Below are 72,089 nucleotides of genomic sequence, written 5' to 3'. Positions count from 1 at the left end.
ATAAATATTAATTGCTGGATTTGCTGTTTCAAGGAAAACATGCTTGTTATTAATTTGCTAAGCTGACAAATTTAGATTTGATGTCCCTTCACTCCTCTTACTGTAAACGTACACTTAAGAGTATATATTTCATGAAAATTGTGTTAAAAATACTTATTGTTACATGGAAAAGTGTGCCTAAAGAGGTTTTTATGTAATATATATAGGATATTTAATAGTCTCCCGTTTAATATATTATCTTCCATGAGTATCGCAGAATACCTATATTGTTTCCATGAATGCAAAATATATGTAAATGGGTTAGCAACTTAATTCAATAAATGAATGCAGCAGTGTTGTATATATGTAATGATTTTCTTGTAATTGTATAATTGTCTACAATGTATTGGAAAATAAAAAAAAAATAATTACAAAAACTTAATTCTCATATATCTGATCATTTAGGAACGTCAAGTACATGTGTATGTTCTGAAATGTGCCACGGTTCGAATGAATGAAAATGTGACATGCAGATTATGGAAACCTTGAGGACTTAATATCCAGCAGTGTCTATCATCTGCTATCTTCAAGACAAAAGACACACAAGCGAATAGCACATTTTCATACCACTTTAGAGTTAAATAAAGTAGTTAGGGAAAATTTTGATAGAAACGAGGTAATTCGCTTCATTTTCTTACGAAGAAGAAAATAATTTCTTATTTTAATAGTGTCTAAAAAGTACCGCTCTGACTGATTAACAAAATTTATATCATCACTGTAAAATGATAGATTTGTTATGTCCTCACTGCAGTGACGATGTAAGTTTTCTACAATTTGATATATTACTATATTTCACAAGGAAAAGGTGTAATGAAAAGCAACCCTAATCCAAAAATATTATTTGGTTTTATTTTGTTCTGTTTTCTTTTTTAACTTTGTTTCTATACCTGCTTCGAAGGGCTTTGAAATTAGATATTGTTTGAATTTGAACTTCTCGCAAATATATGATGATATATAACGTGACGTTTGTCTAAATCTCAACTTCCACAAAATTATGGCCAAATATGAAAAAAGAAAGATTTTCAATTACACATAGATAGAAATAGAATATTTCTCAAAAAGATCACTTTGGTGACCATAAAACATCCCCATAATGTTCGTTAACCTACATCTTTTGAACCGTTATGTTACGAGTTTGTCAGTCAGTTGACGATTTCTTCCACAGAAATCGTGATAATGGGAACAGGGCCTTGAATATCGAATCAACTGTGACATGTAAATACCACAGGTCGCCATACTTCTCGTCAACTGTAAATATAAATGTATGTTTACAGTATACTTTCACTACCCTCTACACGCAGCCAAGTAAGTCTGTGTTGTAATACTTTTTGTGTCAGTACTTGTTATCTTGCTGGTATTGATGTTTTACTTGGATTTAAGGAAGTGAATTCCCTATAAAAATCCTCTGTCGTCATTCTCTGCGTTCGGCTATTGGAATGCTTAATTGTCGCTTGATTAATGGCTTTTTACCTAGGATATCCAACCTGTCTGACCGGTATTGGCAAACTGCATAAACTCTTAAACAAAACGTACCTTTGAAGCAGAGCCAAAATTGCAACTGTGGCTTTAATTTATATTTTTGTTAACAATAGCCAACCTGTCTTTCAATGTAATCTCAGAGAAATTAAGGCGATAGGTTTCAATGCTATCAATATTGTGGTCCATTTATCATTCGGAATTGTTTGTCTTGTATTGGAAATACCACCCTTACTTTACTTCTGTAATGTTAAAAGTGATCTCTTATTCATATCTATATCTATAACAAAGTCTATGCTAAAACACCAGATTTGATTACATTTATTTTAGAACCTGTTTTCATTTTACGATGACACAATAATCATTTGATATCCACTTTGAATGACTCACTGTAAACAAGTGTATAACTAATCATATGATCGACATCTTATTGATAAAAGAGTGGCTGGAATATATCAATAAAAATCTCAAACATATGTTATATTTCTTTAAAATTGTAAATATGATATGTTAACTTCTTAATCTAAGCAGAATAATATATAACCTTCATTGAAACGAATTCGATCATTACAGTACATTCTCTTGATTCTCTTGTATCCAACTGTAAATTTGTATGAAAAGATGTTATTCTATTTGAGTGTCTTTTGTACAAATTTCCAAATCTTATTCTGGTCGTCATCTTGACCTCATCAGACAATATTTGTTTGATGTTTACTATAGTAAGCTTGGAGGTTCCTTCGTTGTTACTTTCATTTGGGAACATTTACCTACCTAAATTGACCGATTTATATCGTTGGTATTTTCGATGAAGCAGACGACACTTACTCTTCCGGAACACCTGGTATTACTCTCTTTGTACTCTTTAATAGTTAACATTTTGGCATGTTTTTTTCAGTATCGAAAATTGTTAATTGAACTATCTAGGTACCCCCTTATCTAGGTTTTGACATTACTTTTAATTTGACTCAACTTTTTCTCCATCGCTTCCTTATACATATATAGAGTAGGCTCTTAACATCACTGATGAGTTCACTGATGAAGAATTAAATTTTATCACTGAAAAGTGCTATTCACTTATGTATAACACAAGGTCATTCTATTAATCATTCTCGAAAGGAAAGTAGGCGTGTCTAAAATGTGATTGTCCAATCATGAAAACTGTGTAAGAGATAAGAGTGAAATATAAATATAGTTATCTTGCCAGTTTACACATACACTGTATATTCTTTACATGTTGTTCCTTGCTTTAGGAAAAAGGTCTCAGGAGGGATTCTAACAACTCTAACTACTCAAAGGTATTGCACCGCTTCATCTAATCTTTACTGCTTCACTGTAAATATTTCTGTATGTTTTATACAAATAATCATATACTGAAGAAATTGTTTTGTAGTATATATCTGATAATGAAGATTGAACAAAGCACGCACAATAGTATCCTTAAAATACTAATTTAAAATTACATACAGCTAAGCAAAATGTTAAACCTTACTGCATCATATAGCTTTTTCGTCAGAGGTTTCAAGATCCATATCTTTTTTTTTTTTTTGTTTTTTTTTTTAGTATTTGAGGAAATCTCAGATATTCGAAAAAGTTTTAAAATCCAGCTCCAGATCGGGAGGTGCAGTAGCCCAATACTTAGGGTTAGAGCTGGAAATTTTCATATATCTGATAATTTTCGAATACGCCTTGTGTATATATCCCGAACCATGATTACTTTTCGAAAAAATTCAAAAGTGACATACAGGTTATTGGCACCAAAATAAAAAATAAATCGGCCGGTAGTGTTTATCACCTGCAATTTCCAAGATTGTATAAAATACACACTTGTGAAATGCACCTTTCAATTCACGTTTAGAATAAGATATAAAATCGCCAATAATGAAGTAAACTACATCATACATCTATTTTGTCTTCTAAACCAAACAAAAAAAATGTAGTTTTGAAATCCAGAATATTTAAGATACTTTAAAATCCTAGTCATTCAAAAGCGACTAGTTTGTTGTTTCCTTTACATATCAATTGTATTCTTTGTTCTTGTTTGTCATTTTCTCTCAAATACAACTTATTTAGTTGCAGTGAAACATAAAATAGACAGGAAAGAGCTTTTTTTTCAAACAGCTATTATAAAATGCCAATGAGACCTTTGACTATCTGAAGATTTTGTCTCCTGTTTTATTTTCCTCCGCTTATGTAAATACAGTTTTTTAATCGTATCAGGATTGGTACTTATCAAGATATTGTTCGATTTTTAATATTTTCCAATATTGAATAGTGTAGGTATTTTAACACTACTGGCAGCATTGTGATTTCCGTTTCCTACCTTGATGCAATGGCTGTCGTGAATTATTTCTGATGAGTAGAAATTTAAGTATTCTTTTGTTTCCGATTTGATGAAATTTTGGTAAAATTTATCTAATGTATATTGAAATTCCAAACAACCTAACATAAGAAAGACCGGTGCTCTTTGCTGACCATAGAAACTGTAACTGTTCAACTTTTCCATATGTTAAAGGTCCACTTTCAAGGTAATTTCAAATAACATGAAGAATCATTAATTGACAGTTTCTCATAATTCAGTATACACACAAATTCAAATGTAACATATAAACCTTCTGTTTGGACACTTCTTTGATTTTCAATAATTGTAATTTTTGCCGTAATATTTTGTGAGTTGTAACTTCCGGTTTTCGGATTAGATTCAGGAATTTTTAATTTTTTCCGTTGCTATGGTATTTCTTTTGATTATATGGGCAGAATTCCATAAAAGTTATCTCCGCAAATAACATATATAAAAAACTCGAATGTTGACTTGGTCGATCAATTTTCTTTAATATTTGGACCCAAATATAAACATTTATGTCTTTTGATTTTTATTTGTTTGTTATTATAAGACTATTCCCAAACCAATTTTCCATCAAAGTATGAAGTCTTGCAAAAATGTCAACTTTCCAAACATTGCCAAATATAGTATTTAAGCATTTTTCCCAAATTAACGGATTTTTTATCATTATTATTATCATCACAGAATCAAGAATCAATCTATTGCGATTTAATGATACAGAATTTTGCAAAACACAAAGTCCGCCTTGAAAATAACCAAGAATTCATGTTATCTATGATAATAGTTTTGTTTTGAATTACCTCCTCCAATCTTACCTTTCGGAAAAAATCATCATCTGAACAAAAATTTTATTTTCTATTTTTTTTTGGCGTAAGAGTTTCATACGTCTTTAACACTAAAATTACTTCTTATCGCATTACCCTCTATAAGTAGATTCTGTTTGATCGCTTCATAATCTTAATAGAAGGTCATTCTGAAATCACACACGAGCAATGGATAGCTAAATATGGGCTGATTTCGATCAAATTTGAGATCTATGTCAACGCGAATAACCAAGTGACATCATTCCATTCCACGATTAACGAACGCATCTGTTACACCAATACAAGTACATATTCTTTTGTAGTCAATCGGGGCCTTGTAGTTCATCGTTGACACCAGATAATTGACTGGTGAGCTTTTTTGACAATTTCTGTAATTTTTTTCCAGATGAATACCCAACTACTGGTGGTTACATTCGTTCTGTTATTGGTGGTCAGTCAAATAGGTGAGTTGTGATACATAAAACATTTGTCTTAGCCATGGTACATTTTCTCTCTAAGGTTATACTCGATGATACCACTGTCGACGCAAAACAAGTAGAACGTCATGATAAAAAGGATAACTTATGATAATCGTCCACAAATATTTGTACAGTTTAAAGGTAGACTATTTTCCAGTCTTTGTGTGTTAGGTCTGTTTAGGTGATACAGACTATCGTCTATAGTGTTCGGACTATAAGTGTCGTGGACAAAGTGGATATAATATAAACCCACACTGATATAAGGAAATCTTTATTATCTTTTTTATTCTCTTATCGATACAAGATACAACAACATTTTTGCAAGCAAAAGGCTCGACAAACGAGAATTGTGAAGTGATCTAGAATAGTTTGGAAAAAGAAAATTCATTCTCAGACGGATGACGACATGTTTTTTATCTTCGTTAACAAATCATTATTGACCGATTTCAGAAACCATTAAGTATACAAAGCAGTGGTCTTTCTTTACATACAATGACACCCAATTTTAACTACTTTTCTACAAACAGAACCAAACTCAACCACGCGTTTTAGGTAATAACATGACTGTAAACATGGTGCATACATGATCGAAATGTTAATCGTAATATCACACAGAAATATTCCGTCATCAAAGTGTTGGTCGTGAAATGATACCCAGCAGTACAATAATACTTTACTGTACCATACAAAGAAACTATATGTGACCTATTTCTAAATTTACTGAGTATACCTATAATTTAATCCTCTATGACAACAGGGCCTAGTGTAGGTACGAATTCGACTTCAGCAACAGGGGGATTAGGTGCCGGTGGATCAAGTGGGACGTCAGGAGGAGCTGGTGGTGGATCAAGTGGGACGTCAGGAGGAACTGGTGGTGGATCAAGTGGGACGTCAGGAGGAACTGGTGGTGGATCAAGTGGGACGTCAGGAGGAACTGGTGGTGGATCAAGTGGGGGAAAATCCGGATCTCCAGGAAGTGGAAACAATGGCAGTCCACAGAATTTTACGCTCTCAAATTACATTATCATCTTTCTGTTAAACATATTTTCTATTCAGTTTCTTGGAAAATTCCTTTATTAAAATCAGTAATTTGCAAATTTGAAAGTGGCATATTTAAATTGGAACAGCACTCTCCACTAACATCGCTTTTCAGGAATGTTATACTATTTCCATGACACTACAAATGCTTTACGTGTTTAGTTTGTCAGTCACGAGACTACAAAAAGTGTTTCGTTCATCAGCAGCCTTGAGCCGTCCTAGAGTTTATGTTTCGTGAGAGTCCTTTGTTTTTATTTTTCACTGTTACATTTGAGTACCTAATTTGCCCTCACGTGAGGCTGTGGTTCACTGTATATAGATTGTGTGACGGGCTTTGATAGGTTAGTCTATACCGACAGCAGACAGACGAAGTAATCCAGGGTTTAATCCTTCTTAAATGTTAATTTATTTTCACCGAGATATTTTATTTGCATCTTTGGATATTGTTGTTAGTATATATTAAAGCTGTGATAGAATCCATTTTTTACATTAATGTCTTTGTCGACACATCTGTGCCTACTTTCTCATTCAAAAAGATAAATAAAAAAGCAGTTTAATGCTTCATTCATTTTCGGTGTCTCTTGTTTTTGTTTCTACACCCATAACCATACTGTCAACCAATATTGTTTTCACTCACTATAAACTTCGACCTTTTTTTCTTGGCACCGAGCATTATTATTATTTCTTTTATTTCCTTCAAGTGAAGAGTTATAAAAAAAAACATATATACATTGACATTGCAGAAAATAATTGTGAGTTTGTACACACATATACACATAAGAAGCATTTAAATTACTACAATGTAAACAATAGACACAGAGTTTACGTACGCATAATATATATATACAACAACTCCTAAAGTTAAGAAAATGAAATCATTTAAGGTAATCCTTACAGTTACATCCAATACATATTATAATCATATGATTTAAGATGTAAATATTTCATTTTGAATGAAGTTACAAAATCAAATCCTTGGTTCGGGTTTTGGTATATCGCGAGTGTCTTGTTTTGAATGGAAATATAAAATACTAAGAGTGTTGATCAGGTATATACACAAGATACCGTGGACAAGGAAATGTTTCCGTCCCTTCGTTATCATCCTTAAGTTATTTATATCTATGACGTAACAAACAGCTATAACTTACGGCTAAGGTGTATGTTCCATCACTGTATACCCTCGCCTCCTAAACTAGGATGTTAATATAATGTCTGAATGTTTCATTCACATGTCATTCTCTGGTTTGTAAATGTAACTAGTTGTGCTTCATTTTTTGTCTATTTACATACATTTTATAATATTTATATCCTTAAATATATTTCTTCTGTGATGTAATGTTCCGATGCTCACATTCGTTACCTAGAGTTATCGTTCCTGACCGTGTCTTTCTCCTAGCTTATGTCGAGTCCACGTCTGTCAATACACTATATAAACGAAAATGCCAGCTGTCGTTGAATTATGGAATTATTTCTAATAAACGTCGAAAATACCCCTATCTGTTGCTATCAGTATGTGTAATTACTATCAAATCTTATGTTAGTATTCATTGGGATTTGGTTTTAACTTTTATATCAGTCCGTATTACAAAGACCACATCACAGTATATACTTCGTTCACAGTAACTTCATTCTAACATACAATCAGGATTATTTATTTAGAATTTAGTGTATGGTTTGGTCTCATCGAGCATTAAGTTTGTTATTCAGAACAATTGCCTTAGGTAAAACGGCAAAAATAATACTTACTCGGAAGTAGAGAAGAACCGAGGACTTCGCAATTTCAGAAGGCATTCGCAGAGATGAAGATCAATATTTACATAAAAATATGAAATAAGAAATAATCTTAGGAGGCATACATCAAACATCAAAGTTTGTTTGTTTTTTATGAGAACGGGTGCATTGCAAATGACGCTCTCACAGTACTGGAATGTACTAGAAATGTTCCGGAATGGTTTTGTAGTAATGATAAAAAACAAACAAAATTTCTTAGAAATTATTTTTTACTAGAAATCTTGTCCGTAATAAGATATCTGTAAATGGCAAAAGGCTCGACAAAAAGACGAGATTTGTGAAGTGATGTAGAAAGGTTTGGAAAGAGCAAATCTATGCACGGATGGATGACCACATTTTGTCCTTTTTCTACAAACTGAGCCGAACTCAATCATGCGTTTTATGTGACAATATGGTTCTATAGATTGTACATACGTCATCGTAATGTTAATCCTAATTTATTCAAAAGTCAAACCAGTGGTCATGAAATTATAGAATTTCGTCAGCTTCTAGTTGTGACTATAGCAAGCATCTAATAATAGCTTACTGAACCATACCATGAAACTGACCTTTTTCTATATGTACCGATCACGAGCATACATATGATTTATTACACTATGAAACGAGCATTTTCATTGGTCAATCTTTTTAATAGTATCACCCATAACGTAAATACCGAAGTAATTTTGTAATGCCATGTTTGGTTGGCCGATACCACAGTGTAAGAAATTATCACAGAATAGATTGATTATAAAAATGTCACAAATATTCTAATTTATGATTGGATTTTGAGGAGTAGCTTTAATTATTTCATCATGCTGAGCATCCATTTTTGTTTGGGGCATAAAAACAAAACAAAAAAGAATGAAAGTTAATCATTAGGTAAAGGGTTACTTTAACCATAGGAAGAGAGAATATCAGAAATCCTCCGATGTTCAGCTACATCAGCTGAACGCCAACGTAGGCTATAGTCTATATATAGTATTCTTAAAGTCACTAAACACAACACAAGGTCACATAGAATAATCTACTTTCCTTAAAGTCACCGTATTCCACCATAGGATAAGTGAGTCTACGATGACATAGGACAGACATACAACATGTGTAAGTCCACTATGACATAGGACAGACACACAGCATGTGTAAGTCCACCATGACATAGGACAGACACACAGCATGTGTAAGTCCACCATGACAAAGGAGAGACACACAACATCTGTAAGTCCACCATGACAAAGGACAGACACACAGCATGTGTAAGTCCACCATGACATAGGACAGACACACAGCATGTGTAAGTCCACCATGACATAGGACAGGCACACAGCATGTGTAAGTCAATCATTAGAGAATATTTAGTTTTGTTCTGTAGAGCATTATTTCTATCTTTCAAGATAACCGTGGTAATTGTTCCACTTCACCAACATAAGTGACCAAATTGACAGTATTCTTATTAATGACCACATGACCAAATAGATAGTGTTTTTATTAATGACCACATGACCAAATAGATAGTGTTCTTATTTATGACCTCGTGACCAAATAGTGTTCTTATTTATGACCACGTGACCAAATAGCCTGTTCTTATTTATGACCACATAGCCTTTTCTTATTTATTACGTGACCAAATAAACAGTCTTCTTATTTATGACCACGTGACCAAATAGCCTGTTCTTATTTATTACCACGTGACCAAATAGACAGTGTTCTTATTTATGACTGCATTCTGCAGGTGGAAGCTTGACCAACAAGCCTGAAGCAGAAATTCCTGCCGCCATTTACCGTTCGTGGAGAAAACATCGTGGTGGCCAGAATTACTTATCATTGTATGAGCCAGGACTGGGATGAAGATGTGCGTAGTTTTCGAGTACACCTCCAAGGACAAGCCTGTGTCTGTAAGTTCTTTATCGAGTGCCCAGCTTGCGATGATGAAGCCAATTAAACAGAATATATGAGACGTGCTCACTCACAACATTAGTGACCCAGAAATCCAGCTGATCCTCTTGGTGACGAAAACCAGGGCATGAGCCTAGAGGATGTATTCCAGTTGTTGAAGCAAAAGGTCTTCTTCTACTTGACTCCAATGCCATTTATGCTGTCAAGAGGTCAAAACAGATGTTAAAACAGATCGCTTAAAACTGTGCGTGTCCCAACTTGCATTCTATGCATGTAATGTCCAGCAAACGCCCATTCAACCATGAACTGGGATCAATACACTTTGAAAGTGTCTATCGTGGTAAGGACAAACACAAAACCCTGCCTTCCAATGCCATGGATAACTGTGGAGGAGTAGTGTTTGGTCATCACCTTTGTAAAGAACTCATTGTATGCATGGGTGAGGTCCAAGGCCACAGCAATTCATTAATCTAACAATTCACATTCTTTCTGAAGATTACAAAGATCTTGACGTCACCCTTTAGTCAAAAACCAGAAGAACTACCATATCTGTAGGACACACGCTGTCAGACCTACTTCGCTGAAACTAAATAAGTCATTGTCTGGGATTGAAGCAATCTGACCTCATTCCCGTCAGTAATTGTCTGGGATTATAGCAATCTGACCTCATTCCCGTCAGTCATTGTCTGGGATTATAGCAATCTGACCTCATTCCCGTCAGTAATTGTCTGGGATTATAGCACTCTGACCTCATTCCCGTCAGTAATTGTCTGGGATTATAGCAATCTGACCTCATTCCTGTCACTGCTGACAATAAGAGTATCAGAATCCTTGGAGCTACAGTTGTGTCTATCAGGCAGGCATGATATTGGGAATGTTATTGAGACTAGACAAATTTTTCATCAGTCGGGAGTGTGTGCAAGCTACTTTTCCTGCCAAACGCTGAAGTATCAAAGTATTGCATACCACCAAAACAGCAGCAATACATGGTGACAGCAATAGAGTCAGCTTGACTGCACCTTGTGACCACCCGCGACAAAATACGGTCACCTCCACTTCCAATAAAACAGCCATTTCTGGCATCTGAGGAAAATCACGTGTCTGAGACAATATCTCTTGGATTACTGTGAGTCCAGTTCTTTTAATAGTGTGACCATCAGCCGTTTCCTCTCATGGAAGGTCCATCTTTACACATAATGGTTCATCCTGATGCTAAATCTGCTGCATACCACACACCATTGCCAGTCCCACCCCACTGGCAGGAAGGCGTAAAAGTCGGCCTTAATCAGGATGTCTGCCTAGGCATGTCAGAACAAGTTCCCCCTCCGTGAACCTGTAACATGGTGCCACTGGATGATGCTCTGTGTAAGGAAAAATGGCAAACCATGTAAAACAGTGGACCTTCATCTGTGCTACACAGGTAAAAACAGGGTTTGATGCTTGGAATGGCTATTACAGCAGGCAACACTGCATTATCTTAAACCCAGACAAAGACTGCCTGTAGCCATCGTTCCACTTCACAAATGAACAAGTGACCAAACAGACAGTGTTCTTATTTAATCACAACACTGTAAGTCCACAAGAAGTATTTTCATTTCCATCACCTCTCAAATGTACATACTGATATTGATGTGAAAAACCAACTTTCTAAGTGTCATAAGCTGGTATGTTATATTCAAAAGACAAGTTAAAAAAGTTGTATTAAATTTTTGGAACTGATTTAATGTAGTGTCTGTCACCTCCATCACATTATTCCACATAAAAGCATTACAACACACAGTGGACAACAATACCATACCAAAATATACTATAACAGACCCCCATGGGTATTGTCAAATACTGCTCTACCTCAAATATTGCAATTCAGAATGTTTTGATTATTATACATTAATACTTATGAGGTTGAGAACAGTTTCCTGATAATGGTGAAAATGCATCAAATATTGAAGACATCATGACTGTTATAAATTTGCTATTTCATGCGTTCATGATCGTAACAGAATTTTTGCATTCATTTCAAACAAAAATGTGTTAATTTACCTTTCTTCATATTATTTTCATTTGACTCAATAACTTGCATGCATTTCACAAGAATTTCATTATCTTGTCTCAATTTCATGTGACACATATGAAATTTAATTTCCTGTAATAGAAACTTAGTTAATAACCATAACAATGCTTCAAATATATATAATCCACAGGAATGAACAGGTTACCCAAACATTTAATTCAACCAAAATTCCATACATCATATGAAAAACAGAAATCAGAACTTTAAATGCACATGATATGATGGGGACTAATTCTATGTTCAAATACTTGAAATGGTCAACAAAGATAATATTTCATGTAACCTTCAATATTTCACATATAGGAATTTTTACATGCATTATTTACCATACATAAATATATGGTTAAGACAGCATCTAATTGTAATCTGATTTCTAAAAGTAAATAAATGAAACAAATCCATAACTTAAAAATTTCTTAATCAGTTGAGACAACGAAAAAAATAAAAAAAGAATTGAAATGATAACAAAACAAAGAGTAAAGAAAAAAGGAAATTATCATAGACAAAAATAAATGTCACAAAAAGGATAAAAAACCAGAAGGGAAATTAGTCTGTCTCCTAAATATAACTGTTACTGTTAATCTATTGATATACTCTACTGACAGTGCACAGATCAAAATGACAGGTGTTACAGGGAGAGACTTGGATCATTACATACAAACAAGCAAAACACATGCATATCTCAAACACATCATTTACAATATAGGAAAAAATTATTGTATACATACATAAATAAACAGTACACTCTGGTACAGTTTCAAAAATCTGAAACCTTCGTATCAACATATATTACTGTTTAAGATGCATTGTGTTAATATATTAATAATAGAACACCATAACACAATACAATGTATACATATGTTGTTATGGTTGACCTTTATCAACATTCTGGCTCTGTACTTCTATAAGTTTATTTTGCTTCAAACTTATCTCATTGTTTTTATGAAGTAGACAATAAAGCATGAAAATGTGGAATTGATACATTCTATACAAACTTGGTTCAGGTGATGGTATGAAAACTGAACAAAAGTTTTTTAACTCTGTGACGTTACCTGTATTCTTGTAATATATAGCTTCCATTCACAGCATTGCAAGTGTAGTAGAATGGTAATTTTATCAAGTAAGAAAGCTGGAAACTTAACAGAAGAAGGAAAACAGAAAGCAACATGCTTCATTAATCTTGTTAATATGATTAAACAACACTTTTGTGTCTAATAACATTAATCTTTATATGGAGAAATATTTCAGACTGTATTTACAAAAACTCAGGATGAAAATAAATAATAATAAAAATCAGATACAAGACTACAGAGTTATAACCAAAATATGTCGAACATATAGTAAACAAACAAGTTTTAGCAGTGTTGTTATTTTGTACAGAATGTGTCAGGATACAAGTTTTAGCAGTGATGTTATTTTGTACAGAGTGTGTCAGGATACAAGTTTTAGCAGTGATGTTATTTTGTACAGAGTGTGTCAGGAAACAATTTTTAGCAGTGTTGTTATTTTGTACAGAGTGTGTCAGGATACAAGTTTTAGCAGTGATGTTATTTTGTACAGAGTGTATCAGGAAACAATTTTTAGCAGTGTTGTTATTTTGTACAGAGTGTGTCAGGATACAAGTTTTAGCAGTGATGTTATTTTGTACAGAGTGTATCAGGAAACAATTTTTAGCAGTGTTGTTATTTTGTACAGAGTGTGTCAGGATACAAGTTTTAGCAGTGATGTTATTTTGTACAGAGTGTGTCAGGATACAAGTTTTAGCAGTGATGTTATTTTGTACAGAATGTGTCAGGATACAAGTTTTAGCAGTGTTGTTATTTTGTACAGAGTGTATCAGGGTACAAGTTTTAGCAGTGTTGTTATTTTGTACAGAGTGTGTCAGGATACAAGTTTTAGCAGTCTTGTTATTTTGTACAGAATGTGTCAGGATACAAATTTTAGCAGTGTTGGTTATTTTGTACAGACCATATCAGGGTACAAATTTTAGCAGTGTTGTTATTTTGTACAGAATGTGTCAGGATACAAGTTTTAGCAGTGTTGTTATTTTGTACAGAATGTGTCAGGATACAAGTTTTAGCAGTGTTGTTATTTTGTACAGAGTGTATCAGGGTACAAGTTTTAGCAGTGTTGTTATTTTGTACAGAGTGTATCAGGGTACAAGTTTTAGCAGTGTTGGTATTTTGTACAGAATGTGTCAGGATACAAGTTTTAGCAGTGTTGTTATTTTGTACAGACTGTATCAGGGTACAAGTTTTAGCAGTGATGTTATTTTGTACAGGCCGTATCGGGATACAAATTTTAGCAGTGATGTTATTTTGTACAGAATGTGTCAGGATACAAGTTTTAGCAGTGATGTTATTTTGTACAGGCCGTATCGGGATACAAATTTTAGCAGTGATGTTATTTTGTACAGAATGTGTCAGGAAACAAGTTTTAGCAGTGATGTTATTTTGTACAGACCATATCAGTGTACAAATTTTAGCAGTGTTGGTTATTTTGTACAGACCATATCAGGGTACAAATTTTAGCAGTGTTGTTATTTTGTACAGAGTGTATCAGGGTACAAGTTTTAGCAGTGATGTAATTTTGTACAGACCGTATCAGGATACAAGTTTTAGCAGTGTTGGTTATTTTGTACAGAATGTGTCAGGATACAAGTTTTAGCAGTGTTGTTATTTTGTACAGAATGTGTCAGGATACAAGTTTTAGCAGTGATGTTATTTTGTACAGAGTGTGTCAGGATACAAGTTTTAGCAGTGATGTTATTTTGTACAGAGTGTATCAGGAAACAATTTTTAGCAGTGTTGTTATTTTGTACAGAGTGTGTCAGGATACAAGTTTTAGCAGTGATGTTATTTTGTACAGAGTGTGTCAGGATACAAGTTTTAGCAGTGATGTTATTTTGTACAGAATGTGTCAGGATACAAGTTTTAGCAGTGTTGTTATTTTGTACAGAGTGTATCAGGGTACAAGTTTTAGCAGTGTTGTTATTTTGTACAGAGTGTGTCAGGATACAAGTTTTAGCAGTCTTGTTATTTTGTACAGAATGTGTCAGGATACAAATTTTAGCAGTGTTGGTTATTTTGTACAGACCATATCAGGGTACAAATTTTAGCAGTGTTGTTATTTTGTACAGAATGTGTCAGGATACAAGTTTTAGCAGTGTTGTTATTTTGTACAGAATGTGTCAGGATACAAGTTTTAGCAGTGTTGTTATTTTGTACAGAGTGTATCAGGAAACAAGTTTTAGCAGTGTTGTTATTTTGTACAGAGTGTATCAGGGTACAAGTTTTAGCAGTGTTGGTATTTTGTACAGAATGTGTCAGGATACAAGTTTTAGCAGTGTTGTTATTTTGTACAGACTGTATCAGGGTACAAGTTTTAGCAGTGATGTTATTTTGTACAGGCCGTATCGGGATACAAATTTTAGCAGTGATGTTATTTTGTACAGAATGTGTCAGGATACAAGTTTTAGCAGTGATGTTATTTTGTACAGGCCGTATCGGGATACAAATTTTAGCAGTGATGTTATTTTGTACAGAATGTGTCAGGAAACAAGTTTTAGCAGTGATGTTATTTTGTACAGACCATATCAGTGTACAAATTTTAGCAGTGTTGGTTATTTTGTACAGACCATATCAGGGTACAAATTTTAGCAGTGTTGTTATTTTGTACAGAGTGTATCAGGGTACAAGTTTTAGCAGTGATGTAATTTTGTACAGACCGTATCAGGATACAAGTTTTAGCAGTGTTGGTTATTTTGTACAGAATGTGTCAGGAAACAATTTTTAGCAGTGATGTTATTTTGTACAGAGTGTATCAGGGTACAAGTTTTAGCAGTGTTGTTATTTTGTACAGAGTGTGTCAGGGTACAAGTTTTAGCAGTGATGTTATTTTGTACAGACTGTATCTGGGCACAAATTTTAGCAGTGATGTTATTTTGTACAGAGTGTATCAGGGTACAAGTTTTAGCAGTGATGTTATTTTGTACAGACCGTATCTGGGTACAAATTTTAGCAGTGATGTTATTTTGTACAGAATGTGTCAGGGTACAAATTTTAGCAGTGTTGTTATTTTGTACAGAATGTGTCAGGATACAAGTTTTAGCAGTGATGTTATTTTGTACAGGCCGTATCGGGATACAAATTTTAGCAGTGATGTTATTTTGTACAGAATGTGTCAGGATACAAGTTTTAGCAGTGATGTTATTTTGTACAGAGTGTATCAGGAAACAATTTTTAGCAGTGATGTTATTTTGTACAGAGTGTATCAGGGTACAAGTATTAGCAGTGTTGTTATTTTGTACAGAATGTGTCAGGAAACAAGTTTTAGCAGTGTTGTTATTTTGTACAGACCGTATCAGGGTACAAATTTTAGGAATGATGTTATTTTCTACAGAATGTATCGCGATACAAATTTTAGAAGTGATGTTATTTTGTACAAAATGTATCGGGATAAAGATTCTGTACATTGCTTATGTAACATATATTTGTGGATACATCATTAAGCTAAAAAAAAGACGATGCATTAATATTATATTGCACCAGATTAAGTACGTTTACAGCAATTTTCTAGAATAAAATGACAAGATTTGATCTAGATTTACCTGAATGACAATCGGTGAAGATCTGTTCTGCATTGATTCAGTACAGAGATACACAGCATACCAGCAACAAATTGTTACTACAGCAGTTACTGACAGGAAAAATGATGTAACAATGTCCAATAATACTTCATTTCTAAACGCTTTTTCAGTCAGCACAATTAGGTATTAAATTGTGTTAATCAATTTTGAAGATAACATACAAATTTAAAAACAATTACATATTAAAGTCTACCTGGTATTATGATACAATTCTTATGCAGAATTGACAAGATTACAAGTTATGTGAATTATACAAAAAAGACAAGGTATCAAACTTAATTCTCAATCAATACTTTCTGGGTCAGTATTGCTAGATTTGATTTTGAAATAATTTTGTTATTGCTTTAGTTGAAGTTTTTCATTTATTATTGTATGCCAAGGGAGATTATTCCGTCAATCTCCAAATCAACGGAAAGTACATGGATCTTTATCAACAAGAGATCCCAGAGGGATCTTGGCAACCACTATTGTTTGATCTTTATATGCTCTTTGAAAGTTGGATCTTGTCCAATCTTTTCTCTTCTCTGTTTTTGCTCTTAATGATAAGATATTTGAACATTCCTTTACAGTAATAGCAATGATAATCTTTACCTGCCAAATCCAAAATGGCCATCAAAAGCCATTTTGTTTCTTCTGGTCAGTCCCAAAATCAAATGAACACAAGGAGAGACCAAACATATTGTATAAAATTTGAGAGATATCCATTCAGTACTTCTTAAGAAATAGGGATAGTAATCTTTACTGGACAAAACCAAGATGGGTGCCTGTCGGCCATTTTGTTTTCTTGGTCAATCCCAAACTCAGACATGCACACCTAGGGACCTAAAGGAACCTATACATGAAATTTGATAAAGAACTTTACAGTAATTCTCAAGTAATATTGATAACAAACTTTCAAAGTCAAAATCCAAGATGGCCACTTGTGGGCCAATTTTTTTTATTTTTTATATTAGCACTAAAATCACACAAGCGCAACTATGGATCTAAAGGAATCTACAGATGAAATTTAAGAAAGCAGCTAGTAAGGGTTACCAGAATATTCCCATTTCATCACAGGAGTCAAGTATGATTTCCTAGTCAGCCATTCGGCCACATCAGCTGAACAGTATCAAGCTTTAGAGAAATTCTCTTTAGCCTAGTGGTATATTGCAGCTAGTAAGGGTTACCTAAACATTCCCATTTCACCACAGGTATGATTCACCTAATCAGTCATTCAGCTAGTAAGGGTTACCTAAACATTCCCATTTCACCACAGGTATGATTCACCTAATCAGTCATTCAGCTAGTAAGGGTTACCTAAACATTCCCATTTCACCACAGGTATGATTCACCTAATCAGTCATTCAGCTAGTAAGGGTTACCTAAACATTCCCATTTCACCACAGGTATGATTCACCTAATCAGTCATTCAACTAGATGAACTAAACAATATCAATTCGTACAAATATTTCTTTTTTCTTTGTTACATACAATGTACAGACATTTATTCACACAGATTAAAATATTGCAATTTTTATACATACATTTATCAGGATATTTTTCTTGTAAATCTAATTTTGTCACCAAAATTAACGCATTATAATCGACAATGAAAAATGATTCAAAGTGAATTATGTTCCGTTTTTTTGTTATATACAAGTTATCTACATATAATGAAAAACACAGATCAATTCAATTTTTCTTCACATGTACTGTGGTATTACAACCTGTTTCACGTAGCTCATAGATATTTTCAATAAAAGCAAATCAAACAAATAAAGTTTTAAAAATAAGTACAGGAAAAAGTTACTACTGCCCAAACATCTCTAATTAAATGTATCTTATTTAACTGAATGCCCTCCTTGGATATGTACATGATATGTAAAGTAATTCATTTTTCCTTTCAACAACTGACTAAATAAAACATTTTTATCTATTGACATTAAGCTTAAGAAAAAATGTTTCTTGACATAGAGTTTGTTTCTGTTAATATTGTTTGCGTTAGGACCTCTAAAGGGTGTCCATTCATTTGAGATTCACGAAATGAGACAGAGTTTTCAGTTTCACCAGTTGTTAGTTGAAATATAAAATTTGTGAAGAGTCTCATAAACAATGGATGGAAATGGAAGATTCTGTTTATCACACATGTATAACATAAAGATACTTTAGCCTATCACAACTCCATTAGGTCACATTACACATGTGTAATAACAAAACATATCATGGGTACTATTGTACCGTCAACATGGAAGATGAGATGAAAACATTAAGTAAAATATATTAAAACAAAGCCTGTCCAATCTAACCAATACAGTATCATGCTATTTTTCCTGGGACTGGGCCTTCAATCACCAGTTTGTACCAAGGTATTGCTTCTACTTCAATATCACAGGCATATACTGGTATATAATACATATACAGACTTGGGTTTATTTTGTAATATTATCATGGCATACTGCCATGATAACAAAGTCCAGAGCCAAAAGTAATGGTGCAAGGAGACTCAATTCCTTAACTGTATATTGTAATTTGACTTTATCAACACGTTATAGATGATAACCTTCACTTTACAGGGTAGTATACCTTCACAGTAGAGGTTATAACTTCACAGTACAGACTATATGTTCAAAGTACAGGCTATACCTTCATAGATTGACATTCCGAAAAAGGGGAACCAACTCTTCTAAAAAAAGTCATATCAAATTGTTGTTCAGAAAAATACAAAATCTTGTGTTGATTTAGTCTACCAAGTTTGAAAAAGATCACTTTAAATCTAGGAAGAGATTTGTGGACAAGTAAAACTTACATCCCATGGAAAGCCAGATGTTCTACCATAATACATTACATTTATATTTTTGATTGGCTTATAAAAAAGGGACAAGAGAACCAATGTCCTGGTTTTTATTGATGGACAGGAATCTTTCACAGATACATATAATTGTTCACAAAACATTAAAAAAAAAAAAAAACCCAATGGAACACATCAACATCTAGAATATAAGGTTTATCTGCCAACTTACCCCAATTCTATCAAACATGTCACAGTGGAAACAATCACATTGTTTACTTGGCCTTACTAATTAAACCTAATCTTCTGAAAGTTTATTGCCTTACAGCATTATCCATGAGGCTTCAATAATTTACAAAAATAAAATTTCACTCTGAAAAATAGATTATGATATTGTAAGAAAATTATTTGGGAATGTGTCTTAATGGAGATGATCAGATAAATAATGCATTTAATACAACATTCACTCCTTCCATGGTTCAGAAATCTGCACACCTAGTTCAATGGTTATAAATTGTTTCCACTAAAAATGAATGCTGTAGAATTTCATGTATTTGCCTACATTATCATTAATACTCAGGATATTAACACTAAGTACATATCTGCAATTCCTACTGTATTCTTTAAAATTTCTTTTATGTTCTTAAATTAGCTTGTTTTTTAAAAGTTCTAGAGGGAGAAGAATAAAGACTTAAATACTAGTTGTCAATTAATTTAAAAGTTTATTTTATGCAAAAGAGCTTTGCAGAATTGTATATTTACATCCATATAATTGATTGTCGCACAAATCAAAAGGAAAGGTATATTGATTCCAACCTAAAACATCCTTATAGCAATGATTTAAATGAAAGTCTGTCAGATAAAGCACATCCTAATATGTATAATAAGCCTAGGATCAAGTTCAGTTTGGCAGTATTTTTTGGGTTGTAGATTCCTTGACGAAACTTTCGATCTTCTTGGAAAGCCATAAATATTGTCAGCACTGGTAGAAACATCCACTTTGAACAATGAATTCCCATTAGGCAAAAAATTGTGTATGGTGCAAACACCAACACAACATATAAAAGGTATGATCCTGTCTTTCCTAATAAAATGGCAAGAGTTACAATGCCAGCTTTTTTGTCAGATATCATGTCTCGTGTATTGTTACAGTGCAATATGGCTTCTGTGTTCAATGCGAGTGGAAAGGCATATAACATAGGAACTAAGGAGAGGTACCCAGTCTGTGATAAGTACGAAAATATCACTGTCAATGGTCCAAAAGTAAGCATGATCAAAATGTCACCAAGTGCTATATATTTTAGTCCTAATCCTCCAGTATACAGGAAACTGCTAGAGAGTCCTCCAAAGTATATCAATGCTAAATGTTCCATTCTTGCTGGAGAAATGAGAGTTAGAATAAAGAATCCCATACATCCAAATATATAAAACACACCACCTAGTGTGGCGACGTCATCGGGTGTGAGGATCATATCTACCAGAGTTCTGTCATCACTATTGACTTTCTTGTCAATTCCTCTCACGTAATCAAAATAGGTGTTCACAAGGTTACCGGCTGCATGTACAGACAGAGCTGTCAAACAGGTGATGATGAAAACTGACAGGCTAAACTCCTCCGATGTTTTATAAGCCAATGTGCTGCCAAGAGCTACTGGCGTAAATGAAGCCGTAAACGACCATGGCCTTAAAGCGACTACATATTGCTGAAATTGTCTCCATACGGCCTCTTTGCTAAGAAAATGTGCCTCTGAATTATTGCGCTGGGCGTGCTTCTCCACACCATTTGGCACTGACGCCATTCTCGTAAATGTATCCACATACAAGTCACCGGTGATATTGCATGCTCAAAACAGGAAGTCGGGAAATCAGTTTACCGAAACTCGCGTAGAAGTCATGTGACGTACAGGCGACGATATATATTTTCTGGTCATTTCCTCTACAAAAGATTTCATTATTACACTTTCACAAAGGCATTCTTTAAATTATCACACAGAATTTCTTAAAGCATATCAGTAGGCATGAAAACCATTTTGAAACACAGTGTTTAGGATCAAGAATTTGTGATGTATTATGAAATCTCGCGAGATCTAGGACATACCACTTCCGGTAGAAACACGAGCGAGCAGCTGAAACTGTGTTTACTATGCAAGAGCGAACGTTGTTTGCATGCTCCGGGCCATTTGTAAGTTGATGAACTATGTGGTACCGTACCGTCGACATGATGAAATATGTTTTCGGATTTCATCATGGTATTTTGAATACTGCTTGGATAGGTGCTCTAACCTACCTCTCCGAACACGACACACGCCTCAAAATACAGACATATGATATAATATGGATATGTTTTCAGTTGAAAATGATAATTTATTTTACAATTTGATACGGCACAGAATGTCTGTACACGTTTATGTTGTTGGGATTCAATCCATGCAACGTATGGCATTTTAAAAAAAGAGCTTGGATTCCAGATTGTTGTTTCTATTTCCATATCCTTGCCCATATTTTTTCATTATTTAGCAGGTTGACAGTTAATTTCACTCTGAACATCTTAACATGCACCTAGTCAAACAATGGAGCTCATATTCATAAGTAGTCGGAAGCAATGCATGTGTTTCAATTCCTTCTAAGGTGAACTTTGTTAGCATTCAGTTGATGGCATTTATGATCAGTAATATTTTCATGATACTGAGCAGCTTATATTGTAGCACTTAGTCAACAAGGGTTAAATCCCGGGGTCATGTAAGTCACTGGTATTTACCACAAACCCAGGTCAGTGAATTGGCTGTGGGCAGGTTAAGTTTTAATTATAAACATGTCCTCAGTGACATGCATATATCAGTAACTTTGTATATTTGTATCAGTGATTTTGTGCATAAGGCGTTCTTGTAATTTCCTGAAAATACTATCATTAACATGTTTGCTATATACATGTATTATCATAAAGGTTTGGTAAATGATAAAATGAAGTAAGGAAAGTTGTTTTCAGGTTTTGGGAAAAAAATACAAAATTTATAAGAATATTGGTAAATAATATACAGAGTTGATTTCTATGAATATAGTAGCTAGATTACATTTATTTTCATAAGACTCTTGATATTTATTGTCTGTATACATATATATTTATGTTCACAACATTATTGATATCAAATTCTTCAATGTTTCAGTTAAGGACAATGAGTTGACATTTGGCTGAGCTGATCAATTTCAAACATCATAATGGCAAACACAGCAGCTATGAACCAGTTCATTACGGGGCTGAAAAGCCGGTCAGAGGACGTGCGAGTCAAGGCAGCAAATGACCTCCACCATTTTGTCAGCACTGAGTTAAGAGAGATGCAATTAGAAGAGCACACATCATTCATGGATGAGTTTAATCATCATATATTTGAAATGGTTTCCAGCTCTGACCTAAATGAGAGGAAGGGAGGCATCTTAGCTATTGGTAATTCATCATTGGGGGAGAGCAAGCCTTTTTTAATCTCAGACTTTGAAAATTTCATCTTTCCAATTTTAGATTACATTTCAGTCAATTGTTTACCTTCATTTGACAAAAAAAAAAAATTGCTTTGCTATTACATTTCCTACATTTTGCCTGAAATGAGGATTATTTTAATACATGTGCCTAATAGTGACTAAATAAATATGGAATTGAGCAAAAGTAGACAGGTTAAGTCTAAATATTGTCTTCCCTCTTTCCCAGTGAGTCTGATTGCAGTGGATGTTGGTAATATGTCCACAAGAATTAGCCGTTTTGCCAACTACCTGAGAAATTTGTTGCCTTCAAGTGATGTAAGTGCTATGGAAATGGCTGCCAAAGCAGTCGGAATACTAGCTTTATCTTCTGGGACGTCTGCAGCAGACTATGTTGACTTTGAAGTGAAACGTGCTCTTGAGTGGCTAACTGGTGATAGACAGGAGAATAGGAGACATGCAGCTGTAAGTTTTCTTATAAATGTTTTAGATGGGTGATAAACCAGGCATAATGTTTATTAAAATTTCACTGTTTAAATTCAGTTGAAAAAATTGTTGGGAGTAGATTTTTTACCTGATATGATATGTAGATTCTTTGTCAAAATTCATTTGGTCATTTTGGAATATTCACAAAGGTACAAAAAGGATTTATCTTGAAAACTGCTGAGTGAAAATGCTAATTATAGTTCTTTTTTACAACAATTTTGTAACAAGAAACAGATGGTCCTTGGTAAAATTATTCACTGTATTGCCTGAAGTATGAAGTGTTACACCAGATCCATGAGAGTTCATTTGTGTTGACTTTTCATTAACAGGTACTTGTCCTGAAAGAACTGGCTGTGTGTACACCCACATTCTTCTTTCAGCAAGTTCAGCAATTCTTTGACTCAATTTTTACTGCTATCAGAGATCCCAAGGTAGGATATTATCAATTTTACCTACATTTGTAGTAATTTTGACCAAATAATGAAAGCATAGAATGTTATTTCTTCACCAATAAAGCTTAATATCTGTAAGTTTTTATTTTTATGCATGTATATCATTTACATTGCATTCTTGTACTCTAGCCAAATGTGGTGTTTATCTACAAGTTTCCTGTTGGCAAGTTAGCATTGATCCTTGTAATCACACATGGTATCAACATTAGTTGCAGAATGGTAAATTGACTCTATCTGTTTGATACCTATTGACATATCACATTCAAGTTTCCTTGAAGAAAACACCCATATTCAGTACATACTCATTTATTATGATATAGATATTTTTCTACCTTGTAGCAAAGTGTAAAAGATAAACAGTGAAAGAAAGCGCACATTCTTTACTTCTCATAAAACTATATATTTTCATTTTCTGATAACATTGTATTTGTAGCCAATCATTCGAGAGGGAGCTGCTGCAGCTCTACGAGCTGCTCTTGCTGTGACATCACAGAGAGAGTCCAAAGCCACACAGAGGTCACAGTGGTATAGGGTAGGTAGTTCACGCAGAGGTCACAGTGGTACAGGGTAGGTAGTTCACACAGAGGTCATAGTGGTACAGGGGAGGTAACTCAGAGGTCAAAATAGATAATTTATTGATTTTTTTTCTAAGAGACTTGCTAGAAATTGTGAATACACCATATCCTTTGAAGTAGACTCATCTAGATTTTCAAAATGATGGTTAGGCTATAATAACGTTTCTACCAAAATCACTGTAGAAATGGTATTTGGCTTGATCTATCTCTATTATAACTAAAATTTCATAAAACTGCATGAAAAGACAGTGCACTGAAAGTATTCTGATTTTCAAATTAGCATTATTTTCTCAAAAAGGAAATTATTGTTTCAATTAAGGAAAAATGTTTTCTTATTATTTAAAGCAATGTTATGAGGAGGCAGAAAAACAGTTTGATGAGCTTCAGAGTCGTGAGAAAAAGCTTTCAAGAGATGACTGGGCGCATGGGTCCCTTCTTATCATCAATGAACTACTACGATGTAGTAATGTAGAAGGAGAGGTAAGTTTTCCATTGAACTGCTAAAAACTCTTTAATGGTGACCGTAAATGAAAACCCAAGAATTTTATTTGAGTACCAGATAATTGAATTACAATGGACTGTAATATATTTATATTATGATTGTCAGAAGCTGTGATGAAAATAAATTGTAATAAGTTTAGATATTTTCATTTTAGTGAAAGTATCAGAGATTTCATTTCAGAGTATGTATTTAGGTTTTAAGATAACTTAGACTCAGTAATACACATTATCTCAGACTGATAATGGGTTTTGACCAATGCCACTGTTATGAAAACATACTTCAGGCATTATCAAAAATAACTCAACAGATGGAAATAGAAGACTTTTTCATGTTTGTTTCTAAACACCAAATAACCAGTGAATGTGGATCTTGATTTCAGAGGTTAAGAATAGAAATGGAAGAGATTACTGTACAACAATACCTACATGAAAAGACTGTTAAGGTAAGATTTATTATTTGGAGTAATATTCTTTTTACTCGCCATATGTATTTTGGTATATTCTGCATCATGCTATCATTTATAACCACGAATATAGCAAAATGAAATCCCCTTCCAATATTACTTACAGTATGTGGATTATGTCTGTCAGACAACTAAGGGAATACAGCCTCTGTATTGTAACCGACATCTTTACGTCTCCACCGTATCTCACTCCATGTTTTTACTGGTCATCAAGAGTCAATACTGCCACTGCCATGCCAAGCCTGACAAATTCTGTGGGGATCTAAAACCATGTTTATCCACTTCCATTAAACATGAAGTTTTTAATTTTTCTCCATTGCTTTACCGCTGAATAAGGTAACGAAACCTCCATATTGGTGGAATTGAAGACTTGTGTCCCTGATTTTCAAAGACTCTTCTCTCTGAGTACATTGTTTTGGACACACTGTAATCCCAAATTCAAAATTCAAAAAGGGAACACTGCTGAATTTATAACCTCCTTAACTTTAGTCTTATATGGATCTCAACCAAGATTGTCACAAAGCATTCTTGGAAACTAACAATAAATTCTTGTGTAAGGTAAGAGTGTAGCTTCTGGCTTTAAACCAGAACAGTTGGGCAATTTCAGGCTTCTTCGGAATAGTAGATATCACAACAAGCTTTTAATGAAGAATTCTTTGGATTAGGAAATTTATTGTGACATGAAGGAAGAGTTATTCTCCTGGATACCAACACCAATGTAACAAATTATTCCCAGTGTGACTATTTTGTTCTGGTATATATAATCCAGGTTTGTGTCCCTTGCCTTGTCATAAACATATTTACAGTTGTCGAGAAGAAGTGTCTAAACAGGAGGAAATGGATGTTAAATGATGACAGTATTTGTATGTTTATTCCTTAGGAAACTTCCAAACACAAATCACAAGGAAACGTCATTGCTCTGCAACAGCTGCAACAAAAATCATCTCCCCTGACTAACTTTGGCATGGGATCTCGACAAGTTCCACAGAAAATACCCTTTTTTGAAAGCCATTCCTGTAAAGACTTGATGACTGCAAACTTTGATAAGGTACTACTGAAGAAATAATTGTTACAATTCTTAGTAATGTAAATATGAATGTCTTTGTCAAATGTTTCTGTTCATCCAGTTTGTTAAAATTCCTGACATTTAATGCGATATAATCGGAAAGTCTAATTTTCATTTCTTGATGGTAAAATCTATATAAACCTAAGTATGACTGTAACTTGGTTCAATATTTTTAAAAATGACATAATTGCTGTAAAGCATTGTGATTTTTCTGTAGGTATGCACCTTAATTTTGAGGAACAAAGGAAGTCGCTCAACATATGTTCAACAGACTCTGCTGATAGTGTTTCCAAGACTTGCAGCTTTCGATCATACCACCTTCTCTAGACTGTGAGTTCAACTTAACAAATTCTACCTAAAATTAAATGAGATCTTTTGAATATTCCAGGTTAAGGACAACGTGACAGATCATTTTAGTCCAACTTAAGCTGTAATGTCATCCAACAAAATAAATAACGGATCAAATTCTAGAAGTTATTGTTCAGTGTTATCTACATACAGGAAACAAACCTCAGATATAATTGTGAGTTTTGAGAAAAGTTAGTATCATGCAAAAAACACTAGAGGTGGGTGATTGTGTAACAGATGTGCATTTTTCCTGCACAGTTGTTGAAAAAATTTAATTGTGAAATCCATAGATAATAATGTATTTATCAGAGTATAGATTTAATATTTCAACTCTGAATAGCAGATACTAATATCATTGATTGAGATCAATGTTAATGTTGCATTTTCATTCAGTTTGGTAAATACTTGACATACCTGTTGAAAGTGGAGTCTACTGCAAAATCATTAACTTTTTTGGGAGATTTTTTTCATTGAATTCATGAAATTATGTACAAATGAAAGTTGTCATGGATTGCCAAGTGAATTTTGTGTGCAAGATTTATTCACGAAATCAAGTGCAAACAAACATGTATATTTTGGAAAACCACAAACTTTGAGCACCACAGAAATGTACAATTTTACAGTATATTTATGTGAGGAAAAGTATTAATCACAGAGGTGATTGGAATCAAATATTTAATGATTTGATATTCCAGGTATCTTGAAGAAACAATAAACTTTCTGCTATTAACATTGAAAAACTCCAAGGAAAGGACAGCAGCATTTCAAGCATTAGGCCTTTTGTCCATCTCGGTAGAGGAAGACGTTTCTAAACATCTTGGCAAGATTATGGAGGTCCTCAAAAACTCCCTTCCATCTAAGGATCTGCCTGCCAAGTAAGTGCATATACAATTCTACTTCACTAACAAAGAAAGGGAACTCTGGATGCTTCAGGTTTTATTTACAAGGTCTATTTTGCTGATGCAGAGTTATGACATATCACATTTAAGGTCCAACAATATTCGCCCCCATGCACCATTGAGAAGTGCTGGAAGATTGAAACAGGTGTTTGATGCATTTTAATTCATTGTCTGGCTCTTCTGTGTCTATTACATAAATTCTTATTTGAATTAAAAATTGTTATTCACTTAAAATTTTTTTAATACAATCTGTTTAATTGAAGTTTTTCTGTTTGTTTATAATTTTTTTAAAAACTTAAAATGCAGAACTATAATTAGCTATAAACTCTTTCTAATATTGAATACTCTTTATATTGTAACAGGAAAATGTTATACAATATTACCGGTAATCATGTTTCTAGGAAGCACAAGAGTTTCGTTGTGGACCCAGCAGTGTTTACATGTATCAGCATGCTGGCACGAGCGGTCGGGCCTAGGATGACAAAGGATGTCCGAGACATGCTGGACTCTATGCTAGCTACCGGACTGAGGTGACATTTTTCTCACAGTTTCTTCTTTAAAACAAGATTTAATGAAAATACTCTTTTTGATTGCTATTCTAATGTGTCTCTAAGTGTTTATCACCATACAAATATTAATGAAGTTAATGATGGGGTACCACCTTGTTTAAGAGACGTATGACTGGTTTATTCTAGCCCTGCTCTCACTGCTGCTCTGAAGGACCTTGCCACTCAAATCCCTCAGCTCAAAAAAGAAATTCAAGATGGCCTACTGAAAAGTCTATCCTTGATCCTGATTGGACGCCCTTTGAAACACCCAGGGGCTCCAAACTCGCCAACATTGCCTATACCAGTGTCAGGTGAACATTTCATTTTTTTAAAGCTGATTTTTGTTTTGTTGAGTTTCAGTTCATTGTAATATATCTGATATGAATGGTAATTATCTAGAATAGTTAATTTCATAGCACAACTTACTGATTTGTAAAATTCCATTAAAAAGTCACACCCAAAGTTGTTGGAGTAATCATTATAAGTTTGTAGAACAATACATGAAGATATTCATCATTGTATGGTTAAAGAATTAAATTTTCACTTTTGAACTTCTGTAGAAATGAGTACAGCCTGAATTTGGTGATAATTGTTTTGGTAAGTCTATAGGTTTTGGTGGCTCACAGTTACTACATACTTTATATAATTAGCAGATGATAATCATCACTGTTCTCATTGATGGATTTATTGTATTTCAGGATCTATTGGAAACCTTGCAGAAACACAGGACGTTACAAGCATAACTTTAGCACTCAAGACTCTAGGAAGCTTTGATTTTGAAGGTTAGTACAGGTTTTGATATCTTTAAACAGCAAATTGTTATACAGAACTGGATGAAACGAGCTGCATGATATAAAAATGATTAAGGGATTGTTGTACTGTTTTCATTTTAGAAAAGCATGTTCTTGATTTCTTCTTTAGATCAATAATTAACATCATCAATACATATAACAAGGATTATCATGACTCATGGAATTATCTGAAGGAGTTCAGCAGAAGATAGGTTCCACAATCATACTTTCTACTGGCAACTAGAAATATTCTGGTTTTTTTAGGTCATTCGTTGACCCAGTTTGTGAAGCACTGTGCAGAACATCACCTTTCCAGTGAGTTCAAAGACATTCGAATGGAAGCAGTCCGTACATGTGCCAGACTGTTGTCACCACTGCTGGTGGTAAGTACCACAGTATACCACTGCTTGTGGTAAGTATCCCAGTATACCACTGATAGAAGCAGTCCATACATGTGCAAGGCTGTTGTCACCACTGCTGGTGGTAGGTACCACAGTATACCACTGATAGAAGCAGTCCGTACATGTGCAACGCTGTTGTCACCACTGCTGGTGGTAGGTACCACAGTATACCACTGATAGAAGCAGTCCGTACATGTGCAAGGCTGTTGTCACCACTGCTGGTGGTAGGTACCACAGTATACCACTGATAGAAGCAGTCCGTACATGTGCCAGGCTGTTGTCACCACTGCTGGTGGTAAGTAGCCCACTATACCACTGCTGGTGGTAAGTACCCCTGTATACCACTGATGGAAGCAGTCTGTACATGTGCCAGGCTGTTGTCACCACTGCTGGTGGTAAGTACCCCTGTATACCACTGATGGAAGCAGTCCGTACATGTGCCAGGCTGTTGTCACCACTGCTGGTGGTAAGTAGCCTTGTGCCAGGCTGTTGTCACCACTGCTGGTGGTAAGTAGCCTTGTGCCAGGCTGTTGTCACCACTGCTGGTGGTAAGTAGTCTTGTGCCAGGCTGTTGTCACCACTGCTGGTGATAAGTAGCCCACTATACCACTGCTGGTGGTAAGTAGCCCTGTATACCACTGATGGAAGCAGTCCGTACATGTGCCAGGCTGTTGTCATCACTGCTAGTGGTAAGTAGCCCTGTATACCAGTGATAGTTGTAGGTATCCCAGTATACCACTGCTTGTGGTAAGTATATCAATAGACATCAGTAGCCAACTGGGACCAGACTACCTGGAGAAAACCCATGTACATTACAAATATTTCACCTAACCACCCATGTACCTTTGCCAGTTTTCTTTGATTCACTTAGCTATTCTTAAACTTAAAAGTAGGGAGTAATTAATGTAATGTTTTGTTTATATGTGTGACAGGCCATCTGGCTGCCTTTCTTGTGTGCAAGTCAAAATGCTCCTTGAATTTATTATAAAATATTAGATTTGATTACATCTTTAGATAATGATTTAAAGTTCTGCTGTTAGCAATGATGTTGAAAAAATATCCAGGAATTTATCTTATTTTACTATGTATAGAGAGTATAAGAGGAGATTTAACTTTCTATGTATAGATAGTATAAGAGGAGATTTATTTTCTATAAATAGATAGTATAAGAGGAGATTTAACTTTCTATAAATAGATAGTATAAGAGGAGATTTAACTTTCTATGTATAGATAGTATAAGAGGAGATTTAACTTTCTATAAATAGATAGTATAAGAGGAGATTTAACTTTCTATGTATATATAGTATAAGAGGAGATTTAACTTTCTATAAATAGAGAGTATAAGAGGAGATTTAACTTTCTATGTATAGATAGTATAAGAGGAGATTTAACTTTCTATGTATAGAGAGTATAAGAGGAGATTTGACTTTCTATAAATAGATAGTATAAGAGGAGATTTAACTTTCTATAAATAGATAGTATAAGAGGAGATTTAACTTTCTATGTATAGATAGTATAAGAGGAGATTTAACTTTCTATGTATAGATAGTATAAGAGGAGATTTAACTTTCTATGTATAGATAGTATAAGAGGAGATTTAACTTTCTATAAATAGATAGTATAAGAGGAGATTTAACTTTCTATAAATAGATAGTATAAGAGGAGATTTAACTTTCTATAAATAGATAGTATAAGAGGAGATTTAACTTTCTATAAATAGATAGTATAAGAGGAGATTTAACTTTCTATGTATAGATAGTATAAGAGGAGATTTAACTTTCTATAAATAGATAGTATAAGAGGAGATTTAACTTTCTATAAATAGATAGTATAAGAGGAGATTTAACTTTCTATAAATAGATAGTATAAGAGGAGATTTAACTTTCTATGTATAGATAGTATAAGAGGAGATTTAACTTTCTATAAATAGATAGTATAAGAGGAGATTTAACTTTCTATAAATAGATAGTATAAGAGGAGATTTAACTTTCTATAAATAGATAGTATAAGAGGAGATTTAACTTTCTATGTATAGAGAGTATAAGAGGAGATTTAACTTTCTATGTATAGAGAGTATAAGAGGAGATTTAACTTTCTATAAATAGATAGTATAAGAGGAGATTTAACTTTCTATAAATAGATAGTATAAGAGGAGATTTAACTTTCTATCAATAGATAGTATAAGAGGAGATTTAACTTTCTATGTATAGATAGTATAAGAGGAGATTTAACTTTCTATAAATAGATAGTATAAGAGGAGATTTAACTTTCTATAAATAGATAGTATAAGAGGAGATTTAACTTTCTATGTATAGACAGTATAAGAGGAGATTTAACTTTCTATGTATAGATAGTATAAGAGGAGATTTAACTTTCTATAAATAGATAGTATAAGAGGAGATTTAACTTTCTATAAATAGATAGTATAAGAGGAGATTTAACTTTCTATAAATAGATAGTATAAGAGGAGATTTAACTTTCTATAAATAGATAGTATAAGAGGAGATTTAACTTTCTATAAATAGATAGTATAAGAGGAGATTTAACTTTCTATACATAGATAGTATAAGAGGAGATTTAACTTTCTATGTATAGAGAGTATAAGAGGAGATTTAACTTTCTATAAATAGATAGTATAAGAGGAGATTTAACTTTCTATAAATAGATAGTATAAGAGGAGATTTAACTTTCTATACATAGATAGTATAAGAGGAGATTTAACTTTCTATAAATAGATAGTATAAGAGGAGATTTTACTTTCTATAATAGGTAATGTTAGAAATTTAACATACAACATTTTGTGTTGCTATTAGCTTATAATATGTTACAGCTGCTGGCCTCTAACCAAGGACAGATCAGTATGGCTGCTATGAACACTGTGGCTGAAGTTCTACACAAACTTCTCGTTGTGGGAATCACTGACACTGGTAATATTATACATATATGATACATTTACCATCCTGTGATCACTTGTAATAACTGTTAAGTTCACTAATGCTGTCTGAGACACCCAGGCCATGTTTATACGGACACATTGGTTTGCTAACATATTTGAAATGTATCGTTTCTGGCATAGATTGGGACAGACCTACAGATATTTATCCAGGTCATGAAAGTCTTCATCAAAGCTTGTCAGAAAACAAAATTAGATCAGTAGGTCTGTATATATTGCATACATGAACAGCCCTGGTCCAACTTGTCAAAGTGATAAATGGAAACAGCCCTAGTTAAGTCAACCCACCAAATTCGGGGAATTAAGGTTATTGTTCTGTTTCTTGGTTATTGTTATTGTTATTTTTCATTTTCTTTCGTCATTTAGTTTCCGCAGCTTATCTCAGAAACTACTTGGTGAATTCTCATGAAACTTTGCATACATGATCAGTATGATGTCTAGTTGTGCACCTTACTTTTTTCTTGGGATTGATTTCCAAGATGGCCACTGCGGGGTGGAAAGTGTGATGACTTCTGCTATAACAGTTGCAATTCTAATTTTATATTACTTTTTTCAAACTAGTAAAAAATAAAAAAAATTGTGGTGTTGATGCATCACACTGATATATCCAATATAATTCTAATAGCTGACATTTCTGTTGTTATTGACAGATTCTGACATTCGTTTCTGTGTATTGATGTCTCTTGATGAGAGATTTGATCCCCATTTGGCCCAGGCTGAAAATCTCAGTGCCCTGTTTGTCGCCCTTAATGATGAGGTGTTTGATATTCGGGAGCTCGCCATCTGTATGATTGGTAGATTGAGCAGTAAAAATCCAGCTTATGTGATGCCATCGCTGCGTAAAACTCTAATACAGGTAAATATGTTTTAATTATAAGACATGCTGTAGATTTAATCTTTTTCAAATACTGACCCAGCAATTTCTTTTTGGAGATGCATAAAAAGTGTGAAAGATTTTACTCAATGAAATTGTTATTATGTTGTTAATAATTTCTAGATAAAGAAGTAGACCTACAGTAATGTTTTATAACATTGTAAATATGTGAGAAAATTTTAAGACAACTTTATCGAAGTAAAAACCCTAATTTTATTGTCATTTCCTTAAAGACGTTTACTGAATTAGGTGAAAACAGCATATCAGTCAGAATTATATACTAAAATTTTGGATATTTATCTGTTGACATTATTTTGATGTATTCCATTTGATAACAGATCCTGACAGAATTAGAACATAGTGGTGTAGGGCGTAACAAAGAACAGGCTGCACGCATGTTAGGCCATCTTGTCGCTAATGCTGCACGATTGATACGACCATATATGGAGCCAATATTGAAGGTGAATAAGCTTTGGAATTCTACATACGATCTTTTATCACCTAATCAGATTGTTATCAGTGAATTCGCCCAAGTAATATTTGTTGGTTTATGTCCTTAGTGTTCATTGATTGTGCTTGTAAGAAATTGATTATGATGTCGTATTATGGATAATTATGTTAAGTCACAAATTGAAAATGGTGCAAAAATTATGGCTGCCTTTGTTTTATTTTGCCATCCACATTTTGATTTTAAAAGTCGCAAAATGTTATGTATATGAAATATCATAAATTTGTTCTCAATTTTCAGATGAGATCTTAAGAAGTTTTTTATTTTTCTTATCGACGCTCACAAAAATAAAAACTTTCTCTCGTTTGAAGAAAATCTCAAATGAAATTTTTACTAATTCACCTCATTAACACAGGAATCTTTAAAACATACTTACACAGTGTTATTGGAATTCATAATTATTGTTTGAATTTGTTTTAGGTATTACTTTCTTTTATAATATTTGTTGTGGTTGATTGACTAGGTATTGATTCCAAAGCTGAAGGACTCGGACCATAACCCGAGCGTTACTATCAGTGTGCTGGCTGCTATTGGAGAATTGGCACAGGTAAAATGTTTACTGAAATAATAAATGAGGTCATTGTGTCAGTGTCACCAACTCACCTGATATCACCAGGTCATCCTGATATCAGCTATATCATATGATATAATTGTTATTGATAAAGATAAAGTGTTTTAAGAAAAACCCAATAAAATATCACTGAAACAGAAATAAACAAAACAGACTGTCTATTTTAATATGTGATTATGTTGTTTTAACATTAGGTGACAGGAACAGAGATGAGAAAACGCATGGATGAGCTCCTCCCTATAATCATTGATATGCTGCAAGATTCCTCCTCGCTACAGAAAAGGGAGGTAAGTCAAATGTTTTAAGAGAACTTGAACAAGACTATCAGTAAAGGAAACTAGGACCACATAATGATTTTGATTGTCAGCCTTGAACTATATCAGTGAAATGGCAGTAAATTCTTTATTGCGAAAGATGCAAGAAGTGATGAAGTGTGTGTCATTCTAAGTATCATGGTCTAGTATCAATGAAATGAGAAAAAAGCACATGAAAAATTAAATATAAAAAGTACGAAGAGCAGTTATTTCATTTACAAAAGAGGGTTACTATACATAATATATATTTGTAATTTTTTTCCTTTTTGTTTTATAGACTGCACTTTGGACTTTGGGACAGCTGGTTGAGAGTACAGGCTATGTTATTGAAATGTACAAGAAATATCCCAATCTTCTGGAGATTCTGCTGAACTTCCTTAAAACAGAACAGTCACCAGGAATACGCAGAGAAGTAAGGTTGATCTGTTCGAAGTTCAGTGTTGTTGCTGTTGTGAATTTTACTTATTTTGGAATTTTTATGAAAAATTTGTACACCGATGATGTAAGAGAATATATTGGATAGAAGTGTGTTTCAGGATTTAAAAGTTCAAGGTCACCTTTCCTGTTTATAGAAAATCATCAATAGATTCATTGTAAGGTAGAAGGACGAAGGTGATAGATTTAAGCTGTTATTGATAGCAGGTAAATATTGGTGATATATTTCTACAGAAGACTCATCAAAACTAAGTGATATTCTAGCAGAACAATTCTCAAAGATAGGACAACATGTCAAGGGCCAAAGTCAGTTTGATAGACAAGTTGTCAGATTACTGACATTGGTCAATGAAACAACGAACAGTGATAGGAAAGAGACCTGTAACCAAGGAAACAGCCAAAATATGACAGAAAGAAGCTGGTTTTATAAGATATACCATAGTTTATTATGAGTTATTTGTTTACACAGGTGATCAGAGTACTGGGACTACTGGGTGCCTTGGACCCACACAAACACAAATTGAACCTGGGTCTGATTCAACAGACAGAGGCCTCTGCTGTACTCAGCATGTCTGACCCAAAAACCAACCAGGAGAATCAACAACCAGGTAGGTATATATGTCTGACCTGGAAACTGACTAGTCACCAGGGAAACCAACAAATGGAGGTTCTGACCTGGAAACTGACTAGTTACAGGGGACACCAACAAACGGGAAGGTTCTGACCTGGAAACTGACTAGTCACCAGGGAAACCAACAAACATGGAGGTTCTGACCTGGAAACTGACTAGTTACCAGGGAAACTAACAAACAGAGAGGTTCTGACCTGGAAACTGACTAGTTACAGGGGACACCAACAAACATGGAGGTTCTGACTTGGAAACTGATCATTTGAATATAAAAATGGTACAATGAGCAATCACATCTTACATACCTTGACTGGTTTTTTGTCATCTGATATCTGACTTAGAATCAGATCAGGTTTCGATGTTAAAGTGATGTGAGTAGGGGTCACAGTATTCCCTATCGTCTGTGTTTAGTGGATTTATTGTACAATCAGATAAATATCCAATCTGAATTCAGAATATCCAAGATAACACAGTTTATTTTAATTTTGTTATTTGTAATATAAGATTTTATCATACTTGATAGTGGGGATACCTTATTTTTTGTAGAAAACACCAGTGAGATGTTAGCTAACATGAGCGCTACGACCACGTTAGAGGAATTCTACCCAGCCATCGCCATAGGGACTTTGATGAGGATAATCCGTGACCCAACTTTATCTCAGCACCACACAATGGGTGTACAGGCAATCACCTTCATCTTTAAAAGTTTGGGTATCAAATGTGTACCATACATACAACAGGTGATCCCGGCATACCTCACAGTTATACGCACAGCAGAGTCTAACTTCAGAGAGGTAAGTATGGTGTACTTAGACTTAAATTACAGTTTTAGGCATACTGTTATATCAAACATTAGCAGTCATATTAAAGTTTTAGACATATTGTCGTTTTTATTGTAAGCAACTATGACCTTTTTTTCTCTTTAACAATTTTGGTTAGAGTTTTTATTCTAGATCTATTACAATTTTTTTTAAGTTTATTTAAATCTTAGAGTGACAAGTATATCTTTTTTAAGTTTGATTTCCCTCAAATCATTTTAATGCATTCTTCCACTTTCTTTCTTTTCAGTTCCTGTTCCAACAGCTTGGGGTAATAATAGCCATCGTCAAACAACACATAAGGAATTATCTAGATGATATCTTCAGTCTTATCAAGGTATACTCACTATTGTCATTGTCTTAACTTAATTCTTGTTAGAAAATCTACTCCACACCAGGATACCAATATTTTGTCTGTGGTCAGTTAGAGTAGATCTAAGTAAACAAATACATGTGTTTGTCTTCCTCATCTGACATTTATAAATGCTACAAACAAAAACAGGTAATTACATCTACATAAGGATTCCATAGACTTTCCAAAATCTTTTTTTTTCTAATTTCATCAAGTTCTTCCTAAATGTATACACCATTTTGCATAGATAAAAGTACACGATATAAAGGGAAAAACATTATTTCTTAGCTTTCTTAAATATTCTTCTGATAAAGACACTGTTACTGAATGTTCACAGGACTACTGGACCCCCAACAGCTCTATGCAGAATACAATTATCTTGTTGGTGGAACAGATCGTGACAGCCCTGGGTACTGAGTTCAAGGTCTACTTACCACAGATTGTACCACAGATGCTGAAGGTCTTCATGCATGACACGAGTCAGCACCGAGTTGTCACGGCCAAGGTTCTGATATTGGATTTCAATAACAATGTTACGATTTGTGGAAGGAGTGTGTAATGTGCTGTTTTTGGTGGTGGAAGTCTAGAATGTCGTTGTATGTGTAGTGATATTTTTGTTGTGTTCAGGAATTAGACATTGTTGCCTATGGTAGAAGATTATGTTATGATGTGTGGAAAAAGTGTGTATTGTGCTATTTTTGGTGATGGAAGTCTAGAATGTCATTGTATGTGTATGAATTAGACATCATTGCCTATGGTAGAAGATTATGTTATGATGTGTGGAAGGAGTGTGTATTGTGCTATGTTTGGGGGTGGAAGTCTAGAATGTCTTTGTATGTGTAGTGATATTTTTGTTGTGTTCAGGAATTAGACATCGTTGCCTATCGTAGAAGATTATGTTATGATGTGTGGAAGGAGTGTGTATTGTGCTATGTTTGGGGGTGGAAGTCTAGAATGTCGTATGTGTAGTGATATTTTTGTTGTGTTCAGGAATTAGACATCGTTGCCTATGGTAGAAGATTATGTTATGATGTGTTGAAGGAGTGTGTATTGTGCTATGTTTAGGGGTGGAAGTCTAGAATGTCGTTGTATGTGTAGTGATATTTTTGTTGTGTTCAGGAATTAGACATCGTTGCCTATGGTAGAAGATTATTACTGTGTTGCTTCCATTGATAGGAGAGGTATTTCTTATTGATAGAAGTTAGCATGGATAAAAATTGTTGATCCTTAAAAAATCACTCGAATCAAAGCTTGGATAAAAATTGTTGATCCTTAAAAAATCACTCGAATCAAAGCTTGGATAAAAATTGTTGATCCTTAAAAAATCACTTGAAACAATGCTTGGATAAAAATTGTTGATCCTTAAAACAATCACTGGAGTCAAAATGGTTTTGAACACATATTGTAAAAAGCACAGGATGTTAAAAGCTGTATTGTCTTGTTTCCTGTTAGAGAAATATGAGACATAATTATAAAAAGTACATTACAAATTGTTGATAATCCACAGTTACTGAATGCGCTCCAGCTGTTTGGTGCTAACCTGGACGACTACCTTCACCTGATCTTGCCCCCAGTGGTCCGACTATTGGATGGAACAGATGTCCCACTTTCTGTCAGAAAGTAGGTTGCTGTTTACATATAACCAAGACTGCATCTGTGTATATATGTGAATTAAATTCTGTTGTTGACTTGTTGAAGCACCTGTTGATATACACTGTACAACAATGTCACGTACCCCAAACAATGGATTAATGTGTTTTGTATCCATGACAGTGAAACATATTTAATACATATATATCTAAGTTTACACCTATCACCACCTATACCAGTTTGTACCTACAATGCAAATTCAGCCGTGAGAGTCCTCTGACACAGTTACTCTCTAAGGTAGTAGGAAACCACAAGGGAAATCCACTTTACCCCTGTAGAAACAGCAAACAGAACATAATTTGTCCTGAGTAGGAGGTAGATCCCTTACAGATTCAAATGGTCTGTATCTTAAACTTGACAGTATATGGCTATTCCTGCCTCACAGCTCCTGAAGCATCCAGTATTAAATTTTTTTATTTTTGTAGTCGAACCCAATCTTCTATCATGAAATTTGATCTTTCTATATTTTAAATGTAAACATATTTCTCCCACTACTAGCGACTGAACCACACGCTAAAGTTCTTCACCTGATATTGCAATAATCCTCTACCAACTGAATTGTTGTGCCCCGCCCCTTGTCTTTAAGAATTCAAAATAATCAGCAAAAGAAAATCAATCAAGCAGTAATAAGCATTGGACAACATTAGACCTTCAGGTAAGTCCCTATTTTAAAAGTTGAAGCGTTTACTTAATTAGATTTTTATTATAGAAAACACTCCACTCTTTCACGGCTCCATATATCCTGGAAATATTAATGATCAAGATTTATGTATCAGTTGCTATCAATAAATACTGCCATGAACGGTCAGCCTTACCTTACAAAGTGGTCACAGCTAACTTACTCAGAAAAAGATTAAATAAATAATCATTTCAGTTTCACACTTGACTGGTTTTTTTTCTGTTTCAGACTTGTGTTACAAACACTTGACTGTCTGTGTCTATTTTATTATCTGTGTCTGTTTTAGAGTTGCATTAGAAACACTTGACCGTCTCACTTACACACTAGACCTGACCGACTATGCGTCGCGGATCATTCATCCCCTTGTGCGAACCTTGGATAATTATCCAGAGTTACAGCCTACAGCTATGGATACACTATGTGCCCTGGTGGTTCAGCTCGGCACCAAGTTTGCCATTTTTCTTCCGATGGTTTACAAAGTCATGACCAAGACTAAAATCATGCATCAACGATACACCATCCTGACCTGTCGGATAATGAAGGTATTCACAGGTTTCTTCTTCACTTGATACATCATGAAGAGATGACGAAGGATAATTGAATTTCTACAGAGGAAATCAATTAATTCTAATTTTTTCTAATTTAAGTGTTTCTACTGAGTCCAACTCTTGAAAGAATTGAAATCATTAGCTGGTTTTTCAGTTATGTTTGTCAACAGACTGTCGTCTCTTGATAAATTGTGCTGAAAGTATTTCTTACTTGGCTCTAAATATATATATATATATATATCGGTAAAAATTTAAAAATAAAAAGATGAAAATTAATCCCAGGAAAGGAGATGTTTGATAAGAAAACGATAGTTTAGCAATTAAATCTTCTTTAAACATGTACAGGCAACATGCTCACATTTCTACTGGTCTACTGTTCAACTTCTCTTTCACTGAACAGATTTTCAAATTGATGCTATTTGCTGAGTGAACTCATTTTCATCACTTCAATGCCTGTTTACAGACTGCTAATTCTCACCACAACAGTTATGGAAATTGAATCTTATAGGATGAGAAATGTAATACGGTATTGGAACTTTACATAATTTTACCATGGTCTGTCGGATTCTGTTGATAGAGTTCTACTATAGCTGAGGAGGAGGAAGATCCAATGTTGTCCAGTCACCGTCGGAATAAGATGAAAGTGTCTGAAACAGGAGAGGCAAGCATTGAAGTAGCAACCATTAAGAAACTACATGTCAGCTTCCCCAACCTCCAGAAGGTAAATCACATATCAACTGTGTCTACTTAATCTTCATTCCAAGATTTTGTTGTGTGAAGAATTAACACTGTTCACTTGCAAACCTCTCAGTCTTATCTTTTACAAATAAGTCTGAAATAGCCATATAAGTGAAAATATCAATGTAACTGTCCAAGTTTTCCAAAGTTAGAATGTTATTGATCAAGTTTGCCCAGACAGCAATGTAACTGTAATAATAGAGAAAATGTAAGTAATTAGAGATGATGTGGTGTGACTGAAGGATGACATTGTTGTTCTCAGGCACTTGGTGCTGGGCGCAGAGAGTCCAAAGAAGACTGGATGGAATGGCTGAGGAGACTGAGTATTGAACTTCTGAAGGAGTCACCCTCTCCTGCCCTCAGATCATGTTGGGCCTTAGCCCAGACTTACAACCCACTGGCTAAGTAAGTTACCCTCCCTTACAGTAAGTCATCCTGCCCTGCCCTCAGATCATGTTGGGCCTTAGCCCAGACTTACAACCCACTGGCTAAGTAAGTTACCCTCCCTTACAGTAAGTCATCCTGCCCTGCCTTCAGATCATGTTGGGCCTTAGCCCAGATTAGCCCAGACTTACAACCCACTGACTAAGTAAGTTACCCTCCCTTACAGTAAGTCATCCTGCCCTGCCATCAGATCATGTTGGGCCTTAGCTCAGACATACAACCCACTGGCTAAGTAAGTTACCCTCCCTTACAGTAAGTCATCCTGCCCTGCCCTCAGATCATGTTGGGCCTTAGCTCAGACATACAACCCACTGGCTAAGTAAGTTACCCTCCCTTACAGTAAGTCATCCTGCCCTGCCCTCAGATTATGTTGGGCCTTAGCCCAGACTTACAACCCACTGACTAAGTAAGTTACCCTCCCTTACAGTAAGTCATCCTGCCCTGCCCTCAGATTATGTTGGGCCTTAGCCCAGACTTACAACCCACTGACTAAGTAAGTTACCCTCCCTTACAGTAAGTCACCCTGCCCTGCCCTCAGAGTATGTTGGGCCTTAGCCCAGACATACAACCCACTGGCTAAGTAAGTTACCCTCCCTTACAGTAAGTCATCCTGCCCTGCCCTCAGATCATGTTGTGTCAGACCTATTCATATATGTCTTATTTAGTAAGGCAATCTCCTCTGTCACAAAGAAGCCTGGGCAAATGATAGACTTGTAGGATTTAATATCTAATCAATTGTAGTCAGATTTCCTTCACGTTGAATTATGATACGTGTAGGTCTGATATGCCTACTGATATAAAACTCACTCCTGCAGTACCAATCAGATGACGGAACCCACTTCGTAAATAGAAAAGCTGCCCTTACTCACTTTGTGTTGTACTCGATCATGCTCAAGCTTAAATTGACTGCATAAGTGAGTCATTTCCCCTGCCCTCGTATTGTTTTACCCTATACAATGATCCCTACAATCTGCTGGCTGAATGATCTAAGAATGGTACATAAAACAATGGTAAAACACTATAACTACCTGGTATTGAATTATTTTGGTATAAAAAATATGATCTGTTTACAGGGACTTATTCAATGCAGCATTTGTCTCCTGCTGGACAGAGCTGACAGAAACCCAACAAGATGAGCTGATACAGAGTCTGGAACAAGCCCTGACGTCCCAGGAGATTCCGGAGATCATGCAGACTCTGCTTAACTTGGCTGAGTTTATGGAGCACTGTGATAAAGTATGTCATTTTTCTCCGAGTTTGTGACTTTCTGGGTTTCAGGATTGTATGTGATGATCTTTTTTGTAATATCTGAAGTTTGACATTTGTTTGACCTTCATTTGACCTTTTCTTGTTATTTCAGGGCCCCTTGCCCCTGGACACATCCCTATTAGGGGGTCGGGCCATGAGGTGCCGAGCCTATGCTAAGGCTCTACATTACAAGGAGGAAGAGTTTCATAGAGGACCAAACACAGAAACCCTTGAAGCCCTCATCAGGTTTGTTTGATGTCATTCGCTGTTTTGCTTAAGTATCATTTGTCTGTAGTGTTTATTGTAAAATTTTCATAGTTATAATTCTGGTCTGCATTACTGTTAATTTTGATGACATTGAAGATCAGAGATGTGTAGTGACTTTTAAAACCCAGTGGAAACAGAGATTTCAAAATATATCATTCTTATGTGTATACTTCAGCATTAACAACAAACTACAACAGCCAGAGTCAGCAGCTGGAGTGTTGGAGTATGCCATGAAGCATCATAGAGCTGATCTGGTAAGTGGTCACAACGTCTAAAGGGAAATAACTCCCATCAATGGTATTCTGGCAAGATCGTAAAAGAATATATTTTCAAATTAATTCTATTTAGAATCTTTAAATCAGTAATGATATGCATGGTAATTGACTTGATTACATATAAATTTTGAAATACATATAATTGAATGTTGTTAGACTGTGTTTTGGTTGGATGAAAATTGTTTTAAAAAAACCCTGTTTATGGCGTTTTTGTTATTGATACCTTGTAGAAGATCCAAGAGGGATGGTATGAGAAGTTACATGAATGGAACAAGGCCTTAGATGCCTATAACCGACGGCAGGAACTGGCCACAGATGACATTAATCTTACCCTCGGCAAGATGCGATGTCTTGAGGCACTTGCAGAATGGTATGTAACAAACCCAGTGTTATTTTGCTTGGGTATATAAATGAGTATCAAACACAAATACTTCTCAGGGAAAGAAAATATTTTCTAACAAGATCGTATTATAGTTATCCAACTAGTTTGTAGATAGGAGTTAAAAGTCCATTTGTTTATACAGGAACCAGCTACACCAGATCGCCTGTGATAAATGGCCAACTGTGAGTGATGACAACCGTGCTAAGATGGCTAGGATGGCTGCAGCTGCCTCTTGGGGATTAGGTAAGTCACCTGATACTCAGAAATATACAACAACACCGGAGCTTTAAGGGTATTGTAATTAATAAAATGAAATATTAAGTGAAAAATTATGTTTCATGGTAATAAGTATTGAATATTCCAGATTTAAACCATTTTGAGGGTAAACCTTCATAGAAATGTGTTTAACAGGCTTGATAGTTGCAGATATAAGCATTTTTGTATATATAGTTATATGATATGTGTGTTACCTTGTAATACAGGCCAGTGGGACAGTATGGAGGAGTATATCTGTCTGATCCCGAGGACAAGTTATGATGGCGCGTTCTATCGAGCAGTGTTTGCCCTACACTCTGAGAACTACCAGCTGGCCCAACAGGTAGGTATAATACATATTCTGTTGTAATTTCAACGGAACAAATTCTATGAAATAATTTTGTATATTTTTTTCTGTATCTTAGGGATCATTGTTCTGCAAAATATTAATTGTTAATTAGCATTCATTTTCAATAGAATAAATTATATTAAATATGTCTATTTTTTCTGTATCTTTGTTCTGCGAAATTCTTTCATGGAATCATTTCTTGGTGATTATCGTTCATATTATGATAATGTTATTGTAAATCTATCAATGTCTGGTGAAATAAAAGGTATCAATCTTCTCCCCAAATAAATATTTACAACAACCATAAAGTCATGTTAAAACTGGGATGAGCTTGAGAAAGTTAAACAGGACATTGATTTAATACTTTCTCTTCAATCCTATCATCATGTCTGATGTGACCTACTGGTAGTTACTTATAATACTTAATGTTGAATGCCATGACGATTTGATTTAATTTTGTAGTTGATATCGCATAAAGGCTCTGTGATACAAAGCCAGATGACAAGATATGCACAAAATTAAAACACAAAGTTTGACGACAAAAACGAAGGTACCAAAATCTAATGTAAATCTCTATATAGAAATATTTGTATATAAATCACTTTAACTTAATGAATATTGTTTTTCAGTGTATTGACAAGGCCCGTGATATTTTAGATACAGAGCTGACCGCCATGGTTGGGGAAAGTTATAACCGGGCGTATGGGGTAAGACTTTAATATCTTTGCAGAAACTGTTGTGGAAACTGCTTAATAACATGTTCCAACGAGACATTCAGTGGTTTCCACTGTATATAAATTGCAGTGTATTTATTAGGTCATCTGATCCTATGGGTCAGGATGACTGATAGCCATTGTTTTTCATTCATTATCATGTGCAGTCCACTGTGTGCTGTCCGCCATGCATAAACTTTCCATTCAATTGGCTTCTTATCGATAACCAGAAAGCTTAGGGTTCTGATATTGGGCATGTACCATGATGGGATGAAGGGCTAACAAGTTTTCTGATAAGAATTACCTTAATGTACTTTCAAGGTCACAGGGATCAAAAATGTCAAAATATTTAAACAAAATCTCAATAACCAAAGAGCCCAGGGTTCTGATACTGGGCTTGTAGCATGCTTAGATAATGGGCTACCAAGTTTGTTGATATTATTGACCTTGACCTACAGGTGTCAAAATCTTTAAACATCATCTCAATAATCAAAAGGTCCATGGTACTGATATTTGGATGTTTTACATCTGTATTGTATCAAATTCTGGCTAATACACATAAACCACAGTTCACAACGTAAGATTTCTTCAGATTTTTAGATCACCTGACACTGGAGTAATTGCATTTAAATGTGAAAAGAATATGATTTCAAGTTTGCAGGAAATGTCTTTACGAACCAACCAATGCCTTCCATGTAAGCAGTAGTGTAGTTCAGTGATTTATTTTAGGCCTAACTGGCCTCTTTTATATACAAGTCTTTTTAGTCAGATGACCCGTAAGGCCTGTTGGCCTCTTGTTACTCATCAAATAACTTTAGATAAGGTTAAGATTAGGTAATTTTTCACTTTTGTTGTAGGCTATGGTCAATGTACAGATGCTGTCAGAACTGGAAGAGGTGATTCAGTACAAACTTGTGTCAGAGAGAAGAGAGACCATTAAAGCTATGTGGTGGGACAGATTACAGGTATATTATGTTCCTACCCAACAGACTGTGATATATAGATGTTTACCAGACAGGGATATAAATCTGTGTTGGGACAGATTACAGGTGTATTATGTTCCTACCCAACAGACTGTGATATATAGATGTTTATCAGACAGGGATATAAATCTGTGTTGGGACAGATTACAGGTGTATTATGTTCCTACCCAACAGACTGTGATATATAGATGTTCACCAGACAGGGATATAAATCTGTGTGTTGGGACAGATTACATGTATATTATGTTCCTACCCAACAGACTGTGATATATAGATGTTTACCAGACAGGGATATAAATCTGTGTGTGTTGGGACAGATTACAGGTATATTATGTTCCTACCCAACAGACTGTGATATATAGATGTTTATAAATCTGTGTTGGGACAGATTACAGGTATATAAATGTGATATATAGTGTGTGTGTGTTGGGACAGCTTACAGGTGTATTATGTTCCTACCCAACAGACTGTGATATATAGATGTTTACCAGACAGGGATATAAATCTGTGTGTGTTGGGACAGATTACAGGTGTATTATGTTCCTACCCAACAGACTGTGATATTTAGATGTTTACCAGACAGGGATATAAATCTGTGTTGGGACAGATTACATGTATATTATGTTCCTACCCAACAGACTGTGATATATAGATGTTTACCAGACAGGGATATAAATCTGTGTGTTGGGACAGATTACAGGTATATTATGTTCCTACCCAACAGACTGTGATATATAGATGTTTACCAGACAGGGATATAAATCTGTGTGTGTTGGGACAGATTACAGGTATATTATGTTCCTACCCAACAGACTGTGATATTTAGATGTTCACCAGACAGGGATATAAATCTGTGTGTGGTGAGACAGATTACAGGTATATTATGTTCCTACCCAACAGACTGTGATATATAGATGTTTACCAGACAGGGATATAAATCTGTGTGTTGGGACAGATTACATGTATATTATGTTCCTACCCAACAGACTGTGATATTTAGATGTTTACCAGACAGGGATATAAATCTGTGTGTGGTTGGACAGATAACACGTATATTATGTTCCTACCCAACAGACTGTGATATATAGATGTTCACCAGACAGGGATATAAATCTGTGGTGGGACAGATTACAGGTATATTATGTTCCTACCCAACAGACTGTGATATATAGATGTTTACCAGACAGGGATATAAATCTGTGTTGGGACAGATTACAGGTATATTATGTTTCTACCCAACAGACTGTGATATATAGATGTTCACCAGACAGGGATATAAATCTGTGGTGGGACAGATTACAAGTATATTATGTTCCTACCCAACAGACTGTGATATATAGATGTTCACCAGACAGGGATATAAATCTGTGTGTTGGGACAGATTACATGTATATTATGTTCCTACCCAACAGACTGTGATATATAGATGTTTACCAGACAGGGATATATAGATGTGTGTGGTGGGACAGATTACAGGTGTATTATGTTCCTACCCAACAGACTGTGATATATAGATGTTCACCAGACAGGGATATAAATCTGTGTGTGTTGGGACAGATTACAGGTATATTATGTTCCTACCCAACAGACTGTGATATATAGATGTTTACCAGACAGGGATATAAATCTGTGTGTGGTGGGACAGATTACAGGTATATTATGTTCCTACCCAACAGACTGTGATATATAGATGTTTACCAGACAGGGATATAAATCTGTGTGTTGGGACAGATTACATGTATATTATGTTCCTACCCAACAGACTGTGATATATAGATGTTTACCAGACAGGGATATAAATCTGTGTGTGGTGGGACAGATTACAGGTGTATTATGTTCCTACCCAACAGACTGTGATATATAGATGTTCACCAGACAGGGATATAAATCTGTGTGTGTTGGGACAGATTACAGGTGTATTATGTTCCTACCCAACAGACTGTGATATATAGATGTTTATCAGACAGGGATATAAATCTGTGGATATCAAAAGCTTGTCTACAATTTTGGGATTTATATTCATATTATATGTATGTGAACACCTTCTCACTTTGTTTTTGTCAGTCAGTTTCTAATCACACATGAAAAGGATATTTTGTATTTCTTTGCAGCTTAGATTCATTCAAGTGTTGTACAGATGGCTGGTATTAGTACAGATATTTTGGATGTTGAAGAATCATTTCCTTGTTAGATGTATTTTTAACCTTAAAGATTTATGTTGTTTGTGGTTATAGGGTTGTCAGAAAGTGGTGGAAGACTGGCAGAGAATCATCCAAGTGCGTTCACTGGTTGTCTCCCCTGTAGAGGACATGAAGACATGGCTCAAATACGCCAGCTTGTGTCGCAAGAACGGACACCTTGTGAGTATTTTAAATATAACATAGTGTGTTTTCTCTGAGAGCTGTTCCAGCAAAATATCTACTCAACTTGAGAATTCTTTGTTTGTCAGTCAGGGACGACCAAGAAAAGTGCATTCATACAAACAGTATCGTATCATAAACTGTTTTATATCCAAGATTTGTCAAACATAGAATTTACTAATGTAACAGGAGGACATATTTATTTCAATGCCCTTATTAGGATCTGAGTCCAGAACCCCTGACTTATAATTACTAGTTTGAATGCTCAACCTATCAAGCTAAAATAAACTTCTTTCTAGCAGAGCTGTGTGTTGGAGATAGTATTTACCAGGGGTACACTTATTTATAGAGTAGTTTGGAATAAGTATTTTACCAGGGGTACACTTATTTATAGAGTCATTTGGAATAAGTATTTTACCAGGGGTACACTTATTTATAGAGTCATTTGGAATAAGTATTTTACCAGGGGTACACTTATTTATAGAGTCGTTTGGAATAAGTATTTTACCAGGGGCACACTTATTTATAGAGTCGTTTGGAATAAGTATTTTACCAGGGGTACACTTATTTATAGAGTCGTTTGGAATAAGTATTTTACCAGGGGTACACTTATTTATAGAGTCTTTTGGAATAAGTATTTTACCAGGGGTACACTTATTTATAGAGTCATTTGGAATAAATGTTTTACTGGAATCCCTCAAACTTAAATCGATTACAATGGATGGCATTCGAAAAATGTTTTATTTCTATTGTATACTTTTTGTTTTAAATTTGATTCCAATTGTCAGATTTTACATGAATTGAACTTGGATCGAATTAGCTTCAACATTCTTAATAGAACACTGACTTTTCTTTAAATAAAAAAAAAAAAGAAGAAGAAATTCAAATTTTTTATTATTGTGTTATAATCATGGTACATTTAAAACAGAAACATATCAAAACAAACAAATTAATGTGTTTGTTAAGGATTATAAGTGTTTATCTGTAATTATCTATGATCCATGTGTTTTAGATATACTGGAAGGCATTTGATACCTATAAGTTTTGTTCTGATTACATGAGACAAGGTCTGGTGATTTATTACAGTATTTGGTATCATATATGCCATATGTTGTCTAGGATCAAATCTGTAATAGACCACCTTGAATCTAGTCTTTGTTGAACCTAGAATCTAGTCTCCACAAAGCCTAGAATCAAGTCTATGATACAAGTCCATACAAATTTATGGCCTGGACGTGGAATTAAGTACCTGTTAGAATCCCATCTATGATATACCATGAATCAAGTCTTTGTTAGACCTAGAATCAAATATTTGTTAGACCTAGAACCAAGTCTTTGTTGCACCTAAGCAAGTTTCTGTCAGACCTGGAAGCAAGCCACTGTTAAACCTAGAATTATGTTTTATGTCAGATCATGAACCAAGCCTCTGTTTTACCTAGAATCAAGCCTCTGTTTGACTTAGAAGGAAGACTCCATGAAATGGACAGTCTTAAGGTGCTTTAGCCAAGCTTCTATTTCTTTTAATTAACAGGCATTGTCTAACAAGACCCTGGTCACACTGCTAGGTGGTGACCCCAGTAAGAGGACCGACCAGCCAATACCAACAGTCAACCCACAGGTTACCTTTGCATACATGAAACATATGTGGAAAAATAACCAGAAAGTAAGTCCCTTTAAATAAGTAATGAAAGCTGTTGTATATTGTAGATAGGATGTAACTTCCACTAAGCAAAGCCTGGAAATTCTTCTAACATCTTCCTGAGCATTATTTGTTTGTTTGCTGGATTACAGCCCCATGATCAGCTTGGGTCACTAGAGAAGATGCGAGAGGCCTGATAAATACTATTCAAAACAATAGGGTTAAAGATTCTTGTCCAAAGTTACAACAATAATGGCACAGGACAGTCCAAGATCTTACCGAGGACTTCAAGCAGGGATCCAACCATACACTTATTATCTTCACTGGATCTTGCAGTGTCTGATGTTCTTCCACCAGAGCTATCTGGCCTCCGATATAACGAACATTTTTAGTAGTTGCCTCTGTGTGCTTTTGTAGGTTTACCTTGTAGACTTGCCTAGTTTCTGGCTACAAACTGGAATAATAGAAAAGTATGAAACTTTTACAGCAAGGAAAACATTTCTGTTCAAAGAAGAGCTGTCCTGATTCATATTTTTCCCTCTATCTTACAGAAAGAGGCTTATGGTAAACTCCAACTCTTTGTACAACAATCACTACAGGCTCGTATCATGCAGCTTAATGCTCCAGAGGATGCTCAACTGAGAGGGGAGCTGAACAGACTGATGGCAAGGTGTGCTAGGGTCAAGGTCAATTAAATAGTCAAAGTGAAGGTCATAGTGGTAATCACTGTCATGGATTATGTAATAATTCCTATTCAATGTAATTTTCAGCCATGTTAATGCTTGTTCAGGTTCAATTCCACAATAATTGATTTTAATGTAATTATAGATGTCTCTGATGTTAATTGTCGTTAGTGGAAAGATAAGAAAAACCAGTTAATATGCTGGTCCAGAACTGGAACACTATCAGAATTGTGAGAGGTCATTGTACCTCTGTAAAAAGACTAGTGGTTAGTCTTTGATATGCAGCATGTTCAGACCTTTGATTATATTCTGTAATAAAGCAAAATGAGTCAAGGTCGTAATAGTTTCAAAGACTTTTGTGAATTTCTAACAGAATTTCAATTTCCAAAAATAAACAAAAAAGAAAAATTTTAATAGAATTTGAAGTGTCTTGTGTTCTGTTTACTCCTGTAACAGGTGTTACCTTAAATTGGGTGAATGGACAGAGGCTATCATGAACATCGGCGAAGTGTCCATCCCCCAGGTACTGGAGTACTACAGTTTAGCGACGGAACACGACAAGACCTGGTACAAAGTAGGTAACCATAGCAACTATTGTACTTTCAGCTCTGAAAAACCTAACTATTGTCTGTAGATGTCTGTAAAACCTAACTATTGTCTGTAGATCTCTGTAAATGAAACTTTTCACAGACTCTTTCTAAAATACTTTCCATTGTCTGTAGCCCTCAGAAAGGTGTACCTATTTACAGACACTCTCTAATAGCCTTTCCATTGTTGGCTCTAGCCCTCTGAAAGGTGTAAATTGTCACTTTTTTTCTCTGAAATGCTTAAACATGGACAGAAGTCTTCAGTTTGGCTGTATTATTCACTGACTTGCTCAGAAATACTAACAGAGAGCTTGCCATGAAAGGAATTTATCTTAAAAGAATGACTTCTGAAGTCACTTCATTACTAATGTGATAATAGAATTCAAAAGTTACAACTAGCCAAGAATACCTTTTTTGAAGTGGTTAACATTGAATAGAAGATTATTCAATCAATTAGTATTGTACAAATGTATATATAACTTTGAATGCTGTTATCGTGTAGGCTAGCCATGCCTGGGCCCTGATGAACTATGAGGCTGTTTTATTCTATAAACAACAAAACCAGACAAGCGATGGGGCTTCTAGCTCCTCTGCCTCAGCTGCGGCCACTGCAGGCCCAGGGGACATCAGCCGGACTGTCACCAATCAAGGTGAACTCTCCCGCTCTAATGATGCCCCAGGTTCCCCAAGGATTGAATCAGTAAGTACTTCTCACTTTCTCGATTTTTAGGGTCTTTTTTAATTAACATTGAAACACACAATGACACTTCTGCTGTATTACTTCTTTGTATCAGTTGTCACAAGGAACTCTGATATTGTCATGTATCGGTTTGGCAATATATAGAAAGGTAGATATACATTTTTGCAGTAACCAAGATGGCAGATTTTATTTTTTAACTGTTTCAGAGTGCAAGCAAGATGCATAAATACTGTGTTCCTGCTGTACATGGATTCTTTAGGTCTATTTCTTTGTCACAGCAAAACAGTCTTCAAGACACCTTGAGGTAAAAGAAATGTAGTATTGAAAGTTGCTCACAGTACCTGAGTTCCTACCATAGAAAATGACTGGAATTTACATGGCTGTCCCTGGCAGTTAACCACTGAATTGGTTTCTGCTCATTTGCTCTTTGATAGAGATATGTAGTTGTATTATGAGATGATAGAAGTCAGGTTTATACAGAATATATGGTCAGTGTCTCAACATATAAACTGTATTTTGATGAGGGTGAAGAAAGACCAAAGTGGTGAGCCTCTGGATAGCCATTTTTGTGTTTCGGTCCCGAGCCAAAATGCAGCTTTAATTTTAAGACACTGAGTATGTATTCTATTTATCCTTCAACACTGATTGAAAATCAGACAATCAAAGCATCAACGTTTTTGTTGTTCAGTCTTTGTTCACCTGACATTGACGTTATGCTGTATTTTGCCTGATGACATATATAAAAAAAAATCGCTCTGTACCAAAATGTAGTTCTAAACTTCAAAGTACATGACAGCAATTTTTGTCAATTTTCATATTACCTTGCTTCATAATGACATATAAAATCACTCATCTCAAGTTATTTTAATTGTTAACGTAGGTTTTATATTACTTCAGGAAATAATTCTGTCAAGTTAATGTACATGCTAAAACAAATCTGTTTTCCTTCACTGTCGAATACAGCAAAATATATATATCAGGTGTATTCCAACAATGGCAGTACCATTTGCAGGATAAATATTGGGTTCTTGTTAATTGAATATTGGAGAGTTTAGTTACGGCCTCTGAGCGAAGAGAATCTCAAAAATTTATCTGATTCAGTAGATTTTCGTCAAATATTCTCAGAACTGGATGTCCTTTTTATTGGCTGCCAGTGGGGACATTGGTGTCTCACTGTCACCTCTAGTCTTTCTGTAATAATTTTCAACAACCCACTTAAAAATTTTGTTAAACTGAGATATGTATTTATAAGTACATTTCTTTAATACTTACCACATGGTTGTTTTTATCCTAGACTGCTGACTCTGTGGTTTGATTACGGCCAGTGGGCAGAGGTGTACGAGGCCCTTGTTGAAGGTCTGAAGACTATTCAGATTGATAACTGGCTACAGGTCATCCCCCAACTTATTGCTCGTATTGATACTCCTCGCTTGTTGGTTGGTCGTCTCATCTCTCAGCTGTTAATAGATGTTGGTAAACATCACCCACAGGTAAGACTTCTACCATTACCTGGTTCTTGAACATAATGGTCTTTTATATCAAAAATATAAAAAAAAAAAAGAATAATATTCTGATTTTAAAATGTTTCATTACAAATGATTTTCAAACATATATATTTTTGATAAAGTATTTGGCTTACATTTCTAAATGTTTCTTTTGTCAATGAATCTTTAAATTTGTTCCCTATACCAAATTCAAAGAACCATGATGTTAAGTATTTTAATCATTAGTGTTGATAAAAACAGGACTGCTAGAGTTTATCGTATACTGATTTAGGTATGGTTGTCATGGTAAAATATTGTATACTGGTTGTGCTGATTTAGGTATGGTTGTCATGGTAAAATATTGTATTGTTACAGGCATTGATATACCCCCTGACAGTCGCCTCAAAGAGTAATGCAACAGCTAGGCAGTCTGCAGCCAACAAGATTCTGAAGAGTATGTGTGAACACAGCAACACGCTCGTACAACAGGCCATGTTGGTAAGTGTGAACACAGCAACACGCTGGTACAACAGGCTATGTTGGTAAGTGTGAACACAGCAACACGCTGGTACAACAGGCCATGTTGGTAAGTGTGAACACAGCAACACGCTTGTCATATAACAGGCCATTTTGGTAAGTGTGAACACAGCAACACGTTGGTACAACAGGCTATGTTGGTAAGTGTAAACACAGCAACACGCTCGTACAACAGGCCATGTTGGTAAGTGTGAACACAGCAACACTCTCATACAACAGGCCATGTTGGTAAGTGTGAACACAGCAACACGCTTGTACAACAGGCCATGTTGGTAAGTGTGGAAATCCACAACACAGATAAATGATAGAACATGTTGGTAAATGTGAACACACAGAATACACTAAAACAAGAAACCATGATGGTATGAGTGAATTGCACAATATTTAATTGTCATATCAGAAACTTAAGAATTGTTTGTCTGGCGTTGTCCATTTGAAAGTGACAAAATTCTGACCGAAAATATAGGAACAAAAACTGTTGATAAAAGTAAGCAAAAAATGCCAAAACATATTACACTGAAAAAAAAGACGTGAAATTTCTGTAGGACATTGTTTATTTGATTTCTTTGAAGGTGAGTGAGGAACTTATCCGTGTGGCCATCCTGTGGCATGAACTGTGGCATGAGGGTCTAGAGGAAGCTTCCCGCCTGTACTTTGGAGAACGAGATGTAAAAGGCATGTTCGCTACACTGGAGCCCCTACATGCTATGATGGAGAGAGGACCCCAGACACTCAAGGAAACCTCTTTTAACCAGGTATATTTTGTCAGTAACTCTTTCAGGCTCATTTACCAGCCTCCCTCTCTAACACTAACACACACTTTTATATACTTCTTACTCCAAGGATTTAATGGGAGCAAATCACAGAGGAAACAGTCAGAACATATGGGACATAATATATTAATCACTGAGAATAACATTCACAGACTGAGGAAAACTTAAATCTCAATTACTGAATGGTATTTACAGATACAGGAAAATATATGATTTTACAGTGATACAGGTAGCAGTTGTAGGTAGAATTATCCTGACAATTTTTAAAGTACATAAACTCAGTGAATAACACTAATTTTCAGTAAAGTTTCTATTATTGAAATGCCCATCCATAACAAGCCTTATTATACCAATGTTTTGTGTTATTTGCTTCAAACACCTGACCCTGTTGTTGTTTAAGGCATATGGACGAGACCTGATGGACGCCCAGGAGTGGTGTAGGAAGCATCAGAGGTCAGGTAATGTGAAGGACCTGACTCAGGCTTGGGATCTATACTACCATGTCTTTAGACGCATCTCCAAACAGCTGCCCCAGGTAACTCACAACATCATACCATCAGGTCTGATTTATGTAGATCTCCAAACAGCTGCCCCAGGTTACTCACAACATCATACAAGCAGGTCTGATTTATGTAGATCTCCAAACAGCTGCCCCAGGTAACTCACAACATCATACCATCAGGTCTGATTTATGTAGATCTCCAAACAGCTGCCCCAGGTTACTCACAACATCATACAAGCAGGTCTGATTTATGTAGATCTCCAAACAGCTACCCCAGGTTACTCACAAAAACAGGTCGTCTTGATTTAAGTAGATTTAAGTAGGTAACATGTCTCTTCACAACCTCATCGTAACTTAAGTATATCTCTAAACAGCTGCCCCAAACTGATGCCCATGGTAATAAGACTGTTCACAACCTTATCGTAACTTAAGTATATCACGAAACAGCTGCCCCAAACTGATGCCCATGGTAATAAGATAGTTCATAACCTCATCATAAATTTGGTTGCTAAGCAAACCTTAAACACAACACATATGAAGACAAGAAAGTGAAAAATTTCACATACTGTCAGTCATGAAGTGAGCTTCCCTGTAATCCTTTGTGCAAATGGCAGATAGGAATATGGAGACATAACAACAGGTATTCTCATTCACCAAGACTCTACATTATCAAGTGCAGCCAACAAAAGTCTGGTTGGACGAGACTAAGCAATTAGTATCTTACCTGGAAAACTTATGCAGATTATTCTGGGTTCATCTTTTAGGAGCACAGGTTTGCAAATTAAAATTGAGGATGTGACAAAATTCATTCACATCTTATATATTGTGCATCAGGTAGACTTTTTTGCAGTGTTAACACAGACACTATTCCTGATTGAATATGGTGGATCTATCACACATGTAGTGTTTGGAATTGTTTCCTGCACAAACTGTTCAATTTTTGGCATGTAATAACACATTTGAATTATATTGAATTTAGAGAACCCACTATGACTCTAAATAACTTGACTCATTAAATTTTTGGAGTTGGTATTCAGCACTCGCCTAGAAAAATTTTACAAAAAATTACTCATGTTTTCATTTCAAATCAAAATGATATGATATTGTGTGTTTTGGAATGTCTCAAAATTAGAAAGAGAACTGGGAATCCTGCTGACATGGGAAGTGTTAATTTGACAGGTGTAACATTCCTTAGTTTGACTTGCAGGGGGACAAACCACTCCCAGAGGTATGTTCTGGCCATATTAGCTTTAGAAAAGTGTTAATTTGATATAGACAGGTGTAACATTCCTTAGTTTGACTTGCAGGGGGACAAACCACTCCCAGAGGTATGTTCTGGCCGTATTAGCTTTAGAAAAGTGTTAATTTGATATAGACAGGTGTAACATTCCTTAGTTTGACTTGCAGGGGGACAAACCGCTCCCAGAGGTATGTTCTGGCCGTATTAGCTTTAGAAAAGGTTCTCTAATCATTTTTTATTTCATTTTGAAAACGGATTTGGTATTTTATTCTTTTACGAAATCATTGACATCACAATGATTTTATCAATATTGCATGGAATTTTTGGGATGGTATTTTGTTTCTCACTTTGTTTTGGACTTTTCACAGCAGGATATCAATTTGATGTAGCTGCCATATCAACTTTTATATTCATTATTCTGATTTGGGGCTAAGTACAAGTCAAAATAATAAGACTGCATGCACTTCAGTGACAACTTTATACTTTATTTATGAAAACTGACAACTATCATTAGAATTATCAACTGTAGATTTAATTTGCAAACTGATATAAAATTTTAAACAGATACTGTCATTATTTTCTTGATGGAACACACACACAAACATTTTAAAATAATTAATAGTAATTGTCTTCCTTATTCTTCCTCCATATGTCCATCCATCAAACATTTCAGTTAGAATTTGGTCTCACTCCTTCCATTCTACAAGAACTATAGCCATTAAACTTTGTACAGAGACACATTATTTGCAGTATGACTCCCATCATCTGATTTTTGTTCTGTTCAAGTTTAACCCTCAGTTTTTAGTTTGTATTACAATTTTGTCAACTTTTCAGTATTTGTTTTCCAATAGAATTTGTATGTCTTTGTTTCAAATTAAGCAGGAGTTCAGATATTTCCTAGTTTTAGGCATAAAAATACCCTCCTTTTTTATTTTATTCCATTTTTTCGTTATATATCAGCTGTAAAAGTGTTGAAATTTATTCTACGTATGTGTCTGCACTGCCAAGAAGATTATACACAGGGTAATCTATTGGTAGTGAAATGGGGTAAGTTAGCAATTGTGAAACAGTTTGGGGGGAAATTACTTACTTTCTATATATTCTATCTATCTTATATCATGATGACAACAGGTTTTAATGAAGCTTCATACCGCTACTGTTATTTCATTGATTTCTAAGTGTAACCCAAGGACAAAATCGCTATTTGTAGAAGTTATATTGGTGACAAGTTTTTCTGTAATTGTTCCCGTTTTGGAGTCCAGAAACCATAGTGGACAGAGAAATACCAACATAGCTGCTATTATAACTAGTTAAAAACTAAAACTGTCCACTTGATCGACTTTATTTTGTGACATAAGGATGAAATTGAAGCTGATTTATAGAAAATTCTTTATTGTCAGACATTAGTTGTGAAATAGGACAATGACAAAATAAAAAAAATTGATTATAGATGTTACATCTGTAGAAAGATTTTAGGGATCATGTTGGTCATCAAAAATCTTCCCAAATTAAATATATTCATTTCTTGTCACTACATTTTAAATGTAGCACAAGTAAAAATAGAAAAAAAGTAAAATTTAAACAATTTAGCCATACATCATTACGTTTATAAAATAAAATTCAAACAATTTAGCCATACATCATTATGTTTATAAAATAAAATTTTGCCTTTGTATTGTGAGTTCTGCTACTAATATCTATGATATGAGGTGTCAACACTATGGATATGTAGGAGAAAATATTCATCTATTTTTACTCATTTTATTATGATTTTTGTCATCTTGTTATATTAACAGCTGACGTCTCTGGAATTACAATATGTCTCCCCAAAATTATTACGATGTCAGGATCTGGAATTGGCAGTGCCAGGAACCTATGATCCCAATCAACCAGTCATCAAAATTCGGAGGGTTCAAAGTTCATTGCAGGTCATCACTTCCAAACAACGTCCAAGAAAACTCAGCATATTTGGTGAGATGGTCAATCAATTTGTAGTTACTTTTTTTTTAAATGCTTTAATTTTCAATCACTAACTGGTAAAATTAATTTTCTATTTCATTGAATTAAAACAAATGATGGCAGTATACTTTTACAATGTAGAATGATGCCAAATATAATTTGAATGTGCTTAGCTGAAATTCATCACTAGTTTTTAAGACCACTCAATGTTGTGAGCTGTTCAGTGAAGACAGCAGACTTTTTTCATTAACTCATACATGTACAATGAAACACAATAGACATAGATTATCTTGAATATCTCTGTATACATGTATATATCACAGCCATTTACTGTTTGAGGAAGGAGAGGGATTATATCTCATTGCAAGCTTGTGTAGGATTCAGTTGTTCTTAACTCCATCTGGAAGAACAACTCTATAGATCTCATTTTCAAGGCATTAAAAGATCTAATTAATATCAAACAGATATGATGCTAATCTTGTTTCCTAATGAAGATCTGACATTACACAGGTAATAATGGACAAGAGTACATGTTCCTGCTGAAGGGACACGAGGACCTGCGACAGGATGAGCGTGTGATGCAGCTGTTTGGATTGGTCAACTCCCTACTTCTCAATAACCCTGAGACGTTGAGGAGAAATCTGACGTAAGTGACTTGGAATCAGTGATAACAATCCTTGTCACTCTGAGATTAAAATCATTGCAGGATGTTGTCAAAGATCTGTTAACTTTAATGTCAGATTCCATAGATTAACAGAATTTTCTACCCCATTGGTATGCTTAACATAAAAGAATTCTAAAAAATTAAACATACAGGCAGCTGGGGATACAAGCATGGTTGTTGGGTGTAGCACTGGTAATGCATTAGCCTTTTAACTAGCTGTCCTAGGCTCAGTTTCCAGAACAGAAAAGGTAGTGGGGCACCTGTTCGGCTATGTCAGTTTCTTTCTGGGTACTCCTGTTTCCTCCCACAGAAAGACCACTTACATGCTAGCCAGGCTAACAATAGTGATTGTATCAGTTGAAAGAACTTGTTTCACAATTGTTGTAAAATAAATTAAGTTCATATTTTCATTTTGAAAAGCAGTTGTTTTGGGAGTTATGAACTCCCATTTGGGGGTTTCTAGGAACACTGAATGCTTATATCAAAATATTTTCTATCACTATTATGGATTCAGAAGTATAATCATTCATAAGTTATCAATCCGAGATAAGGTTAGATATTAAGCCATTTTAAAAGTTATGTCTGTAAAACAATATAATGTGATTGGTGAAGAATTGTGAAGAGGGAAATTAATGTTGTTTAAGAAATACAACAAACTTATTGGTATTGAAATATTGCTCTCCTCTAGTTGTGTGTTGTAAATAAACACTCGTTATTAGAGCTTTACCTGTTACTGGTAGCTTGGTGGTGTTAATTAAGCACCCAGTTTTGTACAGCCCCTTACCACCCAATCACTTGTAGTCATGTGTATGAACTTGATGTATGTGAAAAAAAACAAGACATCATCGAACATGAAGTAAGATCTGATTTCCCCTGTAATTTATTCAGGATTCAACGATTTTCTGTGATTCCACTGTCCACCAACTCTGGATTGATTGGCTGGGTACCACACACTGACACTTTTCACGCTCTGATCAGGGATTATCGTGAGAAGAAAAAGATTCTTTTGAATATTGAGCACCGCTTGATGCTACGGGTAAGCAATTAAATCCTTTCTTTTGTTTGGACATACAATACCTTCTTTTTATGTAAAATATAATATGTTTGTTCCCCATTATTACTCAATAGTTCAACTGGCTCTCAACAGATGGCATTTTGATGTTTTTGTCAGGAATTGTTCCCCTTTATGACTCAATAGTTCCACTGTCTCTCAACAGATGGTGTTTTGATGGTTATGTAAGGAATTGTTCCCCTTTATGACTCAGTAGTTCCACTGTCTCTCAAATGATGATGGCAGTTTGATGTTTATGTTAGGAATTGTTCCCCTTTATTAATCTTTAGTTCCACTATCTCCCAACAGATGGCACCTGACTATGACCACCTCACACTGATGCAGAAGGTTGAAGTATTTGAGCATGCTTTAGAACATACACAGGGAGATGATCTTGCTAAAATTCTTTGGTACAAAAGTCCAAGCTCTGAGGTAAGTTGAGCAATTGATTTAGAAGAACAAATTTTAGGAAACTGATTTCCACTAAAGACATTTTCAAATATCTTATATCTAATTTCAGATGTTTTCATTGTTTACACAGTATTCTCTTAGATACTGTGTTTATACTGGCCTTTTTGACTTTTATCACACAGGTATGGTTTGACCGTAGAACTAATTACACTCGATCTCTGGCTGTGATGTCAATGGTAGGATATGTGCTTGGACTGGGAGACAGGTGAGAGGAATACAAACACAAGCAACCCTCTGTATTATCTATGATATGATGCCCCACATGTTCACTCACTGTGTCAATAGATTCAAAGTCTACCTTTCACATTGATGCCAGACAATTTGATGTTACCTAACAAATTGCCAGTAGTTCTAACATTTAAAGGTATTTTGTGGTCTTTAATTTTGTTGTGACAGATATGTTATATCTTGAAAAAATTGCCTTAGTGATGTATTTTGATTTGTGTAACAGACATCCCTCTAACCTGATGCTGGATAGGGTCAGTGGCAAGGTGATCCACATAGACTTCGGGGACTGTTTTGAGGTTGCTATGGTGAGGGAGAAATTTCCAGAGAAGATTCCATTCCGACTCACCAGAATGCTTATCAGTGCTATGGAGGTACATGTACTAGGGTTTCTACTGGAATATATACCAAGAATGATGACCAATTTTATATTTTGTTATTAGATAAATGAATAAAGGAAAGTACAGGTGTGCGAGAAGTTTATTCTCTTTTAAGTAATCACCAGATATATATTAACTTGGTGTGATCATGTCAAACTTCTTGTTACACATGTATTAATGACCAACATTTTTGTCGGTCATAAAATATAAAACGTATTCTTCAAGGAATTTCTGCAATGAAATGTTTCTCATTTTAGGAAGATGCATTATATGCCAAACAATGAGCCCTCTCATATAACTACTTGCTGTTATCAATAAATTACAAACTGACTTGTTTTTGTTGTCCTGAACTGTAACAAGCACTCCTGCTGACTTAGAATATGAAATGTTGGTTCTTGGGGTCATGTAATAAGCCCACCCCCTAACAGAATGTAAAGTGTTGGTTCCTGGGGTACTATAATAAGCCCACCCCTTGACAGAGTGTAAAGTGTTGGTTCCTGGGGTACTATAATAAGCCCACCCCTTGACAGAGTGTAAAGTGTTGGTTCCTGGCGTACTATAAGAAGCCCACCCCCTGATAGAGTGTAGAGTGTTGGTTCCTGGGGTCCTGTAATAAGCCCACCCCCTGACAGAGTGTAAAGTGTTGGTTCCTGGGGTACTATAATAAGCCCACCCCCTGATAGAGTGTAAAGTGTTGGTTCCTGGGGTCATGTAATAACCCCACCACCTTATAGAGTGTTAAGTGTTGGTTCCCGGGGTCCTGTGATAAGCCCACCCCATGACAGAGTGTAAGTTGTTGGTTCGGGGGGTACTGTAATAAGCCCACCACTTTACAGAGTGTTAAGTGTTGGTTCCCGGGGTCCTGTGATAAACCCATCCCATGACAGAGTGTAAGGTGTTGGTTCCTGGGGTCCTGTGATAAGCCCAATCCATGACAGAGTGTAAGGTGTTGGTTCCCGGGGTACTGTAATAAGCCCTCTCCCTAGCTAAGAATGTAAGTTTTTGGGTTCTGTGTGAAAAGTTCATCCCCTGACTTAGATTGTAAGTTTTTGTGTTCCTGGGGTCCTGTAATAAGCCCTCCTCTAGACTCCAGGGTAAGTGTTTGGGTTCAAGGAGTCTTTGGGTTATATCAGGAAGACAAAGGCAAATAAAAGTGTAAAATTTGAAAATTCTTCCAAATAATGATTCTCTGGTCTTTTATAAGTCATGGCTGGTATTGATAATCAGTTAATGAAGTATGTATAACTGTTGAAGGTGACAGGCATCGATGGTAACTATCGGATGACATGCGAGAGTGTTATGGAGGTACTACGAGAACACAAGGACAGTCTGATGGCAGTGTTAGAGGCCTTTGTGTATGACCCTCTCCTGAACTGGAGACTTATGGACAGTAAGTAAAATATATCTTTTTAACTAGCACCAACAAATGTTAATTTTACAATAGTTTTTCAAAATGTTTAATGTTAAGATCTTCTGATTGGTACTTATTGTTAAGCCTGTGTTTTATGGTACAATAGACACAGTAAGTAGATTTAAAATGTGTTGAGCCTGTGTATTATGGTACAATAGACACAGTAAGTATTTTTAAAACAATAGACACAGTAAGTAGATTATGTGTTGAGCCTTGTGGTTTATGGTACAATAGACACAGTGTGTTGAGCCTGTGGTTTATGGTACAATAGACACAGTAAGTAGATTTTTAAAATGTGTTGAACCTGTGGTTTATGGTACAATAGACACAGTAAGTAGATTTTTAAAATGTGTTGAGCCTGTGGTTTATGGTACAATAGACACAGTAAGTAGATTTTTAAAATGTGTTGAGCCTGTGGTTTATGGTACAATAGACACAGTAAGTAGATTTTTAAAATGTGTTGAGCCTGTGTTTTATGGTTATAGATAAAATAACATAATGAATTAAAATGTTGATTGTTTCAAATGACTTCACAGCTACAACCAAAACAAAACCAAAGACAAACCGGTCAGATTCGTTCACGGGTAGCCAGGAGAAGGGTGATATTCTGGATAGTGTAGAACTAAGTACAACCAGTCACAAGAAGACTGCTCCAGAGGGTCCAGGATCAGCTGGAGGTGATAATACACAGGCTGAGGTACTCAACAAGAAAGCAATATCCATCGTACACAGGGTACGGGACAAACTAACAGGGAGAGACTTTCCTACAAAGGACTCTATAGACGTTAACACTCAAGTAGAGCTTCTCATCAAACAGGCCACCTCACACGAGAATTTGTGTCAGTGTTACATCGGCTGGTGCCCGTTCTGGTGATGTTGTAGACACAAATAATGATACAACACCTCTGTGAAATGGACATCCTCTACATCGGATTGAATAGATCGTGTGTTGTAAAAGTGTTTGATAGTGACCGAATGACATGTTTTAGTTATGGTTTGTTACCTGAACGGGTTAACACACTTTAACAATTAATTTAAAGGATCATGTGACTGGTTACTATAAATGATGGTGATGATCATTAAATCCTCAGTTTAGTCTGTTTGACTTAATATTCTGCCGAGAAATATGCCAACCTCTTTGTCATTAAGCTTGAGGAGGGTTCTGTGATACATAATAAAACATGGTTATGTGACATTACATACTTAAAACATTGATAATATTATTTTGATGGTTAAAAGTTTCTGATAACTTGAGACTTTCGTAATGTGTACTCTGTTGTAAGTATGGAGGACACCATTATGGCTCTAAGAGAGACTTCCATAATGTGTACTCTGTTGTAAGTATGGAGGACACCATTATGGCTGTACGAAAAACTTCCATAATGTGTACTCTGTTGTAAGTATGGAGGACACTGTTTATGGCGTTATGAGAGACTTTCGTAATGTGTACTCTGTTGTAAGTATGGAGGACACCGTTATTGCTGTACGGGAGACTTCCATAATGTGTACTCTGTTGTAAGTATGGAGGACACTGTTTATGGCGTTATGAGAGACTTTCGTAATGTGTACTCTGTTGTAAGTATGGAGGACACTGTTTATGACTCTGAGAGAGACAAGATTTACAAGTGATAGTCTTGTTGGACTAATGAAGTATTATTATGATACAGTAGAAAACGGACCTAAAGAGAGATACAAGTACTTTGTATAATCATGCAGAATGTTGTCTATTGTTTAAGTTCAGATCTTAAGGAAACTTCAAATTGATTGTGAAAGTTCAGATCTTAAGGAAACTTCAAATTGATTGTGAAAGTTCAGATCTTAAGGAAACTTAAAATTGATTGTGAAAGTTCAGATCTTAACGAAACTTAAAATTGATTGTGAAAGTTCAGATCTTAAGGAAACTTAAAATTGATTGTGAAAGTTCAGATCTTAAGGAAACTTAAAATTGATTGTGAAAGTTCAGATCTTAAGGAAACTTAAAATTGATTGTGAAAGTTCAGATCTTAAGGAAACTTAAAATTGATTGTGAAAGTTCAGATCTTAAGGAAACTTAAAATTGATTGTGAAAGTTCAGATCTTAAGGAAACTTAAAATTGATTGTGAAAGTTCAGATCTTGAGGAAACTCATAATTGTGGTCCATATTCATTTTTGATAGTTTTAATGAATTCTTTACTTCAGGTTTATAACCGTTTTAAAATGTAAGTGTAGTTTGAACATCACTGATAGAGCACCTGAAGTAGATGTTGGAACTATTCGCTGATAATCAGATAATGATTAGTGTTTTCATGTGTAAATCGTTGCTTGGCTGTTTTACATCTGTATTGTATCAAATGTTGGCTAATACACATAAACCACAGTTCACAACATCAGATTTCTTCAGATTTTCAAGCCCAGGGTCATGATAAGGGCCAGTGGCATGCTGGGGTGAAGGGCTACCAAGTTGGTTCAAATGAATGACCATGAATTATGTTCATGGTCACAGGGGTCAATTGTATCAAAATCTTTAAATAAATTCTCAATAACAAAATGACCAAGGGTCATATTGGGTCAACAGCATGCTGGGATGAATGACCTTGATGTTTTTCCAAGGTCACAGCGGTCAAATGTGTCAAAATGATTTCTTCTCAATAACTGATAGTCCAGGGTCATGATATTGGGCCAGTATCATTCTGGGATGAAGGGCTATCATGTTTGTTCAAATGAATGACCTTGACCTTTATTCAAGGTCACAATGTTATTAGTTTTGTTTAATTGAAAATCAAGCCTTCAAACTTAGAAACAATAAAAAAAAACTTTGTGAGTATTTATATATCAGCTCTGTTCTGTCTGCCCCAATGCTTGGACTGATTGACAGGTTGTCCAAAGACTTGAAGATCTCGGGTGACTGTTAAGGCCCATGGGACCCTTTTAAAGTCATCTGACCCAAAGGTTCAGGATGACCAATAGTCATGATGTTTTGTCTGTCATCAAGGGAGTGCATACTTTTTCGCTTTTTAATCTTTCTCTGCAGTTCCACTGGTATTGTGAGCTGAAAATTAGTGGATAATTTTATGGACAGGAAGCCATCAAGTGTGTTGTTGTTTTTTTTGTTATTTTTTTTTAATGGCAGCCACAGCGGCCGTTTTGTAATACAATGCATCTGAAAATCTTTTCCTCTAGTTATAGGTACAGCATTCATCTCAAGCTTGCTTTATATTATCCTTATCTAACCAAGAGTTGTTATTTTAGGGGTTTGTAAAAATTCCAGTATGGCCACCACAACTTCCATCTTAAAACATTTCAAATTTCATCTCCATGGGTGTCATGGAAGTGAAATGAACAGAAAGGTGTTGCTGTTTTTATCATTTCGTAATTGTTCATCCTAATGCTACAGCTACTAAAGCAATTATAGGGCATTACAGTTGTGTGACAGTTTAGACCTGTGGACCCCTTTTTTTACCAGTTGTATGATTGAGCTTCCTGAAAACACAATACTGACTCTGTATTGCTTTGTTAAATCTGTGGTAAAACTAGTCTGAGAGTGCTGCAGTCTGTTTATGTGATATAGGCTACATGATAAATTCCAATGCTTTGTTATGTTGATTATGTGTAATTAAAAAATGATAAATAAAAAATAACATTAAAAAAAATCTTACTGACCTTGTTTTGAAGTTGCATCTTTGTAATATTCACATTGTACAACATTTGTCAGCCGGTACATGATTACAACATGATTACCTGTGATAACCCACTTTCCCATTAACTACTAATGATGTCGCACATTCCTAGATTTCCCACCTTCCCACTGATTATCAAGATTCTCATTGACAACCCATAATATCCAACCTTCCCATAGATTACCCACGATATCACAACTTCCCTTTGATTACCCACGATACCCCAACTTCCCATTGATTACCCACGATACCACAACTTCCCATTGATTACCCACGATACCACAACTTCCCATTGATTACCCATGATACCACAACTTCCCATTGATTACCCACGATACCCCAACTTCCCATTGATTACCCATGATACCACAACTTCCCATTGATTACCCACGATACCACAACTTCCCATTGATTACCCATGATACCACAACTTCCCATAGATTACCCACCATACCACAACTTCCCATAGATTACCCACGATACCCCAACTTCCCATTGATTACCCACGATACCACAACTTCCCATTGATTACCCATGATACCACAACTTTCCATAGATTACCCACGATACCCCACCTTTCTATTGATTACCCACGATACCCCAACTTCCCATTGATTACCCACAATAACCCACCTTTCTATTGATTACCCACGATAACCCACCTTTCTATTGATTACTCATTACATCCCAATTATTTTCCACGTCGCACATCATTGATTACCCATAATACCCCACCTTCCCATCGATTACTTATAATACCCCTCCTTCCCGTCGATTACCCATAATACCCCTCCTTCCCGTTGATTACCCATGATACCCCTCCTTCCCGTTGATTACCCATAATACCCCTCATTCCCATCGATTACCCAGAATACCACTCTTTCCCGTTGATTACCCAGAATACCCCTCCTTCCCGTTAATACCCAGAATACCCCTCCTTCCCACTGATTTCCCTTGATACAACACCTCCCTATGGTTTACCCTTTACCGTTAACGTATAAGACCACCTTTCTGAGCAAAACATCTTCCGGAAATGAAAGGCAAAGAGCAGAAAATGACAGCATTTCGCTTATCTAACTTTGTTTGACATGCTTCGAATTTTGGTGAAATATGATGCTTTCTTACAAATGAAGTTGACATGAATTAAATATCACGTACTTTGCGTATAACGCAATCTTATATGAGGTCACAACACATGCAAATGTACACAAGTCCACCAAACGGCAACGTCACTAATTGCGCTCGCTGTAGCACACCAACATTTCTTAAAGCACTAACGAATTATTTTATAAACGTTATCCTCAGGTTGGTAACGTCAGCAGAATAGAAGTTCTTGTTACGCAATCAGTAGAAAATTCTACTCGGCGTGTTGTAAGAACTGCTATTCTATTCCGCCATTGGTGTGTCATTTTCTCGATACTTTCAACCGAGAATGTCATAAAGCCATTAAGTGTCGCTCTTTCGAAGCTCTGCCTGTCTCATATTAACTATCCCCCAATGGCTGTTTGTACAATAGCCTTGATCACGTGTTCACACTTAACAATGTCATGTATAATATATTCTTAATATATAAGGATTCCCATCAACTTTAAGTGCCGCTTTAATAAAATATTGAAGCCTTGTCTTCAAAAGGTCAATTTAAATAAACTAATCTTAATGTTGAAAATTTTTTGATCATTTAGAGATACACAAAAACGAAAGGTAATGTTTATTTATAAATATCTTTTTGACACGGAAAACTGAAAGTTACTCAACAGCACAATTATAACTCTTTATATCAAATTACCTCGGTATTAGATTTTTATTTAGCACATACTAAAGTAATCATGTTGTTTGGTCAGTGTTATCAGGTTTAAACAACATTTAGCACTGGGCGTCGCCTAACAGGACGACTTTGCTTATCTTTGTATCTGTAGAGGTAATCACGTGTTGTTCTGTACGTATGCACTTCCATTTTCACTCTCGTGGAAAAATGGCCTCGTTGATGTTCCCGAGTCTATTGGTGTTGTGTCTACAACTAGCAGGTAAATATGGTTCACTAGCAAATAATAATCTATTTATTATCTCTATTATTCAAACACTCGATCAATTTCAAGCCCTTTTGAAGGTTTATGTATATGCTAATTTGATCATTTGAACTTGAACGTGCCTATAACAGTGTAGATCTAAATAAATAGATACAATTCTGCATCCTGGTGACCTATTAGTTTAAGGAGACCCCTGTCTCCTATAATACAACGACAATGGCTTCTCAGTTTTAAACCACTATCATTACTTCATTATCAGCTATTCCAACATCGTGGACAGATGATAAGGAAGTAGGGCTTCTTGTTTGAGATTAAAAATGACCGCACGGACACGAGACCTTTGTTACGTAAGATAATGCATAGTTATAAGTGCTTCAAGGCGTTATAAGTACATCTAACCTGCTAGGATATTCAATTCTGCGGGAGTTAGACTAGGGACAGGAACAAGAATTTCTTGGAATTTCCTAGTCATCTACACGTAAACTCGTTTTCGTACTTACTACAACCTGTAATGTTGAGATTCGTGTTATCATCTTGCGCAGTATCCTGAATAAAAGAAAATTCCTACTTGTTTGTTTTTTTTTTTTTTTTTTGTAATTCAAATGTTGACTCAGTTATCAGTCAGTATTTTAACCATCATCATCTTGTTTAAAGGACTAAATAAATATATCAACATGTCAGCAAGATCTTAAATAATCTAAAATCGGTGTTCAGGAAGGATGAGAGTCTTCTTCGTCATCGGCGACATCCACCATGTAAACGTTGGTCAGCCCAAGTATATAACGTCGCGATGTGATTTCTAAAGGTCGTTAGTCGAGAGAAATATGTTTGCTGTAGAACAACCACGAATGTCTGGGATTGTGTTGTGCTCTGTGGAAGCTTGGTTAGAAAGACCTTGGCATGGAAACATAATCACGTTTTGGGGTTTTAATGTCGATGCCATGTATCTCTGAGCTTTCGACCAAACATGGTGCCATATACAACTAGACAACTTAACAATGTCAGGGACAATCTAACCTACAAGTTGTCCGTTATTGACTACACGAGGGGATCGTGTATCTGGTTTATACCATACTAGGGAGCACTCCACAACATCAGAAATTTTATATAGGCTGTTTGTTGTATACATATCAATATATTTCATTATGTTATTTTTAGCTGAAAACCCTATTCATCATGTAATAGTACAGGGTTGTCCAAAATTAACAGACAAGTTACTTACCTTTATGATTTTCTGAATGACAGCTGCCCAGACGGACGTAACACGCTGTCCTATCAACCTGCAGAGGGGGCCTGCCTTGCAGAGTTTCGAAAACCATTGTTACACGTTTGAAATCCACCATCACCAAGACTGGGCTCACGCCAATAATGACTGCCATGCCAAGGGTGGATTCCTTCTAACGATCCACTCATCCATGGAGCAGAATTTCATAATGACAGAGCTAGGCTCTCTCAGCTTCGCGGGAAATGGCGTATGGCTAGGACTGACGGACCAGAACACGGAGGGAACATTTGTGTGGGCTGACGGTAAGAGTCTTACTTTTTTCAGATTTAGGCGATTGTGGTTTGCTATAGATTCCCCCTATAAATGTAAACTTGAACATGAAGGAGGGTTTAGACTTTACTGGTACTCCGGGTATCTTTAAAATCATTGCAAGCCATCAAAGCGTTAAAGATAGCAGAAAAATGTAACGTAACTGAATTCTGGCTCCGTCACTTTTTAGAGTGAACTTCTGTTTATCACTAGGTCGATTTTGTTTGTTTTTGTTTTTGTTTTTTAAATCAAAACCGTTCTTACGATAATGTGGCAGAAACGTTGTCCACACATTACCTAATACTATACTAACACGTGGACGTGAATACGCTGGAAACTACTGTCATTAACATTATTTATTTCCCTGTCCAGATAGTCCTGTAGATTATACCTACTGGGCTAGTGGACAGCCGGCTGGTCTGGGAGGTATTGCTGCAGCACAAGAGGACTGCACCCTACTGAAATACCGCGACTCCGGTCACTGGCATGATTATCCGTGTTCCTCCATCTTGTTCATCCCAGAGAACTATGGCTGGATTTGCAAATTTAGTAAATATACATTTTTGAAATTTTTACATTTTACTCCATGCTTGTAAACGGCACAGCGTCTGTAAATTGGCTAATGGTATGTGTCAATTATATAACGAAAATATGCAAACACCAGTCTTATAACAGCAGAGTTATTGCTTTATGTAATGGTGACGAAATTGACTCCAGTTAACAATGTTTACATATGCATGACAATAACACGATATAATGATACAACGTAAGACAACCATCACATGACCATTACGTCAGCAAAGAAACCGTGACGACTCGCCGTCAAAATGGCCGCTCCACATAATGGATTACTTCGTCAATAATGAACGATTTATTTTATTTAAAATAGGCATAGGAAGACAACATAGTCAGTGTTTGTAAATATAAGCAACGGATTTTGCTTCTATCGTCGATATAAATGATAAAGCTTCGCAGGTCTATTCATACCAAGACAACATTGATAATATTTTGTGTCAGTCGAGATGAAGGAGTCTCGTAACTTGATACACCAAGCCTACTGCAGTATTTGAACTGGTTCTAGTAAGGCTCGATTTCCATTCGTATGGTAAATTTCCCCACCTCTTGAAGTCTGGAATTCGAAGTCACTTTTTTGTTGTATTTTCCAATGCCCAGTATTAATTCTGGTTTCCTTCGCCAGGCCCCTTAGGATTGGTCTATTTTACTAGGACCTTTATGATTGGTCTATTTCACTAGGCCCCTTAGGATTGGTCTATTTCACTAGGCCCCTTAGGATTGGTCTATTTCACTAGGCCCCTTAGGATTGGTCTATTTCACTAGGCCCCTTAGGATTAGTCTATTTCACTAGGCCCCTTAGGATTGGTCTATTTCTCTAGGCCCCTTAGGATTGGTCTATTTCACTAGGACCTTTATGATTGGTCTATTTCACTAGGCCCCTTAGGATTGGTCTATTTTACTAGGACCTTTATGATTGGTCTATTTCACTAGGCCCCTTAGGATTGGTCTATTTTACTAGGACTTTTATGATTGGTCTACTTCACTAGGCCCCTTAGGATTGGTCTATTTTACTAGGACCTTTATGATTGGTCTATTTCACTAGACCCCTTAGCATTGGTCTATTTTACTAGGCCACATCAGTTTGACTCATTTTTCTTGCCCTCTTCGTTTGATCCATTTTCCGAGGCCAAATTGTTTTTTTTTTTTTTCACCCTGGCTCCACTGGTTTGGTCGATTTAGTCTAGGCCCTGTATGTTTGATCTTTTTCCACAGATTCCACAGGTGTATGCTATTTTTCTGGTCCAATTACTTAAGTATATTTTCCCTAGTCCTAGAGGCTTCGCCTACCACACTAGGTCCAATTGGTTTGGCCCATTTTGTCTAAACAAGATAGAAAACGGTCAACATTTGAGCTAAATTATTGCTTATTGAAAAGTTCTGCATTAATACAAGCACAGTCGTGTTTCTAAAACTGTATAATATAAATTTCAACATTATAGTTCAAAACTGTTAAAATGTCTGTCATCTTTTTTTGAAAATTTCAGATATGACACCAGAAAAAGTGACAACGCCACAACCCATAGTGGTGTCTACACCAACACCTGTTACAGTGGTATAGTGTTGTAATAAACATAACATATGCTGGTTCGTTAGTATTGTCTTTTGGAGAATGACATCACATAAAGGCGTTGTCTTTTAAATTATACATCCTGGATTCAGCAGATAGGATTATTACTTTTATATCTTCAACACAGAAAGGGTCGTAAGGGCCAAGAAATTGTGGCCAAAAATGAACGAAAAATATACGAGAACAAAGTCAAACATTGCCATGAAAGCAACCAGAATTGTCGAGATGACCTATTGCCATCATGGTTCATCCTTGCCACCCACTTTGCTTAAATTTTTACTTTTAAAATACTTCACCTATATGCCTGAGCATAATTCATCCAAATTTGGGCTGAAACATCATTGCGGAGGACAACCAGAAATAAAGTTGATTCAATCTCCTGGCTTTGAAGTGGGTTCAAAATGCCAACTTCTTTGTTTTGCTTTTAAATATTACTACTCCTTCATGCTTGGGTGGATTTCAACCAAATCTGGTTTGAAACATCTTGAGGAGGGATTATTTCTTAACTAATGTTAATTTGACACCTGAGGACAATAGCTGGTACCCAAGAGAATGTTTTTATATGAACAAATATTTTGGAATTTTTGGTGGCAAGCCTTCATCATTTTTTCAAAAGAATAAAACACTGCTTAGTACCAAATTGATAGGTCATATGATATCATGATATTAATGAAATATGTTAATTAGCTTGCTGGAGGTACATAGAAACAAATACGATAGAAAAACAAACTTTATTCTGAACATCTGG

At 35.4% G+C, this 72,089-nt stretch overlaps 3 protein-coding genes across 3 annotated transcripts; 2 read left to right on the top strand and 1 right to left on the bottom strand.

Annotated features, from left to right (window-relative positions):
* Positions 1–19,379: 19,379 nt before the first annotated feature.
* Positions 19,380–21,236, bottom strand: LOC132547009 (ubiA prenyltransferase domain-containing protein 1 homolog). Its single transcript, XM_060210741.1, has one exon. The coding sequence runs from the start codon at positions 21,125–21,127 to the stop codon at positions 20,156–20,158; it is 972 nt and encodes a 323-aa protein (XP_060066724.1). The 5' UTR covers positions 21,128–21,236; the 3' UTR covers positions 19,380–20,155.
* Positions 21,237–22,512: 1,276 nt separating this feature from the next.
* On the top strand, positions 22,513–65,610 carry LOC132547010 (serine/threonine-protein kinase mTOR-like). Its single transcript, XM_060210743.1, has 53 exons — positions 22,513–22,770; positions 23,029–23,264; positions 23,615–23,716; positions 24,171–24,269; positions 24,658–24,792; positions 25,194–25,256; positions 26,158–26,325; positions 26,561–26,673; positions 27,387–27,566; positions 27,992–28,120; positions 28,286–28,449; positions 28,837–28,920; positions 29,194–29,312; positions 32,161–32,257; positions 32,934–33,139; positions 33,496–33,618; positions 34,129–34,212; positions 34,431–34,523; positions 34,828–34,962; positions 35,455–35,593; positions 36,160–36,407; positions 36,682–36,768; positions 37,121–37,288; positions 38,291–38,403; positions 39,399–39,654; positions 40,238–40,381; positions 40,661–40,803; positions 41,916–42,078; positions 42,203–42,336; positions 42,533–42,611; positions 42,863–43,002; positions 43,157–43,257; positions 43,497–43,612; positions 44,248–44,325; positions 45,189–45,296; positions 47,549–47,674; positions 49,206–49,337; positions 49,865–49,983; positions 50,453–50,570; positions 51,086–51,283; positions 51,490–51,587; positions 52,578–52,773; positions 53,143–53,265; positions 53,877–54,059; positions 54,478–54,612; positions 57,616–57,790; positions 58,289–58,424; positions 59,331–59,478; positions 59,803–59,925; positions 60,087–60,169; positions 60,416–60,563; positions 61,824–61,959; positions 62,517–65,610. Exons 1-53 carry the CDS (start codon positions 22,545–22,547, stop codon positions 62,852–62,854), a joined length of 7,488 nt encoding a protein of 2,495 aa, XP_060066726.1. The 5' UTR covers positions 22,513–22,544; the 3' UTR covers positions 62,855–65,610.
* A 1,927-nt stretch (positions 65,611–67,537) lies between these two features.
* On the top strand, positions 67,538–71,332 carry LOC132546988 (echinoidin-like). The gene is made up of 4 exons (XM_060210724.1): positions 67,538–67,661; positions 68,910–69,191; positions 69,571–69,747; positions 71,259–71,332. The coding sequence occupies exons 1-4, from the start codon at positions 67,580–67,582 to the stop codon at positions 71,330–71,332; spliced, it is 615 nt and encodes a 204-aa protein (XP_060066707.1). The 5' UTR covers positions 67,538–67,579.
* The last annotated feature ends 757 nt before the right edge of the window (positions 71,333–72,089 follow it).

This window comes from Ylistrum balloti, unplaced genomic scaffold (genome assembly GCF_031769215.1).
Source record: "Ylistrum balloti isolate Yb309-2 unplaced genomic scaffold, AGI_CSIRO_Ybal_v1 Utg369926, whole genome shotgun sequence".
NCBI classification, from domain to species: domain Eukaryota; kingdom Metazoa; phylum Mollusca; class Bivalvia; order Pectinida; family Pectinidae; genus Ylistrum; species Ylistrum balloti.
This window is presented reverse-complemented; position numbering and strand designations above follow the sequence as displayed.

Bases quoted from the DNA above. Each gene is read 5' to 3' on its own strand.
- LOC132547009 (XM_060210741.1), bottom strand. From the start codon at position 21,127: ATGGCGTCAGTGCCAAATGGTGTGGAGAAGCACGCCCAGCGCAATAAT.
- LOC132547010 (XM_060210743.1), top strand. From the start codon at position 22,545: ATGGCAAACACAGCAGCTATGAACCAGTTCATTACGGGGCTGAAAAGC. The intron at 35,594-36,159 runs GTAGGTATATAT...TATTTTTTGTAG, and splicing joins CCAGGAGAATCAACAACCAG to AAAACACCAGTGAGATGTTA. The intron at 59,479-59,802 runs GTAAGCAATTAA...ATCTCCCAACAG, and splicing joins AGCACCGCTTGATGCTACGG to ATGGCACCTGACTATGACCA.
- LOC132546988 (XM_060210724.1), top strand. From the start codon at position 67,580: ATGCACTTCCATTTTCACTCTCGTGGAAAAATGGCCTCGTTGATGTTC. The intron at 69,192-69,570 runs GTAAGAGTCTTA...TTCCCTGTCCAG, and splicing joins AACATTTGTGTGGGCTGACG to ATAGTCCTGTAGATTATACC. The intron at 69,748-71,258 runs GTAAATATACAT...TGAAAATTTCAG, and splicing joins TGGCTGGATTTGCAAATTTA to ATATGACACCAGAAAAAGTG.